At 50.0% G+C, this 68,821-nt stretch overlaps 4 protein-coding genes across 7 annotated transcripts; 3 read left to right on the top strand and 1 right to left on the bottom strand.

The window, feature by feature from the left end:
* Positions 1-11,530: 11,530 nt before the first annotated feature.
* Positions 11,531-11,866, bottom strand: RPRML (reprimo like; the record flags this gene model as incomplete). Its single annotated transcript, XM_082332071.1, has 1 exon — positions 11,531-11,866. The coding sequence occupies one exon, from the start codon at positions 11,864-11,866 to the stop codon at positions 11,531-11,533; it is 336 nt and encodes a 111-aa protein (XP_082188197.1).
* Positions 11,867-15,991: 4,125 nt separating this feature from the next.
* On the top strand, positions 15,992-38,122 carry ITGB3 (integrin subunit beta 3). 2 transcript variants are annotated; one of them, XM_082331862.1, is made up of 15 exons: positions 15,992-16,220; positions 21,506-21,591; positions 26,025-26,217; positions 28,256-28,508; positions 28,989-29,070; positions 29,775-29,936; positions 30,095-30,190; positions 30,403-30,492; positions 30,879-31,013; positions 31,494-31,923; positions 34,208-34,430; positions 34,611-34,711; positions 34,839-34,958; positions 36,024-36,190; positions 36,932-38,122. In XM_082331862.1, the coding sequence occupies exons 1-15, from the start codon at positions 16,052-16,054 to the stop codon at positions 36,998-37,000; spliced, it is 2,376 nt and encodes a 791-aa protein (XP_082187988.1). In that variant the 5' UTR covers positions 15,992-16,051; the 3' UTR covers positions 37,001-38,122. The 2 variants fall into 2 exon arrangements, with proteins under 2 accessions (XP_082187988.1, XP_082187987.1); XM_082331861.1 differs by having other exon boundaries at positions 28,989-29,151; positions 36,932-38,119.
* Positions 38,123-38,377: 255 nt separating this feature from the next.
* On the top strand, positions 38,378-46,974 carry EFCAB3 (EF-hand calcium binding domain 3). 3 transcript variants are annotated; one of them, XM_082331866.1, is made up of 11 exons: positions 38,378-39,660; positions 39,794-39,873; positions 40,770-40,874; positions 42,082-42,408; positions 43,016-43,087; positions 44,132-44,200; positions 44,739-44,865; positions 45,208-45,401; positions 46,097-46,260; positions 46,349-46,467; positions 46,783-46,974. In XM_082331866.1, the coding sequence occupies exons 4-11, from the start codon at positions 42,402-42,404 to the stop codon at positions 46,964-46,966; spliced, it is 936 nt and encodes a 311-aa protein (XP_082187992.1). In that variant the 5' UTR covers positions 38,378-39,660; positions 39,794-39,873; positions 40,770-40,874; positions 42,082-42,401; the 3' UTR covers positions 46,967-46,974. The 3 variants fall into 3 exon arrangements, with proteins under 3 accessions (XP_082187992.1, XP_082187994.1, XP_082187993.1); XM_082331868.1 differs by having other exon boundaries at positions 42,830-43,087; XM_082331867.1 differs by lacking the exon at positions 38,378-39,660 and having other exon boundaries at positions 39,743-39,873.
* A 26-nt stretch (positions 46,975-47,000) lies between these two features.
* Positions 47,001-67,114, top strand: METTL2A (methyltransferase 2A, tRNA N3-cytidine). Its single transcript, XM_082331863.1, has 9 exons — positions 47,001-47,528; positions 49,342-49,433; positions 53,429-53,790; positions 55,139-55,188; positions 55,647-55,707; positions 56,882-57,021; positions 57,807-57,913; positions 58,126-58,191; positions 59,551-67,114. Exons 1-9 carry the CDS (start codon positions 47,437-47,439, stop codon positions 59,700-59,702), a joined length of 1,122 nt encoding a protein of 373 aa, XP_082187989.1. The 5' UTR covers positions 47,001-47,436; the 3' UTR covers positions 59,703-67,114.
* Positions 67,115-68,821: the final 1,707 nt, after the last annotated feature.

Below are 68,821 nucleotides of genomic sequence, written 5' to 3'. Positions count from 1 at the left end.
CAGACAAAGGAGTGAGGTACTTGGGGCCAGTTTCAACCCCAGCACAGCACAATGGTCTCCCTGCGTTCTTGAGCTTGAATGTAGCAGCCATGCCAGAGCTCTCTGGCCTTCAGGAGGTATTTTCCTCAAGCCCTGCTCTGGGCACACTCCCGCACTGTCTTCTCATTTTCCTAGTCGTGAGGCAGAGTCCCCAGAGCAGACACAGCGACGGCTGGTAGAGTTTTGACACATTTCATAAGGAGCATTAATAGTGCAAAACTGGAGGCTGTTCTGTTGGAGGACTTCAGCTCCTTCCGTATTCATTTCTCAGGCATTTCATTACCCAGCTGAAATTATTCCTTGATTAAAAAGACAGGTAATTCTTTTACGTTGAGCTTGGGATTTCAGGAGGAAATAACTTGCAGGAGACCCACACAAAGCAAACTATGACAAGAATGGCTTAGAATTGATTGCCCTAAGGTATTTTTAAGTGGAAGCAGTTCCTTGGAGTAGCCTGGATTCACAGGGAGATTGTCCCAGCTGGGCAAAGGGAGCAAATTTGAAGGAAAATGGGGAAAAGAAATGGGGGAGGGGCAAGAAGTGGAGGTTAGACATTTTGACATAGGCAAAGTGACATGGGCCAATTTTGTAATAAAAAGTTATTTTCTTGTCACATTGCAATAAATGGGGACTAAAAGAAGGGAGAAAAAGCCTGAGAAATGGAAACGACATGTGGCAGCTGGACTAGGGCAAAGCAAGCCAAGTTTTATCACAAGATTTTAATGTTTTGTCTCTTTCTGTTTATTTCCCAAGCTCCAAGATTACCCATCAGCAGGAAACCAATGCCACATACTCCCACCATCTCTGCATTGTGATCCAAATTCAAAGCAGGAGTAAAACTTCTCGGCTTCACTTCAGTGAACTGATCTGCGCTGAAGACTTGATGTTGCGTAAGGGAGCAACAGGTCCCATGTAAGTTGCTTTGGGCAGGGCATTTGTTACTGTTGCAGATGGCAGACTCAGTGGCATGCTCCCTGTGTTTCCTGAAAATGCCTCATCGCACCTGGAAAAGAAAAGCAAGGGAGAAGCTACCAGAAAACAAGGGGCTTCTGCACAAGGATTGTTTGGTGGCTTGAACAAAGGAGACCAGGATGTGTAATACATTTGCAGACACCCCACACTGGGAGAAGAGGTGTGAGTAATGCAAGACGAGAGTTTGAAAGGAGCCCAGTAAAACAGAGAAATGGTGCTGAAATAGCCCCTGTGATGGAGTTCACTAGGAACAACTGCAGAGGTGTGCAAACCTGCACTGATCATCAGGTACACAAATTGTCGATGGGGAACAATGAGCTAGGCAGCAGCTATACAGGAATGGTCCTGGGGTTTTAGTGGATCCAAAACGGAGGGAGAAGCTGAGCTTCTAAAGCTGTTTTTTGGGGAGCTTGAGAAATACTTTTCACAATGTGACAGCCTTTCCCTCCTCTTTCCTGTAGCAGGACATGGTTCCTGTTAGTTGTGCCAGCAGTGGTGCCTGGGGGCTGCATGGTGAACCAGAGAATGAACTGACCAACGTGGAAACCTATGTTTAGTGTTAGTTTACTATGGCTTTTTTTTTCAGGTTTCCTGATCTGGTTCACAGCATGGCTCCCCTATGTGTGAAGTGGGGAGGCATGAAGAGACAGCAAGAATGCAGGGAGCTGGGGATGCTCTAAGCTGTAGCTGCCACAAGCTTTAGCGCATGAAAGCACAGCCCTAAATGATCCCCTCCTCCAGAAATGGCCATAACTGCGAGGCTCAGCTGGCCATTTCCACCGTAACAAAGAAGGCAGTGCTGATGCTGAGCTTTGGCGTTGCTGTTCTTCAATTTCTTCATCCCACAACCCCCTGCACATGAGGAGGGAGCTATAAAAAGGGACTTTGGCCCAGTGCATCCAAATGGCCAGCTGTGTTTCTTTGTGTTTTGTTGCCAGGTGGTGTTCCCTCCTGTCTGTTAAAGGGTAACCTGGTATATACCTTGCAGAGAATAATGGCGCTATTAGTCATCCCAAAGCCCTGAAATAAGACACCTGCTGGCAGCAGGCCTGAGCCATTTAAAGTAACTGTGCATGTGTCAAATTCCTAAGCAGACGAGGTTCTTGCTAACTTCTCTCTCCCATCAGCCTTTGCTGCTCCACCTAGAGCCAAGAAGGACCTGGGTTTGTTGTGGCTCATCCAGCAGTGCTGGAGACTTCATCTCTAGTGCAAAGTGCTTTGAAATCAGCACCTCAAACACAAGAGGATGGGAGTGGGCAGAGCCATTCATACCATCCTGAAATGTGGTCAGTGCAGAGGACTACTTTGGAATTGCTTTGCAGCCCAAAGGAACAAGAGATGCCAGGTCTTGATTTGAAACTGTAGCAACATCCAGAGCACCCAGCCACTGCAGAGCTGCCTTCTTTCTTTTTTCTTCCCATTCATTTGGGAAGCACATAAAGCTGGGAATGGTTTTAACCCCAAAACAAAAGAAATATCCCTAGTGATATAGCCCAGGCAGATGGAAGTGTGAAAAAAAGCCACAGACTACAGGAATGGTGCAAATGTGACTAGTACCTCCCTTCTGCATCCCCTGCCCACCCCAGTGATTATTACATTTCTGTACAACGAGATGACAAACAGTCAGTGCTGAGTGAAATGTGTGTGTAATTTTTCATCCCTCCATGCCTTGTTTCCCCAGGCACTTTATAAACTCCGTAATGAAATGCAGCCACCTGGCACACAGCACGCTGCCTAGCAGTGGGAGAGAAGGGAAACTTGAGCGAAGGATGCAGAATAAGTCCAGCATTTTTCTAGGCATGATCCTTCAAGCACTGCGATGAAAGGAACATCATGTCTTTTGCTGCCTGTGCAACTTCTCTAAACCATCTGTGACCACTGGGAGACTGCCATCTGTACCAAATACCAAGTCTTTGCTCCATGAAACAGGGATGTGGAATCTCACAAGGGACTTGCTAGAAAAATAGTGTGCACCTGGGCAAAGCAACCTATTGCCTGAAGCTCCTCAGCCAGAATGATTGCTTCACTTTGCCTTGTCACATTCATGGTGGAGATGTTCAGTTTTGTCCAGGTAGAAGGGAGTTCTAGTACAGCCAGAGGCTACTAAATCTATGATTTTCTACCAGAAAGCATTGCCAAGGCAGATCTAGAAGTGTCACTGCCAACCCCACCTTGTACCCTAGAGGTTTCCATCAGCCCAGGGCGGCCCTGATCATGAGACAGAGCTTCTGGAAACCCACCAGTTGAGACAGACTGAGCAGCAGAGACAGGAGAATGGGCAACGAGCACAGTTGATTCAGCCCTGACCATATGCAGCCAGTCTTTGAGGCCAGCCAGCTGTTTGCATGCTGTAATCATGATGGAGGCAAGTGGAAATCAAACCTATTGTCCTTTCCAGCTGTAATCCTCTGGCATACTGCAAATGGCCCAGGGTAGGTCCCGTCACGCTAAGATTGCTGGCATGCTCCTGCCTGGGTGTGTGAGGTTTAGCGGCCCACCAGCTCCGTGGTTTGTGAAGTGTCGGATGAAGAACAATGAGCCTTGCTGTGTACATGGGTCACTAAACCACCCTCAGTGCAGCCTGGGGGGTTTAGGGGTTTTAACATCTCTCTGGAGGTGAGAAACTGGGCCCTGCAGAGTATTGCACGTCAGTGGGTAGTAGTGTTCAGTTTCCAGGCTGGTCCTTGTGCAGCGGTGTGGCAGCTGGCATAGTACATACCAAGCTGGATGGCTGTCTGTACTGGGAATTCATTGCAACCAATTAGTCTGATTTTCAATTATCTGAGAGAACAAACTTAGCTAATTAAAGTCTAATTACATTTTGTCTGCTTCTTCAGCTGTCTTGCCCTATTAAACCTGCATTTTGGGACTCAGGGAGGCAAGACAGGTGTACTCACAGCTGCACAGAAACCTGTAAGATGTGAACACTTGTGGGGCCTGCCAGAAAGGATGGCTCTGGATTTAGCCCCACATGCATGAAAACCTTGAGCCATGCCAGGGCAGACAGCCAGCATCCAGCAGCAGCCAGGCAGCTGTCATGGAAAGGGAACAGTGCCCTGAGCTTGTTTTCATGCACACCTTGTTTTCCTGGAAGGTGCAGTGTTCTGCACAAGCACCTGCATCCATCCTGACACCCATGCTTGTGTACCAGTCTCAAACAATACCAACAGGCACACTAAGGTAACAAAACTGGCTCTTTAATGAAGAAGCAGATCTTTGTAGCTCTGCGGTTCCAGCCCATTTTCCAGAAAGGTCACTCTAGTTGTATGCTGCCACAGGGTAGATGTTTCTCCTGCCTTTTGTTGATTATTGTCTTGATCATCTCCACCTCCAGTGTCACATCCACAGTTAGAATGAGGTGATGACTCATGTCCTCACAGTATTGGACCCTTTCAGAAGAACTGGAGCATCACAGGAAGGATGGATCTTGTCTCCTTTCCCCCTAGAGTCACTCAGAGCAAAACCAAAAGTGGTGGTGTTCACCGAAGGCACAAATCAGCAAGGCACAGCTGGTGCTGCATAAATCATAAACAGCCAGGGAGCCCACATGGAAAGAAAAGGCAGATCTGACAAGGGATTCTGGTGCTGTGTCCTCTAATCTCACAGCTCCTTGCTAGGAGAGTAAATCCACCTGCAGAAGTGGTATTCTTAAAGGTTGTCACTGGGGCAGGATAACCCTATTCATCTGAGAAGCAATGTTCAGACAGGTCTCATTAACTCAAAAAGAGGAAACTTGTTTGATTTAATAGCTGCTCCCTGACTGCACCCCAACAGAGAGCACTTTGCCATGGCCAGGACTCATGATCCCAACCAGCTGAATACCATAGGCTGACAAAGAGTGCCAAAACTGCTGCCTTCACCTTGAAGTGATCTGTGACCTGCAGCCAAGATTGCCATGCAGACCCATCTCTCAGCTTCTTGCACTACTGTGCTAAAATCTTTGTCATTAAAAAGACATTTTTGCTTTGCTGTTGATGAACCTGCCTTAAATTAATGATGTGAAAATGTCATCCACACTAATGAGCTTCTGGGAAGGATGCGAGCTGCAAAGGCATCTCTGAAGCTAGACTTCTATTATACTTCCAACCTGAAATACATGTAGATGAGCAGCATTTTCCAGATCAGAGTCACGTACGTGTTCATGTCTTTGAACATTGCCAGTGCTCCCACCACTTTCCAGCACGTTGACAGTGATATCTTCAAGGATGTGCCAAACCATACTGATTGTTGGCAACATTCAGATTTTTCTCTTAACTAAATTTTCCATAACCATGTGCTCATGGAACAAAGTCCAAGAAATTGCCTGTCTCTAAAATCAGAGGAGCGCAAACTTGACCAGACTGCTGGGAAATTGCTTGGCTAAGTCATCTTAATGGGGGAACTAGTGTGAACTCAAAGATGTATCCAACACCATTGAACAGGCAGTTGTCAAGGCTGTTGAGGATGTTTTGTGCTTCCCTGTGTTCACTGTTTTCCCAAAGACGTATTCTCCAGGACCGTAACCAGGGGTTTCCAATCCCTCATTCATACTTGAGAAAACCAAGTTGGATTCAGAAAGCCAAACAACTGCTTTAAAGACATCTACACTTGCATGTAAATCCATCAAATCTAATGAGACGCTCACCCTGCGCAGACACCACAGTCCAAAGCAATGTCCTTGAATGCACTGTGGTCTTTTAACTCTGTCATTTTGCCACTGCCCAGGAACTGTTTGGGTCAGGTTGTTGGCACAGGTCTGAACCACACCAAGAACCATTCTCACCATTTAACAGTATCATCAGTCAAGTTCCAGTCCGCAGGAACGTTCCTGGCACTGTTCATTTTCCTAGTACAGATGGAGCTGTAAGATCCATGTTTTATACCAAGGACTCTAAATGCTCACACAATCCCGTAACAGCTGTGATTTGGCAAAGAGCAAGAGGAAAAACCCACATTTATTTGGAACTGAGAAGCTTTCTGTGCCCCAGGTTTTGTGGTGAGTGCCAGGTCCTCTGCACACATCAGTAGGGAGCAAGCCCTATGCCAGGCTAGCAACTCCAGACAGGCTCAAACATGGGGCCGCAGCAGGACAGGGGATCGGAGGAATTCCAGGCCAAAATGCCATCAGTAGCCACAGCAGCAAAGCAGCTGGGAAGACACGAAAACTGGGAAATGTTTCCCTTTCAGACAGAGAAACTCGTAGGCAGTCTCCGAGGTTGTCAGGCAATACTGGCTCTCGAGTTCTGTCATCATTTGGCCTCAGCTCTCCCTTGTGTACCTGACTCTCATGACATCAACTTGTCCCTCTCTGGCAGAGCTAATGGACTCCAGAGGCTTTATCTGGAGGCTAATGGCTCTCACACGGCCAATACAAGAGAACCATGCTGAGCTGCAGTGGGGATTTATGGAGCGATGTTCCTGAGTAATTGCACTGCATATTTCAAGCCATCTCTCTGCTAAGTGAACCCCTACATGCACTGCCTCAGCTTCCTTCATAGAAAATCAGCTCACAAAGATGCTGATTTAACCAGCACTAAATTAAAATTCAATATGAAGATCAGCTGCACAAACCTGACACACTTGCTGGAGGGGATGGCTTGGGAGGGGAGATGGAAGTGGCCTTTTGTCCATTGATGGGAGGGCAGGAGGGGGACACAGATTTCCATTCTTGCTTGATGGGCGCCCCTTTGGGGAGCACAGCAGCCTGGAGACCTTGCCAGAGCTCATGAAACCTGTGTTTTCTTCTTAGGTCTGTCATGTGTCTTTAGGAAAAGTGGTGTGTTGCCTCCTTTCCAGCCCCCAAACTGCCTGCCTCATCTTGGAGACCAGCTTTGGGACCTTCATCGCTTGGGATGCAGGTAACCATAGGCAGGCTGCAAACTGGGATCAAAGCAGCCTTCTCTGGGCTCAGCTGGGATGAGGGCTTATCCATGACTGCTCTCCTGTGTGTATACACTTGGAGAGATGCATGTGCCCTTCCGGTTAGCCAGCTGGGGATATGCCTGAAGTCAGGCCAGAAGCCTGGCAGGTAAACCAGGTGGTGGCGGAGCATCCCAGACCCACACATGCGAGGGGTCCGGCTCCTCACCCCCATCAGCACTCGGTTTCAGACCTGCGGAGATCCACTCCAGACATTCCCCAGGATTTTCAGGGCAATATGTGTCTGGAACAACCTGGTTCCCTCCACCTACCTACGGAACAATCCCAGAACTGCCAGACGAGAGACAGGAAACTGCTACTTATCTAATTTGATTTTATTTTACTTCTTTTTTATGTTTTGGGCTCTCAGAAATGTGTTCAGTCTGGATTTCGAGGTTACAACCTGGATAATGCTTCCCTGCCTAAAAAAAAAAGCTGTTACCATAACAACCTGACTCTGCTTCATTACCATGGCAATTCTCAGGAATTATTAAATACTGTGTATGTTTGGTGCAGTCCCTCCAGTACATCTGGTGCCAGGCTCAGGTTGGGATCCTCCCTCCCCCCTAATTGGTTTGTCTGTCTCATCTTGTTTAACTCTTTCATTGTCCCCACCCAAGACTACCAGGACAGGGAGAAGGAGGTGGGTATCGTCTGGGACTTGCATTTTTCCCCATCGCAGGCAGGACTGTATGACCAGGGTTGCTGGGTTTTCTCAGGTGGATCAAGCCACCTCTTTATTTCTCCAATTGTAAAGTCAGTGATTACAGAGGTAGAGGATTTCTCTTTTCAGGCAGGCTGCTGAGCAGGGGGAAATGCTCTCACACTTGCCTTTCTCTGCTGTTGCTGCTCCCTGTCTAGAAATAAGAAATTCTAGCTGGAAGAGAGTCACGGCAAGTGGCAACCGGCCCAGAGACAGAAAGCTGTTCCTGAAGGAGGATTGTGAAGGTTCAGTGCAGGTTGCTCTTGGTGGGGGTCAAGAAGCAGTTCCCCATTAGTAGGATAACTTGACTGACCATGTACTGCCTAAAATCATGATTGTTTCCAGAGAAGGGATGCAGACTGGACGGCCCAGTGGCTCAGACCAATGTGGCCAGTCCCACAGGATTGCATTGGTGTCTTGTATTCCACTGCTAGGAGATGATTTTAAATGAGACTCAATGGCTGGTCCTCACTCTGCCACTGATGTGATGATCCACCTAAGCATGTCCCTTCTCTCCCTGTCTCTTTGCTGTACGTTATAGCCAGCAGTGTCTCTTAGTCATACTTGTACAGCTCCTGGCACCCCAGTGACATTCTGGAAGCCAATGTGCTACGAGCAACAATTTAAAAAATTAAACCAAAATAACATTAAACCAGCCTAGTTAAAAAAAAACTGCTTAAATTTTCTTGGGAGCCAGTACCCACTTGCAAGCTTAAGCTAAATGAGTAGGTGTGAGATGAAAAAACATAGCTATTTGTGGGGAAAGGCAGCAGAAAGAGCCATTATGGTCTGCTTTTCTTACGCAAGCCCTGGAGTAACCACTTCATCCTCTGGCTGCAGGACTCGTGCCTTTGGGGCAGCTCTTCCCCTGACATCTGAGGAGCATCATGATGCCCTCAGCACCCTCCTTTCCACCAGGCATGACCTGCACTGCCATCTGCTCTGTGTGAACAGGATGGGGAAGGAATCAGGGCAGTTAAAACAGCAACAATGACTTCACCTCAAGAGGGTCTTTAGACCCCCAAATCTCTAACCCAAGGGGTTCTCTCACCATGCCAGCCCTCTGTTGCCTTCCTTCTGGTCTCCCCTTGCTGTCTCAGTGCTGGCATCAGTCCTCCAGAGATCTTCTTTTCCTCAAATAATTTCTCCTCTCAGTGGAGTAACCAGCTTTTTATGGGGAATCTAACAGGATGGGAACTTGTATGCAAGTGTCTTAAACCCACTGGAAGCAAGACAGAAGCCCAGTAACCCCATGGGAACACATGCCATGTCATATGGCAAATGTGGATGGTGCCCACCAACCGCTTAACTCTGCACACCCTCTTCTGTTGGTCCACATGACCTGGTGATGTAGACATAGCTCTTATGGCCAGGAAAGAGACACAGCATGACTAGAGGATGAATAAACCAATGTAAAGTTGGACTCTTGCCCCAGGGGTACATGTGGAAAGTCTTCCCTCTCCTAAATGACCCCTGAGCAAGCTCCATCTGTCTCAGCAGGTGCCCAGCTCTGCTTTCTGGGGCATTACATTGCTCCTTCACCTCATGTATACATGACCCCACTCCTGGTTGTGGCCTCTAAGGACACTTGGTGAGCTGGTGGCTATGTGGGATTGCAGAGCCATGTTTCCCTGCTGGGCAGCAGGAGCCCTCAACACACACACCAGCTCTCACGGCCCCTGGCAGAGCAAGGCAGTTAGGGACAGCTCAGATGATTTGACCAGCTTCTTCTTTCAGGGCATTGCTGCAGGTTAGAGTTAAGGTGATTTTGATACTTTCTTTGGATTAGCAACTTTTCCTGTGCCTTGCTTGCGTTGCTAACGCTGGAAGGTTTCTTCCATCATCTCTGAATTCTCCCTTGTGCTGGGGCCATGGCTGGTGGCTGGACTGGCAAGAGGGACCAAATGCCAGCTTAAAGCAGAAGCTGGATGGGAGTTTAGTGAGTACATCTGGACTGTCCTCTGATAGCACAGTGACCTGAAGATGCAGCTACACATTTAGGTTATACATGCAAGTACACTCCTAAGTGTTTGCAGAGCTGGGTCATCATATGCATTGGGGTTATTTGCATCTCACCCTGATGTCATGACCAGGCTGTGCTCGCACAGTGGGAGTGGTTTGCACTCATATGCAAAGAGATCAACGGCCATAACAGCCCCTTCAGCAGCAGGGGCCAAAATCCCCTTCCACACTGCTATGTGAAGTCACTTTTACATCTGCCAGCAGGGCAGCAAACCCTCCGAGCTGAGAAGGCTGCTCAGGTATGCAGACCTACAAGGTGCTCATAAAAATCAGAGCCCTGCCCATTCAGCCATTTCACTGGCACCAATGGGACATTTCAGAGCTTTGAATCCCAAATTCTGGTCCTGCTGCCATGTTGTCTTTGTGCTCTTAGGGCATTACAGACAACAGGTTAGTGGGAGCAACCAGTGACAGCACTGCACTAGTCCTGCTTTGCATTGGGTTTAGTCCACCAGTACCCTGCGGGAACCTTGAAGAAGGTGCTCAGCGAATATTGATTAATTACAAAATGTACTCTAATCTTGTTCTTCCTTCTGGGAGAGGCAGAGAGCTGTTCTTCCGGATTTACATCCAGGAAGATCAGATCATCAGCTCCTCCAATATCCAGGATTGCTTTCCTGTTACAGAAGTGGACCCAGCAGGAATATTGTTGGTGCAACAAAACTCAAATTATTTCCATCTTGCACCCACAGACAGAGCTGTAATTCCATCCCAGAACAAAGGTCAGGAGTCCTCCTCCTCTCACATAATTTAGTTTTGACAGCTCATCAGGATCAGAGGAGCTGGAGATTTTAACTTGGAGGCTGAAATCTTGCTTTGCAGTGCATCTTTGTGAATCTCTGCTTCAGTACTGTGCAGGTATTTAACAGAAGCCTGAAATACGTATTTCCTGATGAATTTATTTGCTAGTGGTAACTGATACTTGCCTGTGAAAAATGTATGGTAGTTTCTGCTTTAAAGAAATATCTCTAATTAGAGTTCAAGTGGAAGGTGAGATAATTATATCTGGAACTAGGATTGAAATACCTGAACTCTACACACATAGACAAAGAAAATGAAGACAACACAAAATTCTTTTGAAATAGGTTCTTTTTTCCTGAATGTTCACCAGTTTTCAAAAAACTACAAAAACCTCAAGGACTGTAACAATATAGCACTTGAAAAAAAGGCTGTTGCGTACAAAAACAAGCATGCTTTTCGTTTGCGGTTGGAGTGGGTTTTTTGTATTTGTCTGGGTTCTTTCCTTCCTTCAGCATAGTGTGAAAGAAGAAAGTACCAGTTTATTTAATAGGATAGCTCAGAAAAATAAAGAACATGCTTTCCCGGTTACAAAACTCTACCAGAAGATGCATGCTTGAGGTCCGAAATACAAACAGACTGACACATTTTGTAGCATGCAGACTTTGTTGTACGACCCACATGGCACTTCCTTTCCCCTGCCCCATGGTCAAAGATGTGGTACATGTCATGCATTTTGCTTTCCCTTTAGTTTGGGTTTTTTTGTTTTCTTTTTGTAGTCAGTTATTTGCCTTGGTTTTTTTGCTCCCCCCCCTTTAGCCCTAAATCCCAGGTAGCAGTATCCAAGGTAACAGCAGAAAAGAGTCCAGATCTGCACATTATCACTGTTTCTGCAAGTTTCATGCAAAACTTAAGCCATTTCTGCATGCAACACGATGCTGCTCATTTATTGTGCTTCATACAACTGTGGGGAGATTTCCCCATTCATCACAACAGAGTTTGTTGACTGGGAAGCGCAGGTTTGCTTTCCCACAGACACAGACATATTAAAAGACACACACCCCCTTTCCACTCCCCCCCAGCTGCCCCAAACACATGGGAATCTGCATCTCAACACCAGGTCCAGACAGTTCACTTGCCTACAAAAGCCCGGTGGCTTCAGTAAAGTCCCATGATGGCAGCTCCCACATCCTTAGAAGGGCTTCGGTCCTTCACCAGAAAATTAATCATGCTCTCCGACTTGATGAGCAAGTTGCAGCCCAAAAAGAAGATGCCGAACATCACAGTCAAGGAGAGGACACAGAGGACAGCGATCTGCACCACCCGCGTGAGGTAAAGGCTCCTCTCATCAGGTGCCAGGATTGAGGAGCTGCCGTCAGTTGCCAGCACTGACCCGGTCCCGTTGCAGCAGGCCATGAGCATCCCCAAGCCCTGGGTCCTGTTGGGGTAAGCTCCCTGCTCTAGGAGAGTCTGGTTGAAAAAGGATCCATTCATGGTCTATGTGTGATCCCAAATCTCTGGGGAAGGCAAGAGGAAAGCTTGCTGTCCCCCTGCCCACCCCTCACATGCCAGGGCTCAGCGCCACGGGCCGCCAGGCTCTGAGCCACCTCCTGGCTTTCTTCTTCTCACAACACCTTGGATGGAGGGGAAACTTCTTCAAGGCTGTGAGCAGGTGGGAAGCCAATTTGTGCGGCCGAGGGATGGCTTGCTCCCAGATCCCTCCTGGCACAGGCAGTGTTAGCACAAGCCCCCAAACAAGCAAAAAGAGAGAGAGTGAAAAGGCGAAGAGGGCGTGGGGGAGAGGAAGACAGCCAAAGATTGCCCCATGCCTCCTACCCTCGCTGCTGCCCTGAAGCTGCCACCCCAGAGTGCAGGGCAGCGGAGAGGCTCTGCCTGTTCCCCCGCGGGCTCTCCCGCAGGAGGGAGAGCTGATTCCTGCTGGCTGGGAGCTCCACAAATGCAAGTTCCAAGCTAAAGTCTTCACCGTGTTCAAAGAAAAAACAGCAACTCCACCCCCTTCCAGCCTCCCCCCCAGGACCGCCTTCCTCCCCCTCCATGCTCACCCAGGCTGCCCACCCCTTCCCCATGCGTGTGCACCCCCCCTTTGCCCTGCCACGGGTGCCCACACCCACCCCTGTGCCACCCCCAGGAAGAGGCTGACCCCTAAGGCCCTGCAGACTGGCACCTAACTCATCCTTCCTCTCAGCCCCCCCACCTGCTCCCGAAACCAGCCCGCAACATCGGTGTTTCTCCTGAACCGTTGGCAGATCCCTGTCCCCCCCACCCCAGGCCACCGTGAGCCTCAAGTCAGTGCTGCTCTCCCCGATCCCTGGCTGCTGCTCTGTGCCACCCACTCCTTCTTAGAGCAGCACTGGCCCAATCCAACCCAGTCCACCCCCAGCTCTGCTCAGTGACGCCTGTGCTTCCAGATGAGAGCTGGATCCATCCCCCTCTCTGCATCCTTGTCTTCCTCGGGCTGGGGATTTCCTCCTCGGGCACCTTTGTCTCCCTCTTCCCCCGCTCCTGCTCCTTTAGTCCCTTCGAAGGGGAGCACTGCGATGCTGCACCCTGATCTCTGCTCGATACCCCCTTCCCTGCCCTGTCCCCAGCTCTGGGTCCTACAGCAGCATCACTGCTGTGCCCAGGGCTGGAGCATCACACACCCTCTCCTTCGGGTCCCTCAGCCCCACCAAGGGAATCCCAGCAGAATTTTCATCGTCACTCCCCTCTCCTTGTCTGCATAAGCTCCCAGAGTGAAAGTCCAAGTCGGGGTGTCCAGCCGTGTCTGGCCCTGATCCTGCCCATCCCAGGGCTGTGCCTGTGGAACTGCTGTGTCCCGGCTTTCCTGGCTTTGCCAGTTGCTGTTTGCCTGGAAACGTGTCTGGATGGCATAGAACAGGAGATCAGTCTCGAACTATGATGTGAGGTCCTTGTCTTGATTTATCTGTGTACATCTTGGCTCGCTTTCCTTGCCCGGCCCCTGAAGGGGCTTTTAATAAACCTAAATGAGAACTGATAAATTGCAGCTAAAGGCAGGAGTGTGAGGTTGGCTGGCTGAGGATGGAGGGTGGCTTGGTGGAGAGAGTGTCAACTGATTTTCCTTTTAGGCGACTGGGACCTGTGTCCCTCTTCTGCTGCTGTGACTTTAGGGGCTCAAAAACTGTTTGGTTTTTACTTGCTGCTTTTTCCTCCTTGTTTTGCACGTGGCTGAAGGGCTGCCCAGTCTGTGAGGGCAGTTTGCAGCAGAAGCGCTTGTGGGAGGGAGGTGGAAAGCCCTGATCGAACAAGAGCATCTGTTCGTGTTTAACCTGAGGGCCAGGAAAAAATCCCCACGGGAAACCATAGCATCCCCGGTGCCCCAGCCCGGGTGGGAGCTCTTCTCCCCGGCTCGCTTCCAGACTGAAGGAGTTTCTGCTCCCTCTGGTGGCTCCAGCTCCAGCCGCTCCTCTCCCCGCACGGATCCGGGCTGCTGCACCCATCGCTCCTGGGTCACAGCCTGCAGTGATGGGGCAGCCGGCGCCATGGGGCTGCTCAGCTCTCAAGCACCCCTGCCTGCTTCTTGCCTTAATCCAAACAGGGACTTCAATACCCAGAGAATCCCATTATCTATTACACAGTGCCTGGAGTTAACATCATGGTGATGTTTTCAGGACAAGCAGCACCTTCTTGCAGTCGGCAGGGAAATTCAATCCAAATGCGCTGAATTAAGTTCATACCATCCTTGTCCTCAGGCAGGACGAGAGCTCAAGTAGCTGCAGGCAGATGAAAAACTTCATTTTGTGACCTTTTTCCTTCTTCAAAGTTTTTGCGCTACACTGGAAGCAACGGCTGGAGTATCCCAGTTTATGCTGGGCAGGGACTTTCAGGACACACAGTGTGTCCCTTTGCAGCCTGCAGCACTTGCTAGTTCAAGCAAACAGCTGCTGGGCAGGATGAGTCCCCCAGTGAAGAGGGCCTGAGAGATGCATGGCAGGTTGGATATGTGGGGCATGCAGAGCCAAGCAGGGCTCCCGCATTTCTCTCTATAGAAACTTAAAGAAATTCATTGTCCCATCCATGAAGCATCAGACATGCTCATGGGGTGGTACAGGGACAGGGTGACGCGTGGCCAGAAAACCCTGCACAACAGGGAAAGGCCACACAGGCGGCGTTTCCAGTCAGGGAGGGAAGGACCCATGCAGGAAAAGCAGGAATTTAGATGCCCTAAAACTGGCTAATGAGGTCTGCAGTGAGAGATGGCTCTGGGATCTGGAGCAGGGCGAGATCTAGAGCCCCCCATAAAGCAGGTTTGGGGTTTGTATTGATGTCCCAGCCAAGGTGCATCCCTTTTTGACACTACATGAGGGTCGATGGGATTCTCCTAGTCTCCTTTACCAAATCCTCATTAACAAATCTTGTGGAGGGAGTTGGATCCCAGGAGGAAAATGATCCTCCGCTGAGCAGAGCCCACGCAGCCGCGGGAGGGCAGCAGCACCCCGAAGGGACGGTGGGGCTGAGTGGGGAAGCAGAGAGGCATCAAAACTTCTTTTAAAGCCAAGAAGAGTCCCCGGCTCCTGAAGCTGAGTCCCCATCTCCCTCTCACCCTCGCAAACACCAGCATCTCTCGTTGAGAGCCACACGGCGCTGGGGCAGATGCTGTTATCCTCATCTCTCCTGGTGTGGGGCTGTGGTTCTCATACAGCGCCTTGCACATCGCCCCACAGCTTCTGGCACTGCCAGGCTGCGGCTGCAGCTCTCGGCACCCACGCGAGCTCGTTTTCTGCTGCCTGGTATTTCTGTGTTTTGGATCGTCCTGACCCAGGGTTGTGTCATTACTGTCCCCAACCACTGTCACCTGGCGGGAGGGAGCAGCCCAGGTCTCCAGGGAAACAGCCCTTCTCTCCCTTTTGCCCCCCAACCCATATTTTGAGTGCCCGAGTTTCCCCATCTCCGAGAAGGACCTTGGTATTGCAGGGGAACAAGAAGTTTATAAAACCCCTTCGGGAGGCACCCACAAGCAGTTCCAGCATTTCAGCAGGGACAATTCTTGTGCAGAGCCAACTCCCTGTACTTGCTCAGTACAGAACCAATTTCTGAGGACACAGAGGGGAAAAAACAATACAAGTGAGATGAAAATCAGGTCCAAATTATCTGACCCAAAGCTGAACTTCCCTGCTCTTGTGATGTCCAGGTTTATACCCAAATTGCTGGTTTCACCAGGTCCAGTTCTTGGCTGGGTCTCACTCAGCTCCCAGCTCTGTTTCAGCAGAGATAGTCCCATTTGCACTAGTGCTTTGAGGAGGGGACCTGAGAACCCACACTTTCATATCTGTATGTATTTGTTCTATTTCCCCTTAAATCCTTGAACTCAGAGGCAGCTCAGACTGGGTGTAAAACCCAGGCTGCCTTTCACGCAAGAGTTAATAAAAGGAGGGAGTGAGCAAGATTTCGCAAGGAATTAAAAACAGGCGAAAGAGCCTATGGGAAAAAGCCTGTTACCAGCCCCAGGGCTGTAGGTCACCAGTGCCGTGTACTTGCTGCCAGAGTTTATTAGGCCCTTGTCGGAGCTGTGAGAGAAAAAAAAGCATGAGGAGCTGCAGACAGAGCGGGTGGGGGCACTCCGTGACTCAAAACTGAGTGACACCAGTGCAGTTTCCTCCGGCCAGCCCTGCTCGCCATGTGTGTCATACACCCAGACTCATGATTCATCTCCTGGACTGCTCAAAACTCCGGCTGCCCCAGAGCTGCTCTCCATCTTTCACGGCGGGGCTGGTCCAAGCAGCCCCCCACACTCGGGGCTTGGAGGAGAAGATGGGAAAACTCTGCGTGGCTCTCGGGATCCTTGTGCTCTGCGCTGCTGGCGGCTGGGGTAGGTTTACAGCCCATAATGCTGTTGCTTGCTTAAAGCCAGGTCATTTAGTGATTATATTGCCTGTTATTTCCCAAAATCCCAGGACTTTCTGCATTCCCAGGGTCTGCGATTTCCCAGGAAAATCGCTCAGAGGGGGAGCTGGCAGCCTGAAACCTCAGCTTGGTTCCCAAATAGAAAGCACCGCTCAGGCCAGTTGAGCTTCAGCTGGGTCGAGGCCAGGAGGGTTTCTCAAAGATGTTATAGGGTCAAGACAGGATTCGGTGCGTTATTCTCACACTGGGTGCGGCAAGTTTATATTCTCTACCTATGCAGTGTTTGGCTCCAGGTACTGGTTTGTAATGGAAGGACTGGTGTGCGACTTGGGCTCTGTCCTTAAGAAACAGAAAATACGCTGGGCGACTTTGCAGGGCAGATAGTCACTGTATCCATGTCATTTTAAGGGCATGAAGTATATTTAAGTCAGTGTTGCTGTGTTGTGTTATTTTTTCTCATGCTATTTTGGTGCTTTTCTTTAAAAACTCTGATTTCTGGCATCAGGGGATCTCAGGACAAATGTAGTTTGTATTTAAAAAAAAAAAAAAAATCCCATGTCTGAAGCATGGAGAAGGAGCTAGAAAAGCATTATCTCCTCCCCAGGTGTGTTTCCGAGGCTCAGAGTCAATCCTGCAACTGCAAAATGGTGTGGTGTTTTCAGCTCCTGATTTGTAAATCAGTCCCATTGCTTTCAAGGCCAGACTCGAGGGGGTTTTGGGCAACATTGTTCTGTCTAAAGAATTCCAGACTTCGGTGAATTCCCAGGAACAGCCTGAGGCTCCGATCTGCTGCCTGAGGGAGTTGTCATCAGTACAGGACATAGGATAACCCCTGGAAGAGTTTGAGTTTGTAGAGCTGCAGTTCGGGGCTGTGCAGATGATTTCTCTGCTCCTGTGTGTCGGTGCCTGTAATCAGCTGAGCTCAGTTTGAGGTATCCCCTCTCCGGGAAGATGCTGGCAGACACAGAGAGGTTCAGGGAAAAGACACAGCCCCAGGACGGTGTGGGCAGATGAGCCAGAAACGCCCAAATCCTTATCGCTGAGGCAAGCAGAAAGGCCAGAGAGGATGTAAGTATGGTTTGTGTCTTTACCGAGTTTTATAAAATATCTTTATCAAGTTTTCTATGTGCACATTGTTGCACAACTTGGCAGAGGAGGAGAAAACAAAGTGTGTGGCTAGCTCATGTGGTACGTAGAGGAGGTTACTTGGAGTGCAGATTGGGGACTGACTAATTTTCTCCAGCCAGGGAAGGGTTATGCTCAGCCACAGATGTCTGGGGTATTTCAAGTGCATCATTTCACCTCGCTGGGGGCCACAGCGCTGCCCAGCCCCAGGTGGGTGGTTCCCATGCTGTCCTGTTTATCTCCTGTTTCCCTGTATTTCATGTGCTAGGATTTCTTTTTTTATAAAGCTTGAGTCTTTAGGATCAGATCGTTATATGAGACCAGCTGCTTTTGTAGTAAAAAAATGCAGCTTTTGTACTTGGGTTTATTAGTTTTTATGGCTAGAAAAACAAGCCCCAAAAATGGGGAAAAAAAAAAAAAAGAAAGAAAAAGAACTAAAACCCACAGAATTTATTAGTTTAGGCTGTGATGGGATCTTGGTAACCTGCTCACAGCCGGGCAGCATCCTGAGCCCGGGAAGCAGTGCTGGGCACTCAGAGGGCCACAACCTGAGGGGGCTCAAGCTGCAGCATCCTCTGCCCTCCTCTGCCTGTGCTTTTGCTCCTACATCACTCCAAGGTCCCCCCTCCCCCCTCCCTCCTGCAAAGCCCTCCCGACACTGCACGCTGCGCCCGGCCATGCAAGCAGTGCTGGAAATGCCAAAATAGAGGCATTTCCCCACAGTGAGGGGGGTGAGGCTGCCAGCTTGCACTAGGAGGAGACACATGTTTGGATGGTGATAACTGCCCTGTGCTAACCACCGCTGGCGCCTGGGGGATTTTGGCCCCTTCCCATGGGAAAGGGATGGTCCTGCTCCAGCCAACCCTGGGTTAAGCGCAACCAAGAATGGCTCCGTACGGTGCTGGAGGTTGGGGAAGGGTCCTCCATCCCCAGGCACGTGTCTCGGTCATGGAGCGATGGAGATCACAGGGACCACAGGTCTGCGTGAGTCTGGAGCAGACATCCCCGGGCTGGGGCTTCAGGCAGCCCGAGGGGGCAGGTACTGACCTGCAGGGACCCCCTGGGCAAAGCCACTGCTGCCGGCATGGTGGCATGATGTGATGGCAGACCCCAGGGCAGCCTCGAGCGTGGCAGCATCCCTCCCACAGAGACCCTTCATGCTGCAGCCCCATCTAACCCCATGTGCTGCTCCCTGGCAATGGGGCCGCTGCTCTGCCTGGGCAGGACAGCCCAGCTTGTGGCCCTCATGCCAAAACCAAGAAAATTGGGTTTACACGTCCTGCATGGAGGGGGACACCAGATCAAGGACCCCTGGGCTGTGGAGTGGCAGCAGGAGGGGAGGAGAGGAAGCCACCTGGGCCCAGAGGCTGCACACAAGCAGGAGGTAATTTGTACCAAATGCTGGAGAGCAGATGAGCTCTCCAGCTGAAAGGGACAGTACTGGGGCTCGTTAGCCCCAGAGCCCAGGTTTTGCAGCATGAGGAGGCAAAGCGGAGGCAGCCAGGGGCTTGGCCAGCAGATACAAGCTTAGAAATCCTCCATGTTGTGTTTCAGTGCAGCCAGGTCTTGCTGAGACCAAGGTTAACACTGCACAGGGGAAACTGAGGCAGGGAGCAGCTGAGGGACTTGGCTCAAGTCACAGGGTAAACCTGTTTGAGATAGGATTTGGACCAATGTGTCTCACATCCCAGATGCTGGTGTGAGCCCTGGGTTCCGCCCCCTGGCTGGGAGCGTGGCTGGAGCACCCATGGGTGGCAGGGGCCCTTGTCAGCTCTGCACTTCCCCAGCAAACTGGATGCAAGGGCAGAGCCAGGTGACTAAACCATCCTATGGCAAGCTAAAACCCACCCCTGAGGGAAAAAAAAAAACACTGGCTTTAAATAGCAGTCTGGGCCAGGAACGTTGTTGTTGGTACTCGGTGCTTATAACCCTGCCCCAGCCAGGGCTGCAGCCACCTTGGCCGTGAGTCAGCAGCTGGATATGGCAGCTACAGGGAGGGACATGAGAGCGGAAAGCAATTAAACTCCTGGCACGAAGCAGTCAGCTACCTGGCACCTCTCCCCCAATTGCTGACTGAGGAGCCATGGTGCTGGTCCAGGTATCAAAGCATCAGGGCTCCCCATGGACCTGCAGTTTTGGAAGCTGTTCTCATGTTTGGGCATGTGGCCCCAGGGTTGGCAGCTCTGAGAATTTAATTGTGAGCACCTCGAGCCACCAGGGCCATCCCTCTCCCTGAGGGCTGCCAGGGTAATGCCTCCCCTGCCATCCCCGGAGGGCTGAGCCACTGCCAGCCACGCTGGAACTGGCTCCCAGCTGCACGGCACAGTGCAAATCCAAAGCACGTGCCACACACTGGGCTGCAGCTGCCAGCACTTGGCAAGGCAGGAGGGATTTCATATGGACACGGCAGGAACAGGCGTGAGAAGCGGGAGCCAGCACTGTTGGTGCTGCTGCTGCTTTCTGAGAGCTCTTTGCCTTCTCCCTGCTCAGCCCCAGCTATCCAGACTCATCCAGCCCAGGCAGCAATACTGCTGTTAACACATTGCTAAGTAGCCTTGGTGCAGAAAGCACCTGTCGCTCTTTCGGGCAATGCTAAATTTAAAGTCTTTCCCATCCTCACACGCTGCAGCCGGTATTTTGGTGTATGGGGAGAGCTCTGGGAGCGGATACAAGCCCAAAACTGGTGCTGAGCTGAGCAGTTGGGTTTTAGCCTTTAACTTAGTCCCCCTGCATGGGATGAGCAGGAGGTGTGCGTGGCAGAGGTCTCATGGGGCACACAAGCCCTGGTGCCCTGAGGCATGTCCCCAAGCATGTCCGGCTCAGCCTGTGACATCACCCTTGTACAGACATACACACACATCCACGATGCTGCACACACGGCTACTGTGCACACACACGGGTGTACACTCATGCTTCCGGACTGCATGCCAGCGGACACAAGCACACGGTGCTGTCGCCGTGGTTCTGCCGAAAGACCTGATGACATCGTTTCACCGTTTCCTCTTTCTGCTTCATGTTACATTTCCGGCAGCTATGGAAAATGCCGCTTTTTCTGCCTGTGGCTGCCGGGGAGAGCCCTGGGTGGGGACAGGGGGACACAGGGCAAAGGGGAGACCCCAGCGCCTGTAGCTTTATGCCTGCATCCCCTGGGCTCCCCAGGCTGCAGTGTTCCCCCAACCAAGCAGGCACATGGCTGCAGTCTGCTCTGCACAGGGAATCCTAAAACTCTGCCAAGATGCTTGTGCCCCAGGAGGGAGGAAGAGCTGAGGGTGATGCCACCGCAGCCGTGCCCCCAACCGCTCACTGCATCGGCCATTGGCAGTCGGACCCACACAGTCCTGCCTCTGCCAGAGGAGCTCCTCCTGCCCGGGCAGGCACTGGCACTGCCCTGGGGTCCCTGTGGGCATTTTGGGGCCCTTTAATCCCCCACACGGACCTGCTGGCCTCTGACCTTCACGACTGGTGCCAGCACGCGTCTCCCAAAGTCCTCACTGCCACTTCCACGGACAGAGCCCAACCTTTGCCTGGGGCATTGGCGCAAACCACTGTCAGCACTGTCAGCACGTTTCTGGACTTGTGCCCTTTCCCTCCCCTCCTTTCCCTGGTTTGAACTCGAGCCAACACCAGCCATGAGTTTAACATCTGTACAAGAAGGCACCGACCACTCTGGTCAGGGGCGGTGGGAAGAGGCAGCCGTTCCGTGGCTGCTGGCAGGGCTGCAGGTACCATGCTGCGCCCCTAGGAATTCACCCCTTCCCCCTCTCTGCTGCCCCAAAATGTCTGCAGGGAGGCACAAGGGGAGATGTGTCCCCTGCCGCCAGCACTGGGGGCTTCACTCCAACACGTGTGACATTGCAGGGATGGAGGGACCCTTTAAGGAGCTGACAGGTGGGAAATGATGCTCAGTCCTGGGCAGGATGAAGCCCAGCTGGTACTGGGCTGGAGAGGTGGTTCTAAAAGGGGCAAGGAGGCAGCATTTGGGACTGGGAAAGGGGTTAGAGCAGAGCTTGGGTGGGATGGGGGCTGCATCTGCTCGTGAAGCTGCTGGCTGAGCACTGAGACTTCAGCACACAAGTGGATTTTGGGCTCTGCAGGTTGTAACCGCTCTGTGTTTTGCTGTTTCAGGGGGTAACATCTGCACCACCCGCGGGGTGAACTCCTGCAAGCAGTGTCTGGCTGTGAGCCCCCTCTGTGCCTGGTGCTCTGCAGAGGTAAGAGCTGGGGAGAGGCTGAGCAGGGCTGAAGCGTGTCCCCGAGCAGAACAGGGGACATGTAGGAAGGGACAAGCCTTTGGGCTGTGGGATGGGGGCTGGTCCCTGCGTTACAGCCACAAGCTTGGTCTCCATCTGTTCCCACCATGTTTAAACACATTCCTTGGCAGCATCTGGCTCTGACCACAGCTCGAGGTGCATATCATGGGGCTCCAGCTGCCTGGTTCTGCCTTGCTCTGAAAATCCGTCCCTTATCTTGGGTGTGTCTGTGGGAGCTACATCAAGCTGGCTGGGAAATGCTGATGTTTATGCTGGGAATTCACTTTGTCGCTCAAAAAATGTACATTTGAAAACCTAGTTTACTTTTGGTTTGATTCTTGAAAACCCATTATAAAGCTCGGGCTAAAGGAGTTTAATTGCTGGAAGGGCTGGAAAGGGAAGGGGGCCTGGTGGGAGGAATAAAAAAAATACTGATTAGAAGTTAGGGTTTGGGTTTAAAAGCCTTTTTTTCATTGGAAAGAGAGGGAGGGAAGACAAGGTGCCTGGTTTTTGTTACTGAGCTAAAGAGGATGTGAGAGCTGAGCTGTGGCTTTAAAATCACCTTGTTTGGGTGGGTGAGAACCTGGAAGATCTGCCACTATCCCCTCCAAAAATGCTGCCCTGGAGTTTAGTCCATGGGGTGGTAAGAGGAGGGAGTTTCCCAACAGATGGGAGAGCAGCCCCAGGGCAGAGACAAAGGGAGGTGAGGCTGGGATGGGGAGAGGTGATGAAACCTCCTTCAGGGCTTCACTAGCTGGGAGCAGTTCCCCCTCTGGCAAGGCTTTTCTTGCTTTCTGCTTCTCCATCCATGAAACACTGTTTCCTCTGGCTGCGGTTGTGCCTGTGGTGCCCACTGGGAATGGGAAAAGACCTGGGAAAAAGTGATCCAAGCTGGAAAACGCTGTTGGATCCTGCCTGCATGGCCTGATGCTTTGGGGTCAGTGCATATATGGAGGGAATGCCTCTGCTTGCTGTGCCCATCAGATACTGCCAGGACCTCGGTGTGCAGTGTGAATAAAGATGCTTGTGCCCTGTCTTATCTCTCGCAAGGAGTGGCTGAACTTTGCAGCGTGATAAGGGACTTCGCTCCCCGCTGGCTGGGCTGGGCTTGCTCCTTCCCAGCCACCTTCCTGGGCCAAGCTGGTGTCCTGACATTACAGCAGGGGCTGTGATGGGGTTGGGTTTTTTTTTTCCTCCACATCAGCAAAGGTTTCCAAAAAAGGAAATATTTCCAGTGCTGCTCAGGGCTGCGCTCACAGACAGACAGACGTGACAAGCAGTGAGGGAGACGTCCTGCTGCCAGCAACCGGCCCCCGGATAGCCAGGCTGTGCAAACTCTGCTCAGCAACTCTGCCTCCAACATCTGGACCACATTGTCTTAATTTAGCAAATGAGGGATTTTTCTGTGGGTTTGTTTAATTTCCCTGGGGTGGGGGAGGTCTCTGATACTGCCCCCCCTTTTTTTTCTTAAAGGGACAGTGCTCTTATTTGTGCTCTTTCTGCTCCCACTGCAGCCCTTTCACATCCATGCTGCCCTTCCAAGGAGCCAGGGGTTATCAGTTACTCCTGCTCCATCCTGGCTTTGGGCAGGAAAGGATTTCATTGTGGCGTCTTGTGATCACTGACCCCACCGAGCACTGATGCAGAGGAAAATTGAGTTTTATTTATTTTTCAGAGACCTTGACTATTTTTACCAACAAATACGTGTGCCCATCCATTGACTTTTCCTTTTGGAGAAAGTCAGCCAAGCCTTAACACTGAGGCGTGGCTCTAAAATCACTTTGGAGATGATTGTGGCAGATCGTCCAGGGTCTCACCCACCCGATATGTCACCCGCTCTCGTCCTCTTGGAGGAAAGGTGGAGGCAAGGCTAGACCAGGGTGTGATTTAGAGAAGTTGCTGGAAAGTTTTAGCTTAATCTGTGGAGGCATCTGTGCTTTGGGTCCTCCCAGGAGCTCGTCTGCAGAGAAGCTGATGCTGTATGTGGTTGCCTGCAAGATGAAAACGAAGATGCCCTGGGGATGTGTGAGTTCCCGCAGCCTCTCTGCCCAGCACTGAGGGAGCTCGGGGATGGAGCTGGCTCTGCCAGCACCCTGCCTGGCTCTGCCAGCACCCTGCCTGACCCTGCCCTCGCTTACAGGGTTTGGTGGCACCAATCAAGGGATAAAATCATCAAGTTTCCCATCCTGGAGGGAGCTTGAGCAGATGCTGAGCTGAAACCTCCTTCCCTGCAGCAGGACAGAGGTCAAAGGGGAGGTGGAGCTGGGGAGCATCTCGGCCAAGGGGTGCGGGACAGCTTGTGACGGAGGAGGTGGGAACACATATCTCCCAGCCCCTGCAGCATCTCCGTGATGGGGAGCTGATGCCATCAGGGCCACGCTGATGGGAAAGTGGGGTTTGCAGGGTGTGTCCCAGTGGATGAAGTCCCTGTGCTGTGAGTTTGTCACTAGCAAGCCTGGGCTGCCTCTGGGTCGCTCCTACCTGGGGCTGTGTCCAAGTCACTGAGTCCACAAGTCTACAGAGACTGGGGCGGGGGTGAGGTGGGAAATAGACTAGGGGCTGCAAGGGCCTCATAGCCAAATGACCCATTGATGGTACCATAACTTTTCCTTTGCCTTCTGCAGTAATTTTGTTGCTGGGGAGGCTCCTGTGAGTCCTGAGTCAATCATGATGTTTAGGGCTCCAGGGAAAGAGGAAGGATGCAGCCCTGGGGTTAAATAGCTTCTGCATGGAAATCTTGCAGTAGGAATGATGCTGTTAATCCCATAAGGTACTACATGTCCTTTGAGGGCCTGGGAGTCCCTCTGGATCTCCACGTATCACCCAGTGCTGCAGTTAAAAACCCGTCTGCCGAGCCTGCTTTTCACCCGCATATCTTTCCAGTGATTTCCCTGCCTGGGACAGGAATGTACATGATGATTGATGGGATCTGGAATAAACCAGGCACCTCTTCCCGCAGCAGGAAGCCTCGTGGGGCAAGCCTGCAGGGCAGGTGGGTGGGTGCAAGGGAGCTAATTTAGGGGGATGACTTGTCGTCTTCACTGACAGCATGCTGTCCAGGCAGTAAGGGTGGGAGCAGGAGGCTGCGGGGGAAGAACACGCCCGCTGATGTATTTTTCTGGCTGTTGCTTGGCCACTGTTTCCAGAGGGCTGTAGGCCAGCCCGGGCCTCTTGACACTGTTCGCACTTTTCCACTCGTTTGCTTAAAACACACAAATTCATTCCTGGGTTCAGGCAGCCTGAACCTGGGGGAGCTGATATCCTGGATGGGGAACATCTCCAGTGCTGGGAGGCTGCAGTGTTGGGGTCCAGCTTCCCAGGACCAGGGAGGGAGCTGAAGCAGCTGCACCAGGACTTGTGCCACCCCCCTTTGCTGCAGGGAAAGGCTGTGCCAGTCTGCAGCAGGACTTTGAATGTCAAAACATTTGGGCTGTAGGAGGGAGATGGAGAAACCCCTTGGAGGGGAGGGTGGCTGCTGCCTGGCAGGGAATGCACAGCAGCAGATCCTGGCAGTGTTGGGCTGTGAAAGAAATTCTTCCCCATCTTCATGACAAACCGAAGTGATGGGAGCCCTTCTGAATGCGCCGTGATAAGGGCAAGGAGCCGGGAGCTTTCTAGGAAAGGAGGGATGGAGCTGGAGCCCCACCGTGACTCTACACTTTGTGCTTCCCCCTGACAGGCACTTGACAGCTTCTCCTGCAGCCCTGTTGCCTTTTTGCTCTTTCGCTCCTTTTTTGGTTCTCCTTTCCCCCAGCCAGCTCCATCCGGCAGGAAGCTGGAGAGCTGGAGATAAGCCTGTACCGTTCTTGGACAGGAACCAAGCCCTGCTTCATGCAATGGGCTCACCCACAGCAGGGCTGTTCCTTGCTCGCGGTGGGCTTTCTAAGAGCACGTGTTGAGAAAATTGGGGGGAAAAGGTGGCTTGTCTTTCGCCAAAGTTTAGAAAATAATAAAAAAGGTCCCAGACTCTGCCCCTCACCCCCAGCCTGCCATGTTCACATCCCACCTCACCCTCTTCTAGCCATCCCATGTAGATGAGCTTTCCTTTTAGCTTTGCCAAAACGCAAACCAAACCAGAGGCTCCAGCTGCTAGCAGTCAGAAGGGGGTTTGGCAGGGATAAATTATCCACTGCTCCTTGCCAGGGGTTACTGAGCAACCCTGCAGAGCACAGCAGACCCAAACCCGCTCTGAGCCCCAGCAGGACTTGCTGATCCTAGATCCCTTCTGTCTGCCACCTCCCTCAAGCAGAGACAGTGTGGCCCAAAAAGCCTCTTATCCTGGTCTTGCATTAGGTATGATAAAGCAGGGGCTCTCCAGGGAAAAGAAGGCCCTCTCTCTTCCTCCCGGCATAACCCCAGGGGAGCTGGCTCCTGACCACATCCCTCTCCTGCAGGTCTTGGCACAGTCATCCCCTCGCTGTGACCTGCGCGCCAACCTCCTGCAAAACGGCTGCGGGCAGGACCACATCGAATTCCCCACCAGCACCGTGACCATCCTGGAGGACCGACCCCTCAGCAACAAGGGCTCGGGGAGCTCCACCACCACCCAGATGAGCCCCCAGAAAATACAGTTGAACCTGCGGCCGGGTAAGAGCCCCCAAACTGCTGCGGGAAGGAGAGATGCAGTGGGAATAACCCAAAGGGCTCAAGCAATGAGGGAGCCATCGCTCTGCCTCAGTGGCTAAGGCTGTCTTGTGTCCACTGAGAGCAAGACCAGGCTGGGGGCTGCACCAAACCCTCCGGGAACATCCCTGATGGGCAGCCGGGCTGTCTGCAAGCAGATTTCTGCTGTTCAGTCTCTTGGCTCAATCCTGTGGTACCCCAAGGGGCAGGATGGGATGCAATTTCAATAACGTACGGGCTTATTTTATAAAGCCATTTAGACCTCTAGCCACTGCTGCTGCACTCTGAATGCTTTGGTGGAAGTCAGCTTGTGTCTAACAAGCTGTAGAGCAGCTGGCAGGGTTGGAATGCCAGCAGGTCCCTGTAATTTCCCAGGCTCATTTCAGCCAGGCAGGCTGGAGCCAATTAACTGTTATGGTCGTTTGCCAGCATCCAGGAGTTTCAAGTGATGCCAGGCAGGAGGCAAAACTAACAGACACCACTCACCTAAGGTCACAAAACCAGTTTGGGGAATGTGGAGCGAGTGGTGCCATCACCGCACTCTGCCCCACACATAACCCACCCCTGGCCATCCACTCATGGATGACTCTTCCAGTCTCAGCAGGAATAATTTTGGTCCCTTGTGCTAATTAAAGCCTCGGGGACAGATATCAGTGGCTGATAGCACATGGCATGCTGTGCACATCCCTGGGCCTGGCCAAGAGGAGTCCTGACCCATCTGAATGACAGCAGTCTGAAAAGTCCCCACACAATGGGGACATGTAGCTGCTAAGTGGCCCTTGCTTTATTTAGGTCTAAAGGTATTTGACAGGAGGCAGGTAGGTGTGGTGCTCTGGAGAGGAACAGAGGCAGTGTGCAGTGCCCTAAGTCCCTGTTCTTGGAAGCAGTGGAAGAAAACCCCAGCTTGATACCATCTCTACCCAACCAAGAAGGCTTGGCATGAGTTATCTGCCTTGACTCATGAATCAAGACCAAGTGCTGAAGGATATAAGTAGGACAGGTCACAGCCCGTGTCCCACAGGCTCAGAGTCCTTATGGTTTTAGCTCAACAAGGAGAAACAGATGCTCTCTAAGTGCAAAGTTGGGACACCTGACTACATGGTGGTGCTCCAGCAATGCAGCTGGAGGGGGAATGGGGCTCTTTGGGCTCTCATAGATTTTGAAACTTTCTCCATCCTGAAAGTCAGAATGTGATGTGCAGATTTAGAAGGAAATATGAAAACAATAATAATTTAAGCTTAAGTAGAGCTTTTTTCCTCAACATCTGAGGTGTTCTGAGAAGGCTGCAGCTGTGCCCCAGCTTACATTTCAAAGAATAGCAAGAAAAAACCTTTGTTTCTTTTAAAAGGCAAAAAGAAAAGGTCAACTCAAAGTGTTTTCAGCATTTTTTTAAAATGCAAAAGTCATCGAAACTGGCCTGTTCCCCAGAAGGTTCTGTCTAAGGAGGTTTTTGTTTCAATGGAAAATGTTTCACCAAAAATTTCCCAGAAGTGGTTGGGAGGAGCCAAGAGGAGAGGGAAGGAACAGGGATGGGGGAGGCCCTGGGAGATGCTCGGAGTCCTTGGGAGCTCAGAGAAGTCAGGAACAGCCATAGAGCCCTCTGATAATCCCTGTAAGACCTGCTGCCCAGTCGCTGGGTGTTTCACTTACTCCATCCAGCATGTATTGGTCATGCTGTTCATGCAGGACAGCTTGGGGGTCAGGACTGAGCAGGAGGATCTGTTCATATCCTGGTATAATGAGAGGTTTGGAGAACAGGAGCCATAAGCCACACTTGCCATCTCCAAGGGGTGCACAGCATATCTCCTGTGCAAGCACCCTCCCCTAAGAACTTTGCCTCCTTGTGTCTGTTTAACTGTGATGTTCTCCTCTCAGCAGCTGTAAACCATCTCCTTGGGTTCCTGCTGACCCCATAGGTTAACTTTCTCCTTAGTCCTGTGATAAGCTCCCTTTGCTCCTCCGAGGAGTGGATCTCTCACTCCGCTGCCCTGTCACATTACAGATGACTCCCAGATCTTTCGCGTCCAAGTGCGTCAAGTGGAGGACTACCCCGTGGATATCTACTACCTGATGGACCTGTCTAACTCCATGAAGGATGATCTGAAGAACATCCAGAACCTGGGCACCAAGCTGGCCAGTGAGATGCGCAAGCTCACCAGCAACCTACGCATCGGCTTTGGGGCCTTTGTGGACAAGCCCATTTCCCCCTACATGTATATCTCTCCTCCGCAAGCTATTACGAACCCTTGCTATGAGTAAGTCCTAGGCTGAGGGAGTCCTGGAAGGGCCAGAAGTTAATGGGACATCACCGGAATGTGGCTGGAAATCCATAGCAATGGATTTCAGCAGGGAGCTGGGTGCCTGATTTTGGGCAGGGTTTAAACATTGCTGCACCGCATGTTCTGCTGGCACAGGGAGGAGGAGCAGGTCTAAACTTTGAAGTGTCATTGTCACTGAAAAGGTCTTAAGGAAGCAAACAATTTTCCACCATTTTTCAGGAGAGATATTGAGGCTCAAAGAAAGTGAATCCTAAAAACCCCAGCAGGACAGAGGCTGCATCACTAGAACATGTGATTGATTTTTAGAAGGTCCTTCACCAGCCTCCAGCTATGTCCTTGGGCTCTTGAGGTGGTTGGGTCCCCCCAGCACATCCCAGACAGGACCATGGGATGTGGGAGGGATGGGAGCTGGAAGAGCCCTGTGAGCCTCATGCACTGACTGCTCTCCTCCTGCAGGATTGGGGAAACCTGCCTGCCCATGTTTGGCTACAAACATGTCCTGTCGCTCACGGACGAGGTGACCCGCTTCAACGAGGAGGTGCGGAAGCAGAGCGTCTCACGGAACCGTGATGCACCTGAGGGCGGCTTTGATGCCATCATCCAGGCCACCGTGTGTGACGTAAGGGGCAAGAAGGCCTGGCTGGGGCCGAGAGAGGGTCATCAGGCTGGGCCTAGTGGGTTGGCAGGGACCACCCAAACACACCAGGACAAAGCTGTAAACTCTGTGGAGCTGCTGCAGAGCTGAGACCTGGACAGGGTGAATGTTCAACAAGGACATTTCCAGGCCAGTAGCCAAGGCAAGGGACAAGCAGGACCCTTGCACAGTCCTGGGAGGAGAGAGGAGCAGAGCAGGTGCTTGGGGACTGCTGATGATCCCATGTCAGACCTGTAGTAACCAGCCCAGAAGGGACATCTTCTCCTGTGCCTGCACCTTGATTTTGCTGGAAATGGGAAGGGTTGCATCCCTCAGTCATTAACCACCTTGATTAACACTCCAGCAAATTAAAACCTGTCTTTCATCTGCACAAGCAGCCCATGCCCACCTGTCAGGCTCCACAGCCCACACCCCCCACAGCACTTCCCTGGGAGAGCGATTGCCCTCGGTTCCCTCTGCAGTGGCAGGTTGGTCCCTGCAGCCAAGCCATGACCCAGGGTGGCAGCGAAGGTGGCAGCAGGGTGCTTACACATAGGGCTGCCCTTGGCACACGCTGCCACGCGACTGGGAGCTGCCTTTTGCTGCAGGAGAAAATCGGCTGGAGGAATGATGCTTCCCACCTGCTTGTCTTCACCACGGATGCCAAGACCCACATTGCGCTGGATGGCAGGCTGGCTGGCATCGTGCAGCCCAATGATGCCCAGTGCCACATTGACAAAGATAATTTCTACTCGGCCTCCACCACACTGGTAAACCCTGACCCATGCGTGGGGTTGGGGAGCCTGGAGCTCCTGTTGAGGGTCCCCATGGGATGGGAAAGGTGGTCCAGCCCTGTTTGTAGAGCATGATGGGGTCCAGGGTGGCTGGGCGTAGATGGTCCCAGGGTATAGCCTCTCCCCTTCCCCAGGACTATCCTTCTCTGGGCCTGATGACTGAGAAACTCTCGCAAAAGAACATCAACTTGATCTTTGCTGTGACGGATACAGTCGTGGGCCTCTATCAGGTAACAGCTGCTGTGCAAAGCCACCTTTATTGGGGGGCTGGTGGGTCCCAAGGAGCACCCTTTGCAGCTGGCCATGGGTGGCCATACATAGACCAGTGGCCTCCTGTCCTATCAAAGCTCCTCAGGAAGCTCCCACGTGCCCAGACATGGTTTGGCCCAGCCATGGCACATTTACCTATCATGAGCAGACCATGCTTACGATATTTCTCCAGAACTACAGTGAGCTGATCCCAGGCACAACTGTGGGCACCTTGTCCAGAGACTCCAGCAACGTCCTGCAGCTCATAGTGGACTCCTATGGGGTGAGTGTGCAGTGTGATGGCCCCACAACAGTTCTCTCCCTCCCAAAATAACCACTGCTTCACACTGCAAGCAGCCCACACAGATTTGGCAGCTGTCCCAGCTCCGAGCATCCTCCCTGGACCAGCTGTGAGCATCTGCCTCCACCCACGCATGCAGGGACCCCGGGGAAGGGAGATCACTCTGTTCACCACCAGCCCCTTCCCATCCTTGAAGGCATTTCCCTGTGGAGAACGACGTAGTAGAGTCCCGAGAAAGACTTGCGGCGCTTGGCTCCTTTCCCATGCACGTGGGAGCATCACTGCATTGCTCGGGAGGACCCCTCCCCGGGACTGAGCCCTGCCCAGCTTGTGCTGTCTTCTTCATCGCTCCTCTCTCCTCCCCCCAGAAAATCCGCTCCAAGGTGGAGCTAGAGGTGCGTGACCTCCCTGAAGAGCTGTCCCTGGCCTTCAATGCCACCTGCCTCAATGAAGAGGTCATCCCCGGGCTGAAGTCTTGCATGGGGCTCAAGATTGGGGACACGGTGAGGATCCTGTTCATGGGCTTGGTTTTTCTCCCCCTCTATGTAGCAGCGCTGCCAGCTCATCTGATGCTCTCCACCAGCACCGTCTGCTTGCCCCCCCACCTCCTGGGTGACACAGACCCTTGCAGGGCATGCTGTAAGCTCTTTGCAGTGGAGAGAGGGGTCCAGCTGGGTGGGTGCAAGAAGGAAAATGCTTTTCTGAGTCTGCTGGATGCAGACTCTGTGGTCCTCTAGCTCAGCCTGGGCTGCTGGCCATAGTGCATGGGCTTTTGGACTGATTTAGCCTGGTTACTGTGGCAGGCAGGTGCACTGCCCCAAACCGTGCTGGGACAGCTTTGAAAAGCCCAGAGAGACCTGGTGGGTCCCACTTCTGGGCTTCTTAAGCTTGGGCATGGATGAGGAGCTGAGCCCAGCCTGGAGCAGGTGCCCCAATACCGTGCCAGGGGTACTGGCACCCAGACGCATCCCTCTGCCCTCCAGGTGAGCTTCAGCATTGAGGCCAAGGTACGGGGGTGCCCAAGGGAGCGGCAGAAATCCTTCACCATCAAACCCGTGGGCTTCAAGGACAGTCTGACAGTGATGGTGAACTTTGACTGTGACTGCTCCTGTGAGAGCCAAGCCGAGGCCAACAGCTCGTCCTGCAGCCGAGGCAATGGCACGCTGGAGTGCGGTGTGTGCCGCTGCAATCCTGGGCGCCTGGGCTTGCACTGCGAGTGCTCAGAGGAGGAGTACAACCCCTCGCAGCAGGACAACTGCAGCCCCCGGCCAGGCCAGCCCCTCTGCAGCCAGCGTGGTGAGTGCACCTGCGGGCAGTGCGTGTGCCACAGCAGCGACTTTGGGAAGGTGACGGGCAAGTACTGCGAGTGCGATGACTTCTCCTGCGTCCGCTTCAAGGGCCAGATGTGCTCAGGTGAGTGCTGGGCTTAGAGGGGAAGCAGCTCAGGGCATTTACGCTGCCCGAACTCATGGACAAAGGAGACGCCAGCTATTTTGGGGCTTGTACTGTGCATTGTCCCCACCTCTGGTTTGCTCAGCCGTGGCTCCCCCTGGACCAGCCCTGGGTCTGAAGCGATCCCGGGGGAATTATTCCCTTTTTGGCAGCTGGTATCACCTTCTGTGCCCAAGAGCCATGGCAGGGTGATGGGCTCTGAGGGTTAGAAGCAGACCTCAGTCCATGTTTAGACTCAGGAGTTCCACTGGGAGGGCTGGTGGGCACTCAGAGAAGCAGCTCTGGGGTGCGCAGGGCAGGGACTGGCTGGACCCTGCTTGAATTGCAGCCTCTGACATATCAGAGGTATTTCTCTGCAGGAGGAGACCCTGGGGTGGAGGAAGAGGGGTGGGGAGAGGCAATTTTTATCCTCCACCTAGTTCTTGAAGAGTCCCTTGGCAAAAGCATTGAGGAAGCAAATCCTCCACCCTCACTGGCCTTACAGCATCACCTCTCCTGAATATTCATCTCTTCCATGTGCTATCAGACTCACCTGCTCCAGCCCCGGCTGCTGCTACTCTCAGTACTGGGGAGAGAGGGCCAGGTCCTTGGGTACTCCGCCCACGCCAGGGACCAGGGAAGGAGCACCTCTCTCCCAAACACCCGTCCCAAGCCCCAAGAGTGGTTTCACATGTCCTGATGTGCCAGGGCCTCTTCCCCATTAGGAACCCCCATCTAGGGTTTCTCCCACCCATGTCTCCAGTAAGCACTGGAGGTCTGAGTGAACCCCAGCGCTCTGCCCTATCTCCTGTTCTTTTGGGGGATGTGAGAGAGGTGGCAGTGCCCAGGACTGGGGCATGAAGCTGTGGCATGTCCCCTCCAGGAGCAGAGCAGCCCAAAAGTGATTCAAGGGGGAAATGAGAGAGGGGTAGCCACCCCCTTTCCTATCCCCAGCCTCCCTCCCTGAGCCCAAGTGAGGTGGTTGCTAACACAGTGCCAAAAAAGCCACCGCTTTCCTGCTGCAAGCTCAAAAAAACCCAGGAAAATGTCAGTGGCCAAAGCTGATCCCACTCTGCCAGAGCCCAGCCTGGATGAGATGAAACCTGCTGACCAGATGACACTCGATTCCTGCTCCCCACTGTCCCCAAATCGAGTTTTTTGGACCCCGCCTGCCCCCCAGCCCAACTTCATGGCTCACAGCTGCCTCTGTGCTGCTGGGATTGATCCTTTATCTTAACAGTCTGCTAATAACAGAGGTGCAAATGCTGGGATCTTCCCCCACCCTGAACAGTCGGTGCCCTCCGGAGCCGGGTGCCTGTCCCTGCTCCCACTGCCTGTTTGCACAACGGTGGGCAAAGGGTGACAATGAAGCACTGCCCCCAGCCTGGGCAAGCTGTTAATTAACCTGATCTATCTGACCCTGCTGGCATCGACCCCATCCCATTGAGCCACTTCTCTCCAGCCTCCCCATCTGTTTCCATGCCTTGTCACCCAGCACGGCACTATTTTCCTGTGACTCAGTCTTAGTTCCTCATCAACAGGGTTACACATCTATTTCTCATGCTAGCGCCCCTGAGGCCAGGGCACGGATGGTGCCCAGCCCATCCCCCGCCAGGAGCAGCATTCCTGATGTGTTCTGGTGCACTCAGGGCTTGGGATGGGTCGGCGCATGCCAGCTCCATGGCGTTTCCACTGCTCACCAGGTCTTGTCTTTGAGCTGAAATCAAACCGCAATCCAAATAGCTCCAGGCTTTGGCAGGACTTGAGCACGTCTGTCTGTCTGATTAAACTAGTCTCAGCGAGTGCACAGAGCTTGTTGGGCTTTTCCCAGCAGTCAGCTTCCCCTGCCTGGTCTGGGGCTGGGAAACGAAAGGGATCTGGGGGGTTTGACCAGATGTCCTGACTCAATCTGAAATTAAAAGCCAAAGCTGGACTAGCTCAGAGACGGATCTGATTAAGCATCTCCAGCTGCTGCTGCCAACCTGCCAGAACTGGGGCAGCTCAGCCTGAAATTTGGCAGTGTTTTCTTGTTTAGGTGGAATAAGAGGAGTGTTGGGGTCACGGCAAAGGTTGAGGTTTGATGTGAGCTGCTGTGTGTCCCACCCCAAGGGTAGTGGAAAGGGGTTGTCCTGGGCGGCTGGTTTGCCTTGCCATGCCCATGAAGGTGGAGCTGCCACTCTGGGTACATGGGCATCCCATATGGGTGATTGCTAATGAGATCTATGGGGACACTTGAGGGTCCTGATGCCCTCTGGGTTGTCCCCAGGCCACGGGCAGTGCAACTGTGGGGACTGTCTGTGTGACTCAGACTGGACCGGTGACTACTGCAACTGCACCACCCGCACCGACACGTGCATGTCCAGCAACGGGCTGGTGTGCAGCGGCCATGGCTCCTGCATCTGCGGCAAGTGTGACTGCACCCAGCCTGGCTCCTACGGTGACACCTGCGAGAAGTGTCCCACATGCCCAGATGCCTGCACCATCAAAAAGTGAGAGAGGGCAGAGAGGTGGGATGGGCTGTACCCCAGTGGTGCTGGCAGGAGCTCTCACCAGCTGCAGCCCGGTTGGGTTGGGATTGCAGCTATTTCTGCAGCCTGAGACCGAAAAGCGTGATGGTTTCCCCAGGGAGAGCATGGAGGAGCTCACAGTACCTCCCTCTTCTTCCTCAGGGAGTGTGTGGAGTGCAAGAAGTTTGAGCGGGGAGTGCTGGTGGAGCAGCAGTCCTGCAGCCGCATGTGCCGCGACGAGATCGAGACGGTGCAGGAACTGGGTAAGACAGGAGACCCAAACACCTGCCCTAAAGTGTGGAAACGGGGGGGGGGCTGCGTACACTGTTTGCTTTCCCTCCACGTGTGCCTCCCCCGGCTTGGGAGCCTCTGAGCCTCTCGCACTGGCAGGTGACAGGGGCAAGGACGCTGTGAACTGCACCTACAAGGATGAGGATGACTGCGTGGTGCGGTTCCAGTACTATGAGGACTCCAGCGGCAAGTCCATCCTCTACGTTATCGAGGAGCCAGGTAAGACCTGGCTGCTGTAGTCAGTCTAGGGGGGGTGCAGAGCATGCTGTGCTGGGTTTACGTGCTAAATGCATGGGTTTTGAGTCCCCTGTGTACCTCCCACTCCAGTCAGGCTCCATGGTTGGGTGCTGACAGGGCTTAAAGAGCTGCTTTGTTCCCTGCTCCATGCCACCGGGACCATGATTTCCTGCCTCTGTCTCTCATTTCCCCACCGTGTTGCTCGGTTATTTCACCTCCTCATTGAGGCCAAGGATGGGGGCTCAACCTTCCCACTATCCTGATCCTGTTTCTGACTCCATGGGTGTGACTTTTCTCAAGAAGCGGATGAGAGCTGGGTCCCATTAGCCAGGTGGGAGGAATACTGCGGCTGTGCCCCAGGGCTGGGATACAGCAGCCCCCTGCAACGCAGAGCAGCCCTGGGGTCTCCAGCGACCTCAAGGTCTGATTTCCAGCTGAGCCGGGGGCTGTGTGGCTGCAGATCCTTTGAAAGCAGGGCCACGAAGACAGCTGCCAACTCTCGTTACAGCTGCCTGCCATTGGCAGGGCTGCAGCCCACCATCCCCAGCCCCTGCACCCAGAGGGGAGAGGCAGGTGAGGGCCAGGGTGGCTGCACAGCCCTGCGCAGTGTGCGGGAGAAGCAGGGTGGCTGCTGGGGTTCGCACCGGATCTTGCCACCCTAGTTTGCCGGTGCGGCATTGATGCACAGCCGGAGAGTGGAGGTGGTGCAGGGTGTCAGCTGGTCTGGTGGTTTGGGGATGAACTTCCACCAGCCCAAGGACTTGGTCTCCAGTGTCGTCCCCCACCATGGATAGGACCTGTGACACCCCTGACCTGGACTGCTCCAGACTCGGGTGCAGACCCCCACCCTATAGACAGGAGCTCGAGGATCTCGGCATGTGCACTGCTGTGCTCAAGGGTGGAGGCTCCTGCTCCCTAACAGGGGAGGGTGAAGCCCTCCTGAGGCCAGAGGAGCTCCATGTACCCATGGCCAGGCAGCCCCAGAGCTGCTTTTAATTGCCCCAGTGGTGCCAAGCTCCCCTAACTCTGCCCTCTTCCCTCTGCCAGATTGCCCAAAAGGGCCGGACATCCTGGTGGTCCTGCTGTCAGTGATGGGCGCCATCCTACTCATTGGCCTCGCCGCCCTGCTCATCTGGAAGCTGCTCATCACCATCCACGACCGCCGGGAGTTTGCCCGTTTCGAGGAGGAGAAGGCCAGGGCCAAGTGGGACACGGTGAGGGCCAGCGGATTGGGTGTGCCAGGCAAGAGTCCATGAATCCCACAGCCCCTGGGCTGACTGGATCCAGATCCCAGTGCTCCCAGCACGAGAGCCTAGTTGCTGTCTGTGGTCCCAGGGCATGGTCCTTAGGGACCAGCTTGCCCCATCCCTCTCTGAAGCATGGCACAGTGTCACAGGCAGGACTCGGGGTGGCACTGCCAGCCTGGACATCCCTTCCCTGAACCCACTGTGGTCCCAGGGGCTGTGCACAGGCAACAGCAGATGTCCCAGATGATTTTCCCACTGCCAGCATATCCCAAGCACTTGTCACCAGCGTGACCCTCTTACTCACTGCTCACACCAGTGTTTCCATCCCGTGAGCGAGGCGGAAGGTCCCTCTTGCCACAGGGTGCTGGAAGGGCTGAGGCACCTGGAGCACAAGGAAGGGGGCTGGGATGGCACTGGTGCCTGTCCCCCACCTCTCCTCCACATCCCCAGCAGGAAGGGATGGGGTGGCTCTTTTAGGAGGCCTCTCTGCTCCTGAGCTCCTGCTGCCTTTCCTCTCCTCCATGGCAGCTTTTTCCTGCTCTCCCCCATGAAACCTCACAGGGAGCTGTTAAACTGTGCAGCCAAAGCCTTGAGCAGAGACATGGATCCACCACTCAGTGCTGAAATGGTGCCTCCGTTTCCCCAGCTGTAAAGTGAATGCTTATGCCAAGCACAAAGTGATGATGCTCTTTTTCATTCTTCTTTCAGGGCCACAACCCTTTATACAAAGAGGCTACGTCTACCTTCACCAACATCACATACCGTGGGAACATGTAAGGATGCCACATCCAGCGCTGGCCGTGGGATCAGCTGAGGATCTGTGGGATCTTCTGGAGTCCGGTTTACAGAAAAGCTTGTGTGTGCCTGTGTGTGTGAGTGTGTCTGCGCGTAATTTAACAATCCCTTGACTGCCTCTGAGGCCCTGTTGCCCGTCACCCCACTGTAACTGCAGAGACGTGCTTTCCACAGCAAACCTCCCGTCCTTACCTCTGTGGGTCGCCTCGTGGGAGCTGGCGGCCCTTCCATACACTGAATGTGGAGAAGCGGGACTTTCTCTGCCTGGTGAGTCTGTGAACTGTTAGGTGCTCATTGGACCAAGAGGATTTTGGGAGTGGCTGCTCGAACTAAAGGCTGAGCTGTGCTCTCCTCCATGGTCCGTGCTGATGAAGCTCTGCCTTCTCGGAGAGTCCCCTTGTGCACTGGACAGATGTGGTCCCCCTGGGTACAGGAGCCATCTCCTTGGGGGACAGGGCAGCTATGCTCACTGCCAGCAGGCAGGAGCCATCGCGTGGCTTTGTGGGTTGAGGACACCGCTTGAGCAACCCGGCAGCCCCCTGCTTCTTGTAGCCACATGTTTCTGGCACTGCTGTGGCACAAGACAGTGAAAAGCAGCACCCCAGCATCACGACGCCCCTCCTCATTCCCTCCATATGCACTCAGTTTGCACTATGTAGCATCAGCTGTGCTGGTCCCAGATGCAGCCTGGCTCAGCTGCTGCAATGGTGCTGGGCTCCCCGTCGCCCCCTCCACCATCCCCATGCCACAGAGCACATGGATGTGCAGACAGCAGCCTGGGCAGGGTTGTGGTGCCCATTATCCCTTGAGTCCGGCCACGTCTCTCCCTTTTCTGTGCTTTTTGGGCTGTGTAACTGCACCATGCTTGGTTTTCTGTGTAGCTCAGGCTTCCAGAAGAGCAGGCAGGGTTCAGGCCACGTCCTGCTGCCTGGGGCTGTGTATCACCAGTGGTTTGTCCCCTGTGGAAAAACAAAAACATGTCTTGGTAGCAGAGTTTGGCTGTGACAGTGCTGCTGCCTGGTCCATGCCCCAGCCAGAGCCTCATGCCTCTGTTCCCCTCGATCGCACCAAAAAGCAACAGAGACCTCCTGCTGTGTGTGGAGCTGCCCCCCAGGGCCCTGGCAGCATGTTGGCTGAGCTGGTCGTGGTTGTGTTCCCCAGGTTCCTTGGCCGGCCTGTCCCCAGCAGCGTGGGAGCTGGGGCTGAGCCCCAGAGCCGGGGGTAAATGGGCAGCACCAGAGTGGCAGTGATTCATACCACAGAAATAAAAATAAATAAAATAAAAAATCTCAAGCTACTAATGGTGTTGGTGTCCACCCCAGCAGTCTGTGCCTAGGCCTCCTGACCTGTGGGCAGCCCCTGGCACCCCAGCGTGACTCAGAGAGCTGGTCTGGGCCGGGATGGTTTAAGGGATGGGGGAGCCAGTGCAAGCAGGGCTGTGGGCCCCCCATGGGGGTCTCTGCTGTGTTACTGGTGCCCTCCTGGGGGTGGGTAACACATCTGGGGGCACAAGACAGGCCAGAGCCTGCTGCAGACGGTGGTACTCCTGGCAGCCACCTCGCTTCATTGCAAGTGGGGTGAAGACCAGCAGCCCCCCATCCTGCCCCACAGGTCCCTGTGAGCCCTTCAGTCTGCTGGAGAAGCCCCTGGAGGAGGTAGCTGGGCTGGAACCGCTGCAGGACCATCATCCCAGGGACAGCTGGGGCCTGGGCTGGGGGTGAGGGTGCTAAACTTGGGCACAGGGTCCTGCCTGTGTCCCCAGCACCCAGCCTGCGCACCTGCTCAGCACCATGTTGCACAGGGCTGCGGGGACACCCAACAGCCACCCTTCAAAGCAGCATTTTGGGATCACAGAAGGTGCTGGGAAAACTGCCTGGCTCTCTGACACCTCAACACACCCACTGGGCCATGGAGTGCCCCTAGCCCACACAGCAGGTCCAGGTACTTGGGGTAGCACTCAGTGCCCTCAGTGGCACCAGGCTGAGTGGGTGTTAACAGCACCCAAGAAGCCCCTGGGGTTGGGTTGGGCTCAGCTGGGTTTGGCCCCAGGATGAGCATTTCAGCTGCAGGGGTGGCCGAGGGGAAGGCAAAGGGGCCCAGCTCCAACATAAATCAGCAGGATAAGACCCCTGAGCTGGCTGGGGCTGCCCCGGTGCAAAGTGAGGTGGAGAAGGAGCTTGAGGCACAGGGATTTTGGAGGATCCCTCTGTCCTTGTCCAGAAGCAGCACTCAGTTTGGGCACCCACTTCGTGATGCCGTGGAGCTCATGGTGGGCCCCAAGAGGGTGTCCTCATCCAGCAGGACCTCCAAGTAAGCAAGGGATTGCCTCCTTGGACAGAGGGAGCCCACATTTGCCCATGTTTCAGTCTCCTCATGCTCCCCTCCCTGGGCTCAGCCCATGCTCAGACAGTGTTTGATGACGTGGGTGCTCCTGGCCCCAGACCCCCTCCTCCTTCAAGGTGTTACTAAAGGAATGGCAGCCACAGGGGAAGAAGAAGAGGAAAAGCAAGTACATGAGCGATGGCCAGGATCAGCTGCAGTGGCAAGCCTCGAGGGCCAGCAGTGCCATGGAGAGCTGCCCCCAGGCATTGCAGCACAGAGCCCCCAGCCCCCCCCGAGGCATCTGTCACACCCCAGGACAGGTAACGCAGGAACCATCTGGGGTTGAGCCAGTCCCACTGCTGAGTCTCCCCCCAGGGTGATCTGCATCCCCAAGGCAGAGGGACGGGTGCTGGGCAGGGACATCTCATGCATGTCTGTCTGCTCCCTTGGTAGGAAGAGCACGTCTAGCCTGTGCATGAATCTGTACAACAAGGAGGGGGAAGAGCAGGAGGAGGCTTTGCTGGAGCTGGAAGGTAACCCCTGCTCCTCCCCATCCAGTTCAACTGTGTTTGCTCAATCATGCTTCTCTGAAATCCTCTGTCCTGCCTTGGTGACTCCAGCATGCTGGAGAAACCAGAGTGAAGCCATGTGCACAATTTGGGCAGATCTCCATTTCCCATTAAGCTGTGGGATGAGAGAAGACCCCTGTTTAGCTAAGCTCCCTGCCCCTTGATGCCAGGGGCCATGGCTGCTTGCAGGATCAGGCTCATGACCATAAGGACCAGCTGCTGGGATTCTGGAGTGGCTTTTTCCCTCCAAAATCAGGGCTGTGTCGCTGTGCTGGCTGGCATAAAGGAGTGTGAGCAGCTGGAGGTACCTCCTGGGGCAAGTGCTGGAGGTGGCAGTTGCTCTCAGCTCCCTGGGAGAGTTGTAATAACTCCAACCTTGCTGAACCTGCAAATTTTGGGCTGCGTTTGAGGCTGTTGGTGTTAGGGACCACTAGATGGAGATGTCTGTACATGCTTCGTCAGATGCTTTCCACCTTGCTGTGCTGCTTTGTGATCATCTCCCACTGCAGACAGGGATCCCCAGGGAAATTTCCCCCATGGAGGTTTCCAGAGAGTGGGGACACCCTGCAACCCATCCCACAGACACAGCTCTTGCAGCCACACTTTGGGCTGGGGTTCTTTTTTAATGTTACTTTTATTCCTGAAAGCGCTGAAGTGCTCCCTCTTCTTGGAACCCATTACTACATCAACTCCTTTTGTAAACTGATGTCTGTTAATAAATCCAAGAATGAGCAAAGCACTTCCTGATGCAGCTAGGAGATGATTTAAGGTGCATTCTGTTCCATTCTCAACCTAGAACTGTATTTTCCAGGTCTCTAGGAAATTTTCTGAAATGAAACACATCTCTCCATTGATTCTAGGGAAGCAGGTCAATGTTGGAGAGGTGAAGTCTCACCTACCCCCAGTGGAAATCCACTTACCAGAGCAGAATCACCAGGAGGCACTGGAGGACGTGGCTGTGGATGGTGAGTACATCAGCACTTTGGGATTGTTCAGGATCTGGAGCATCTGCTGGGCAGAAAGCTTAAGACTTGGGGACGAAGAGGAGAAAGAGCTGGAATAAAAAAAAACACCAAAGTGTTGAGAGTTCCCAGAGCACAAAATCACAGAATAATTCAGGTTGGAAGGGACCTCAGGAGGTCTCTAGTCCAACCTCTTGCTCAAAGCTGGGTCAGCTGAGAGATCAGACTGAGTTGCTCTGGGATTTATCCATTATAGGATCTCGAGGGCAGTAAAGGAGTCAGGGTTAGCCTGGGATGAAAGAATGCCATGCTCTGGGGAAAGCTTGGACCTCCAGCCTACATCTGGCCAAAGAGGCCCTGGTCTGGGAAGCAATTTGGGGGTGAGATTCTCTAAAATCACCAAATCCTTTGTGGATATGAGAGTGCTCAGTGTTGTAAACTGCCCTTTTGGTGAGACATTTAAAGCTGCAGCCAAGAGTCTCCCTGCAAGTTCTTGTATTTTGGGCTCCCCTTCCTCAAACGTATTTCCCCATTGACTAAGCTCCATCTTCCCCCATATGCCAGGGGACACAGTTGACACAGGTCCCCTTAGCCAGTAAGGAGCTGCAGGAAGCCCTAGGACACACCAGAGGTGGGGACCAATATTTCCTTCCTTGCTCTCTGCTCCTACAAGTCACCTTGCAGCCAGCAACACAGCGACAGGAGCACAGGGAGGCTGCTGGGTCTCTGCAGCTCGTGCTTGGCCCATGGCTGGCATGGGATATGCCGTGCACTCAGCAGAGGTTAAATTCTCTCCATTTCTCCCTTCCCTTTAATCTTGTCTTGAATTTTTGCTTTGCATTATTTGGCACAGGGGGAGCAGTATGAACTCTGTGTATCTCGACAAGATATAAATGCCATCCCTCAGCATATCAAAGGAGAAGGGGGCTGCGTCTAGAGCATGTTACACATGGTGCATCATGGAGGGAGGTGATGGTTGATGAATGGCTGTGGAAAGGGAATTTAATCTCTCTTGGCCTCAGCATCCCACCCTGCCTGGGGGAAGGGAGTTTCATTGCATTATTGTGGCTACAGTCCTTTAGATCCTGAGATGGAAAGGGTAGGTGAAAGGCAAAGGAGTCTCTATTATTATTATTAACTGTTTTTTGCCAGGTCTCTCTGTGCTGCCTGCCAGCATGCAGAGGAGGTTTCCAACACTTTCTTGTTACAGAAAACACAGCCACTGTGGATAATCTGAGCTCTGATATGGCCATGGTGGAGACCCACTTGACCCTGGAGCTGCAGGAGGTGCCAAGTCTTGCTGCTGTGGATGGTGTCTCTCTGGCTGCCCTTTCGCTGTTCTTGCCAAGGCCTGAAATCTCCCTGGAGAGCCAGTCCCTGCTGCTGGCAAGACACCCTGCTCCATTCAAAAACTGCCACGGCCCTACCTTAGGATACAAGGGCGACACCCAGAATCTCCACTCCATCCTGGGCTCCGTGGCCAGTGAGGTCCACCTGACCAGCAAGGAGAAGCTGGAAGCCTTAGGATAAATGGAAGGTAAGGGTAGGTATCTGAGGTCTTTTTCCTTGGAGGAAGCCTAGAAATCACTGGAAACCAACAGATTAGTTAAAAGCCTTCTGCATGCCTGTACCGGTGCTTGTCAGACGATGAGGATGTGATGTTAACACAGAAGCTACATGAGGTAATTGATCCCCTTAAAATAACACTGTGGGTTCCCGCTCACATGGGGTAAATGTGGAGGAAAGTCTCTGGTGGTGAGGGACTCGATTGCTCCTCTAGTAATAAAATCCTCCTCCCTTGTCTCAGCAGGGTCTAGTACATTAGTTTTTGTACCCTCAATTGCAACAGAGGTCTCATGCTATAAGGGGGGGTTGTGCTCAATGAAGACAGTCTGGATTTCCAACAATGTAGAGAAGCAAGCCTCAGCACTTTTGCTTTCAACTTTCCCTTTTTCCAGTGCCTGACCCTGCCCAAGGACTCCATCCCACCTTCACTTGGAAGGAAGAAAGCTCTAACCATCATTTTTGGAAAGCCCCTAGGTTGTGCAGTAGCTGCCACTGGGTCCAGCACTAGCACCTCATCCTCTCTTGTGCTCTGGTGTCTGTAAGTTCCACTGCTGCTGAGCTCTGCTTTCCCTCCGCAGCTGATGGGAAGGTGAATCCAAGTGAATCCATGAAGGCAGTGAGGACAGTCCAGCGGCCACCTCTGGGGGACGGTGAGCAAGATCTCCATAACCCAAGTTGCTGCTAGATGGCAGCAAATGGGATTAGACAAGAGTTCAGAACAAGAAAACTCCAGGGCCACCTATCTTAATGAACTGCAAATCTGCTGGTAGTGAAGTTGTGCAGGGAGAGCCAGCAGCTGCAGTAGGTTTCCAAAACTTCACTGCAGGGCTCACTACAGCCATGTGCAGACCCACCGAAGCCAGACTGGCAACATAAATTCCCATATTCACTAGCTTTGCTTAACACATGCAATTACACATGGCAGTCACAGCACTTGGGTTGTGCAAGGATTTGGGGACCCAGTGATTGAAGGAAGCATCAATACACTTTTTGACAGAGAGAGAACTGAAGCTCATGAGCACAGAGCTAGAACTAAACCAACTGCCTCACCCAGCACCTCACATTAAATACAGGCTCACCTTTCCTCTGTCTGGATTCCCCAACTCCCCTGCACCCTCAGTAGCTACCTCAGTAGCTGTTTAGAGGTAGATGCTTTGCCACTGGCAGTAAGGAACATCCCTTATTCCCCAAGCACTCAGATGGCAATATTAAACTTCGCAGCCTGGAGATGACTGCTAAGCAGCTGGGGATTATCTTAACCAGTCAAGAGGCATACAATAAGCTGGTGTGTGCAGATGCTGACAGTGAGTGCACCAGACCATGTGTCACCCCCTGTGGGTTGTTCCAAGCCAATTTCTGGGTGTGCAATACAATCCTCCTCCATGTGCCTTCTCAGCCCAGGGCAATACTGTACCAAAATGTTTCCTGAGTCAGAGGCTGTACTTGGGCTGTTGCGGTTTAGCACTTACCAGCGGCTACCCTTCATGAATATGTCGTGCTTTTTGGACATTTTTATGCATGTTGAAGCACCAAGTTCCACAGCCCAGTTACATGTGAAAGCTTTAACAGCATTTCTCCTACCCTTAGATTTTAGTAGCAAATCTTTCCACAGTGCCAGCTCCAAGCTGCTTGCCCCAGCATTTCAATTACAGCAAAAAAACTGCCTTGCTAATGGAGATGCCACTTGCCTGCAGGAGACAGGACAGTGGATTTCTCTGACTTTCTGGACATCGTTACTGACAAGTGTTTCACCCAGACAATATGTAAGTAAGAGACATTCTGCTCCAGCAAAAGCCTTGCTTATCCAGAGATATGTGAATTTACCTGATTCTCAGACTAATTGGTACTGAGCAAGAAATCAGCATCTGGGACCTAAAGAAACAAAGGCAGCTTTACTCAGACAAGACAGCAATAGCCAGCTCAGGATTAGCTCTGCCCCCAGGCCAAGAGGCAGAGAAAAGCAGTGGGGAAGGACAATCATTGTGCTTGCCAGTCTCAGGGTCAGGAATCCAGCATTTCATCCAGGTGTTCCTGGCTACAAGAGCAAAGGCCAAACTCTTCTCTTACAAGATGGGACACAGAAGGAGTAGACAACCTTACCTTCTTTGGCTAATGATAAGCTGCAGGGAATTGTCCTCCCTGCTAGATACCTAACCAGCACTCAGCAGAAAATGGAGATGGATTCCCATGGCATAACTTGTCCAGATCTTCCTGGGGGCTGCTGGGATCTCTGCTCCCTTTGAGCTCTGTGAAGGTAAGACAAATCTCAGTCATGGCTCTGACCACTCTCCTCCTCTCCAGCCCCTGGGAAAAATGACTCAGGCAGCTTCAATTCTGTCCATGCCAGAGGAATGCTCCTCTTCAAAGTCTTCTTGAAGCTGGTGGAGTTGGCAGCTCTGCGCCAGAGAACTCTGTTTCAGATTATCAGGTGAGCTGCCTTAGCTCTGCAAGACAGAGAAGGGAGGTCCCTGTTTTACTAGGACAATTGTACCTTATATAACAAAATATATAGAACACACAGGCTCCAAGACTAGATTTCCAGAAATGCTTCATATCCAGGTAGACATCCAAAATCACCTGTATAGCTCAGGCACCTGCTCTACAAAGGTTGTAAATGCCACCATGTGTCTATCATACACCTTTGCAGTTTAAATAGCCTCACGTACCCGGTCTTTCAGTCTTTCCAGATATGTGGGTGCACAGCAGCTAGTGCTGAGCAGGGCCTTGGGCTGTGTTTCACAGGACAATGACGCCCTCTTTTGTCTTCTAGTTACTACCAGCAGAAGCTTAGGGACTGCACTGGCCAAAAAGTCTGGAAGGATGGTGACTTCCTCAAGAGTCGCAGAAAGAAGCCCCACAAAATTAAGAAAGAGCCAGTTTACACTATGCCTTCCTTTGTAAGCACTGCCCATGTCTCAGCCATGAACAAAAGGGAGGCAGCAGCTTACGTGGAGCACCTCAAAGGTAAGGCTTGCACACTGTCACTCCCACTCTGTCCAAAAGGGAAGTCACTGGAGCTATGAGGGTGACAGCCTGACTGGTGCATTTCCCACAGCTTCTTCTGTTCCCTCCTGGCACATGGCCTTCTCCGAAGGTGGAGGATCGGTGCTTCCGGTATTGAGCTCAGCAAGGCTCAGAGTCAGTCCTGTGTTAGCAAACCTTTCCCAAGATAATTCCCAAGAGGATCACAGAAAACGGAGCTGGAGCAGACCTTGGGAGTCCATCCAGCCCAAAACCCTCCCAGGGCAAGAACCAAATCAAACAGTTGTAGAGGGTTCTGCTCCAGGGGATCTTAGGGGCGAAGGAATTGCTCTTCAGAGGTGTCTGTGCAAGGTGGCTGCCTTAAACACTTAAAAAGTGTCTAGCAGTGGGTGAGCTCTAGGTTACCCCAGCACCTATAGGCACCTCTATGCCATGGATTGCTGCAGATTAAGCACTCAACACCGTAGCCAAGGCACTGGTGCCTTTGTGGATCTATGCCTGCTAATGTTGGGCATGCCGGATGGCAGCTCCTGTGACTCGTCATTCAGAGGAGTGAGGAATTCAGGACTGACCAAGTCCTTCCTCGGTGAGAGGAGGCAAAGCAAGAGGCAGGATGCAGCTGGCTGTTGGCCGCACCTTCAGTGACTCCGATTTCTATTTCCCTTTGCCCTGTTCAGGCCGCCCTTACACCCAGGTACCCATCTTCCCACTGATTTCTAAACAAGATGTGACAACACTGGCAAAGCCAAAAAAAGACTTGCAAAAGGTGGCCAGGCAGAGGAATGAGCCAATGGCTTTGTTTGAGAGCTACTTCTTCTGTGAGAGAAACCGGGCGCAGGAGGTGAGCGAGACAAGCGATGCTTCAGCTGTGTAACAGTATCGAAGGAGGTGTGGGGACAAGCCTGAAAACCCGTGATTTGTTTAATCAGGCAGCTGCTCTCAAGCCTCCTGCTCACCGCAGAAAGCAGAGACGCTCCCCTGATGTCAACACCGAGCACCTGAACACAACACGTCATCTGATGACAGCCCAGGCAAGACACAAGTGCAAGTAAGTGTGAAATGCAGAGAAAAGATGTTATCCTTTGTCGTATGGGGACTGCAATTGGAGCGGAATTAAGTGTGACTGGTCACTCATGTAACCTATACATTAACTGTCTGGTGAATGCTTTAACTAGACACAGGTATTAAAGAGCAATTTTGTCGTAAGTGCAGGGAAAAAAGAAAACAAAGTATAATAATAGCTTGATTGTTTATTACTGTTAATCGTCAGCATAAATTGGTTATAACCTGCCAGCACCGCATCATAACGTCACTGAGGTGCTTTTTGTCTTGTATGTATGCATGTGGTATGTGCTTCTACCAGGGAGAAGCTGTGTGATTTCCCCACCAGGGCCCTCTGCCTCCTCTTTCAACTTCCCTCCGTCCTCCCAGAAGACGCAGGCAGCCAAGCGGTACAGGCACAGCCTGGCCCTCTGCCAGCGCCGCAGCCTGCTAAAGCTGTGGCAGAAGACTGGCGGGGGCCAGATCGGCCTGCAGACAGGCAATGAGCGCTTCAGCTGCACCTTCTGCATCTACTCCTGGTCATGGAACACCTGCTGGGAGCTGGCAACAGCCGCCGACCTCCACAGACTGGACCGCCAGCTCTGCCGCAGATGGCAGTGCGCGAGGCAGGGAACAGCAATGGAACCCAGGCAAAGGCCGTGCCTGGATGCCACCAGAGGCTGGTGAATGCTGGACAACGGCAGCGTGAGCTGGGCCTACTCCCACCCTGATGTATGAAACGCTAAATGAAAGCCGGGAAAAGCGTTTTTATCGCCGTGGTGGCCGTTTCCCGCCCAACACGGGCGCCCCAGCCTGCCGCCGTTACCGCCATTCCTCTGGGGTGGCGCTGAGAGCGTTTCCCGCCACCACCCTCACGTGACGACGGCGTCCCTCACATGACCACCACCGCCCGCCTAGTCCTCTGTCGGGTCGGACGACGGGGGGTTCTTCCGGTTCCGGTGGCGTTCGGCCCATCATGGCGGCGCCCAGGGAGGAGGCGCCGGAGTGGCGGCCCTTCGGGAGGCGCTTCCTCACCGACCCCGCCCGCCTCTTCCAGCACAACGCCTGGTGAGGGCGGTTGCCGCCTTTTCGCCCCGCCGGTGCCCACTCCGCATCCCCAGCCCTTTGCTGCCCACCGCGGAGAGGCCCGGGGAGCCGGCCGAGGCGCTCTGGGGCGCTGCTGCCCTGTGGTGCCTCTCCACGCCTGGCCGCGGGGCTTGGGGTGGGATGGCCGGGGGAGGGCTCGTCCTCGCCGCCCCGGCCTCCCGGTAGTCTGCTGCGACGTGCTGTGTAACGGGGCTCTTGGCGGCAGGGACGGGTCAGCCCCGAGCTGACCCGCTCTGCTTCATGGGGGCCCGGCTGCACACTTTGAAGCGCCCACCGGAGCGCGGAGCAGGCCCGGGGGAGCTGTGGGTGTGGGGCGGGGGGCTGGCACCCCCGCCTTGGGGTGCTGCCAGCGTGGCAGGCGGTACCATGGAGGTACCATGGAGGCGGCTCGGAGGTGCGGGAGGGCCATGCTCCGCTCGGCCGGTGCTTGGGGGTGGTAATGCCCGGGGGGTCCTGAGCCTTCCTCGGCTCCTCCCAAAGCAGTCGGGATTCCTCAGGCTCCCTCGATGTTTCAGGAGAATGTGTTGCTTTGATTTGTAGGAATTGTTTAATTGCTATAGTTAATAAAGTTAAATGATCTGCTCTCAGAAATCCATAACCCTTCTCCATCTGTATAGATAAGTGACTAATGTACAATGTATACATTATGAACAAAGATCATTTCACCCATCTGCTGCTACATGACGCTGTAACAGTGTGAGATCGTGCTAGGTGTTAGCTTGGAACAGGAGGTCTTTGGTTAGAGAAAGCTGTTGTTTTAAGATATGTTAAGCACCCAGATTCTTAAATTTGCTGGGAACTGAAAGTATTTTGCATTTTTGAAGTAAATATGTCCACTTTTGGTCTCTGGCTGCTATACCCTATTAACAATTGGGTATGTTTAATTTGTAATAAAGTAATTTGTGCATGTATCAGCTTGTAATCCATTTTGGGACTATACTACATCAAAGGTATGTTACTAAAGCATATCCTCAGTAGTATTTCCTTGCAGAAACTCCTAGTAATCTAGTTTTTCACAGACGTGACATTTGTCAAGGCTTTGTTTTGTAAGTTAATATCAAAGGACTAACTCCTCCTGAGTCCAGAATAGTGCTTCTTGATCCTTGTAGTCTGTTTTACATTCACTGGTTTTAATGAAGAAAGGTCAAGTGAATCACTTTAATGACTACACAACTGTGTACGCACAATTAAGTTATTAATAGGTTCTTAATGCTTTAAAGCTTCCTGCACATTTTTCTTATAATTGGATTTAATATTAATAAAACACTTTACCTTCCAAATAGCCCTACTGCCTTTTTTGTTTTAACTTGAGAAAGCAAATGTAGATTTTTAAGACAGCTAAATCAAATGGCCCATGTTGATGACCTGCTTGAGTGAACGCTCGCAAGCACCTACCTGTCCGTCACCTGTGTAGGAGGAACAAGTGCTTTTCACTGTGTGAGAATAGCAGTTCCTCTGCAAGGAGGCCCTCATGGTTTTATAGTAAGGATTTCTTTCGTCTAAACTTGGCTGAGCATCAAAAAGGGGGAAGGATTAGGGGACAGATTTGGTGTCTCTTGGGCTCCCTCCCAGTTACATCTTTTGTAATGCTAGAAGTGCAGTTCATTCAGAACCGGGAACCATATGTGCTGATAGCTGTTGTACTGCTGCTGAGCTAGAATTAGAGATCGTGGAAGAGCTCCACAGCTGTCAATTTGGAGACCTGTCTAGACTTTTCTCTCTGTCTTTGCCCCACCATTCTCAGCTGAGTAGTTCATCTTGTTTTTTACAACAGGGATAATGTGGAGTGGTCAGAAGATCAAGAAGCCAGTGCCAGAAGTAAAGTTCAAGAGAACAGCTCACAGCTATTGCCACAAGATAAACAAGGTACTTTTGGATACTATTGTAATGCTGAGTCTTAACTTGTTCATACAAGAGTGGCATGGTCTGGCCAGAGCTGCATATGCATCATCATTTATTCCTCCCTTCCCCCCCATCTTCTGAATCATTCAAAAATATATTACCTAGTGGTTGATAATGAAAAATGGAGGAGGAGGAATCTTTCTATTCTTAATTTACCTCTTTGTGACTTTTTCCACCTTCTCCAGAGACTTGTCCTACTGGAACGGAAATGATCTTGCCTGGGAGGAATCCTCTTGGGTTGAGCTTCTTTGTTCATGTTGTGTACGTTCAAATACTTGTTAGTGGTCCTTGTCAACAAACTTCTTTCAGTGTAGAGCAACAGCCTCATTTAGTCTTATTTTCTCTGCTTGCTTTTGCTCTCTAAAGCTTAACTTCTATCAGGCAATCTTTTGTTTGCTTGCATGCTGTGGAGCTATCCCTAATGCAAGCTTGGTTTTTCTCTTAAGAGGGTCTAATAAAGTAGTGTCCATATTCATCTCTACCAGATTAACAAACAGCATGGTAATAATTAAATCAGAAGCAAAGAAAAATGATTTTATCATGATTGAAGTGTTTATCATCAGAGAGGGATTCCAGAATTTTTGTTTCCTCAAACTTGGTTTAAAGGATATTTATACATCCAAAATGCAAAGCTTACCTGAATCTGAATCAAGCTAAAGATGCACAGGTCTATAGTCAAGTAATATGGTTGAAGCTGTTGTGAGTTGGTTAATAATGCATCTTTCCTCCACACCTGCTAGATATCATCCAGTCCCTTAAATGATAGTGAAATGGCTTCCTGTTCTTTTGGTATGATAAGAGACTTTTTTGATGATGATCTTATTATATCCTGCTGAGTTCTAGGATGGATCTGCTCCTTTTGTTCAAATTAAATTGAGTGTGTCATCTGTAAGGCAATGTTGAACACTATTGGAGCTATTGAGACACTTCCCATATAGCTTCCAGTTGTGTTCACAATAGCAAATTTAATTATACCAAAGAGCAACCCTCCTAATTTCTTGGATTCTCAGAAGTATCCAGCAGTTTCTATTGTGATACCCATTGTGTTGGGTTCATTTTCAAATCTGGTTAACATTAAAGGATGCTGTCTGTCATGCTTTGAAAACCTATATACAACTATGAAATTGTGGAGCAATTTACTGTTAGAGCAGTTTGTCAGGTCTTCATGATGTATTTCCCAGACTGAACAATGGAGGCCAGTCAGATTTTGATGGTTGCTATTCAGTGGGAAGCGTGTGGAGACAATGGGATGGCTGAAACATAGGGAAGCCAGCCCAGCCAAATCTGCCTGAAGGGTCTAGTGTTTTAAGAATCAGTAATGTCCAAGGAGGAGAACAAAGGCAGGCTATTGGTCATTATGGCTGTATTATTCTGTGGACTTCTTGGGGCTGTCAGAATTCGTTCTGAAGAAGGAGAGAAGTTCTGTGGGGTATGTCGAAGACGTGTCTCCTAGCTGGGAACAAAGAAAGAAGTGGAAGAGTTTCTTGGTTTCCTTTTGCGGCTCCATAATTAGCCCCCATGCAATTCAGGAGGTCCCTGATTCTCTTCCTGTCTTTTGCGAACAGTTACTTTTGTTTGCCCTTCTTCTGCAATGTGAAAGGGTGAGTATGGGCTTGGCTTTGGGGGTGTCCTTACAAGGACGAGCAGGAAAGTCAGGAGTCCTTATCAAGAAAGTCTCTGGAGGAATCCGGCTTGCACGCCGATGTCCCCACAAAAAGGATCTTGAAGCAAGTATTATGTGAACTTTTCTGGCATAAGTTGTGCAGGAAGTCAGGCTGAAAAATTACTATGGTCATTTTTTTGTTTTAAATCTATTTCTTGCATGATCTTTGTCAGCTGGCCCTTCATTTCTTGCATTTATATTGTTACTGATCCTTTATTCCAGTGCTTTGAAAACACTAGGCTCTGAGGTAAATGAGCTTTAAATAAAGCTTCCACACATGTGGGTTGGAGTATAACAGCTGTTCAATAGCATCCAACAGAATTTCACAATAATTTAACACAGGAAGAGCACAATGTCTTGTTCAGTGTTATACTGTGGCAACAATGTGGGTAATCCAAAATGGCTGGACTGGAATTTTGCCCCAGCACCTCAGGTAAGCATCCCATTACAGTCGGGCTGTCATGAGACTGTTAGGGACCAGCAGGAATCAGGACTTTATATTTTTGTTAGGTGAAAGAGCATTTCCAGCCCCAGCAGCCTTGCATATCCCTACTAGTACATGGAAGAAGTGACAATTCAGCAAGGAGTGTGCCAGGGTATGAATCAATAACACTTCTTCCTCTGCCATTAGCAGTCATTGAGTTCTTCTATGCAAATAATAAACTGACTTGACCCTGCTTGCTTTGAGCTACAGTGAGATCATGGCACAAACTTACTGCTCTAGTCTAATATCGGACATTAAAATTTCTTTCGGCTTGGGGTTTAAGGACAAAGCTTCTTAAAAGGAGAAAAATCCTTGTAGTTTAGGGAAAGAGATTATTTTTATATATAGCTCTTTGTGCTTCAGGGATAGATCCTACTAAAAATATACATATGACTGACTTCTGGTTCTTTGTTAAAGCCATTTTTGTCTATATTTGGCTGAGGCTACATATTTTTCCACATGTTCTTGGTTCATTTTACTATCTCCCTTCAGATATTTTCTCAACACTTGTATGCTGTTCAGAAAGACTAATAAATAAACTGCAGTTCAGACAATAATGCTAATCTCCAATTTTAAGGTGCCTGCTTTTTCTCTTAACCTTACTCTTAGTAGGTGTTGGAGAGAGGTTATCCATTCTCACATACAGTTGTCATCTTTGATTGTGGGAGAATCATTTGTATTCAGTAATGCACTTGTTGCTGTGCAAAGATGGCTGAGGAGTTGCGTGTTATTGAAACGCAGTTGGGGTTTCTGGCCATAGATGTTAATGCCTCTAGGTGATTACAAGCATAAGATGCTATAATTAGCTCTTATTTCCTAGGACACAGAACTCATCACATTCATGAGAATTCAGGAAGCCAGTTGGATTCATAACTTCCCATAGAAAAAATAGTTCCCCTACAACTGTACTTGATCTGAAATCTGTAAAGGTGTTTGAAAATAATTCTGTGGGTGACTGGAATTTCATTAGATCATGGCTTTGTAAGAGTTCTTCCAGCTTTCTGTAATACTTATCTTGCTATTGGAATGTATCCACTTGGTGTGAAAATGATAATGCTTGCTGCTGAAGTTAATTCTTATCATCTTTAGTCTATCCACCTTAGCTCTCCACTGTTACTTTAATGACAGTGGTCACTTCTGTTGATTCCCCTCTTTTGTTTTAATTTCATAAATGTGTGATGCTCTAACATGCACAGAACTATGGAAAACAAAGTGCTGTAGACTGGACTCTAGCAATACTCGTGTAAAACATGCTGGCCTGTAATCTTGGAGTATTGCGCAAATGCTAATTGAGCTTTCTGCCAGGCCTGGATAGTTGACTAATTTTTCTCTTTCTGCATCTGAAAAAAGGGGTAGCATGTTGGACAGGAGCTCTCCAGCTCCAGGCAGCTGTCATAGAATTCCTTAGAAGTTGTAAGTTCTTGACACTTAGTGTCACGAGGCTCTAAATGAATTGTTCCAGTGAACTGAACAAGTTAGTGTTAGAGATGGAAGTAAAACCTGGATTTCTTCATTCCGGTCTCCTTCAAAGAGGCCTTTTCTGCTGCCAGCTTCCTCTAAATCCTACCAGGAGACAGTTTCCTCTTCTCTCTCTTTTCCCTTTTTTAGTCCTAACAAAGTGACCATGAGGAGGCAGCCTAAGTGTTTATATGGGATGGCACAATTTAAATAAAGGTGATTTTCAGTCAGTAACCTTACTTATTAAAAGAGAGTGCTGAATAGATGTCTGCAGTGATCCCTCACTGTCTGAACCGATTAAACTCAGAGACCTTCTGATTTGACTGCTGGTGATGTTTTTGTTTGTGTTCGCAGAGGAATATGAGGTGAATGCTAAGAGATACTGGGATGACTTTTATAAAATCCATGAAAATGGCTTCTTCAAGGACAGGCACTGGCTGTTCACTGAATTTCCTGAGCTGGCACCTAACAGGAACCCAAGTCAAAATGGGGATTCTGTGCATGAATTTAGTAACAAAGAAGAATCCAACAATGAAGGGCTGGGAAGCTGTGAAAATGGACATTGTTCATTGGAAACCATGGCAGAGAATCAGTTAAACCTGATAAAAAGCACACCTAAGATCTGCACAGAGGAGCTGGCTACACAGAAGTATAGTGAGCTGAATCAAAGTGATGGAGATTACCCAGGATCATCTGCATCTTACCGTGTATTAGAGGTAATAGCTGTAAAACAGTCACACATCAAACAGTCCCTTCTATCAGTGTTAGTGTGACTAGGATGTAAAATTATATATCATTGGCAAACAGCAACTGAAGGGGATGATTGCCTTAAGTCAGTAAAATGCAAAAAACAGAGGGCAGCTTAGAACTGAATTAAATCTGTTGGGATTCTTTTTGTTCAGGCTGTGAATTGGCAGAGCACAAGGACCATAAGAAGTTTCCAAGTTTAAAAGACAAACTATTACTATCAGATGTTGAAACAAACATTTAAAAGTCATCTTTTGACGAAGCTTATTCTTTTGCTTGTCTGTATAAAGCTTTCCCGTGTCATTTATCTTTTGCATGTTTGTGCTGACTTTTGTTTGCCTTTGGAGGTGTGAAACAAAACAATGAAACCAAGAATGTAAATATGCTGTTTGGTTTGTTCCTTATGGCCCATGTAAGAACATGGAATCTCAGATGGATACAGGGTTTGTCCCAGACAAGTCTGTAGGACTTCTAAATATTAGACTCCTGACAGCTGGGCCACCTCTAGTTTGTTCACTGTAGATGTAGCTGGTTTTGTTGAATGCTTCATGTTCTATGGAAGTTCCACCCTTCCAGGGAGAGTCAATATGAACTGTCCTTTTGATTTTTTTATTTAATCTGAGGCTTTGAGACTTCCTCAGACTTTGTTGTTCTTGGGTCATTGTGGCTTTCCTGTCTCACCTGAGTACTTCTAGTAATATCTGTCACTGCAAGCCATCAGTGGTGTTTTCTGCTCAGTCTGTTTTGATTTTACTGATTCCTTAAACATTCAGAGGCCAGTTCCCCAAACCCAGTTGTGTGAGCCATCTTCGCTTCAAATGGGAACAAGTAGAAGGAATAATAAGGCAGAATCATTGTAGGCCTGGTCGTAACTTGAGCAAGAGCCATGTAGTGAAGGAAACTCTGAAACAGCAGGATGTAATTATAGTAAAGCAAACTTCTTTCTCCATTGCTCTGATTTTCTATGGAAGTGAATGCAACTAATCCATGGCTTTTGCTAATACTTCAGTGATTCATACTGGTTGTTATCCTTGGGATTCCAGCAATAAGAGTTTTCAAAAGAGTAATAATATATAGCTTGTTAGTAAGATTTCTACAAAATCTATTTTCCCACAAATGCTTGTATGTAAGCCTGCTCCTCAAGCTGAACATGTTCAGCTCTTGCAGTGAGATTTGCAGATGGTCCCTGCTATGCTCAGTTGTTACTCATGAGTTGCTCTTTGTTCCATGGCTGTAGAGACATGATTTGAAATTAGCTGCATGGGACATGCTGAAGAAATTCTTTTCACTATGTGTACATCTGCTTTGTTTGTGCAGGTTGGCTGTGGTGCTGGAAATACCGTCTTCCCAATTTTACAAACCAACAAGTAAGTAGTTCTCAGTAGGTTTTTACCTGCACGGTATACCAGCCTCTGAAAAACAATTGGAAAAGTGTTGCATGTGTTCTTAGTTTAGACAATCTCAGAGAAAGGCAAATGGTACCCTTGCCATCTGCAACTTCAAAGGATTGTGTTTTGAGCTTGGAAATCTTTGGTCTTAAAATGCAACCAATGAAACATGATGCAAGTTTACATGTCTCATTCTGAACGCATTTTCATACAGGCCTTAGTGTCTCTCCTTTTCCAGAAGGAAAAGTAAGCAGTCAGTTCCATGTGAGAATAACGGAGGCATAAAGGAGCAATGTGATCCACCAGATTTTGCACAAGGCATTGTTGACAGAGATAGACTAAAGTCCGGGATTCTATGCTCTGTGCATTTGAGACACTTCTTAATTCCTGTGGAACACCTTTATATAAATGATGATAGTTTCTTTTATTTATTTCAGTGACCCAGGCCTTTTTGTTTATTGCTGTGATTTTTCTACAACAGCTGTGGATCTTGTCCAGGTAAACTCAATGGTTACTTATGAAGGCAGGAAGTACATGGTGCCAATTGCACATTAACACAAACGTATCACAGCTGCCACCGGCTGTCTAGCTGTGTTCGCAGCTTTCTTTTTTTAGCTAGCCCTGATGCTGACCCTTGTACTGGCAAGTCAGGAAAATGAGCCATCAAAGACTGTAGAAATGAGGGAAGTTGGAGTTCGCAAAATGTCACATTGGCAGCAGACAAGTCAGCCAGATTTTCTTTCCCCTGTGGTTGGCAGTACTTTTCTAAATCCAGTGCTCTTTTAGTTGAGTAGCTGCTGAACCTTGAAAACATTCAGGCTATTTTTTAACAGGAACTGAAGCTGGTTTTGGTTTGTGTGTGCATTACTGTCACTGCAGTTCTGGGAACATGGTCTGATTGCTTCTGCGCAGACAGCTAAGGAGGGATACTGTTGTCTGTGGAGCAGGAGGCTGGAATTTAGTCAAAGGACAAATACTGCTAACAAATTTCAGGTCAGAACAGAACTGAGAATATATGAAGTATCGAATGTAATCAATCACTTTGTGAGATGGGGAGCACAGTAGCAGAGGCAGTGTGCCATTTCCTTCTCTTAAGCTGACACAAGCACTGTTTATAGAGGCTACTGCAATCTGTAGCAGCAGCTTTAGAAAAATATACAACTTCATTTAGAAGTCTAAATGTGATTTTTAAGAGAGTAGCTTTAGGCAGACAGGTTTCATGTTTGGGGTATAGGGAGTAGTCTGCTTGTAGCTGAAATGAGTATTGATTTCAGTGACGCCGAGAGGGCCCCTGACACTCTCACTTTTGTAAAGATTTCCAGCTTAACAGTGTAAATCCCTCACTTCTTACTGTTATTAGTGGAAAATCTGATCTTAAAATTGCAATAATCCCTCAATCCAGTTTTGGGTTTTTGGCAGTGCTGATTGTCTGAATGTAACAAGTCCAAAGCTCTTTTTAAATTTCCCACGTGTACTTATTTTTCACATTTCACCCCTGTTCCTTGTCTGACCAGGGAACCTATCTGACCCCATCTGCCTTAGTCCAGTGAGGCTGAAGCAGATCTCTGGACACAGCGCTTTATTATGTGAAAGTTTAAATGCTCCCATGTCCAGATAATATTGAGATCAGGGTCTGCTGCTAATGGTCTAATTTCTCTCCCCTTAAATACAGAACAATGCAGAATATGATTCTTCTCGCTGCTTTGCGTTTGTCCATGACCTGTGCAATGACCAAAGTCCTTTCCCAATGCCAGACGAGAGTCTTGACGTTGTTATCCTTATCTTTGTCCTCTCAGCGATTCTCCCAGAGAAGTAAGTTTTAATAATTCCTTCTGGTTGCAGAAGATGATGCGTATAGAACTGGTGTTCTTTAATAGGAAGTCCCCTCATATCAAGGAAAATTAGTTTGTTCTGTGTCTGGTCCAGTTTTCCATTAAGTCTCTGAAAATGAAATTTGCAGGTACTTCCTGTTCTAAGAAATTCTGGTACAGGATAGGTGTGATTTGCAAGTGCTAAGTGGCTATAGGTGATGTCTTGCTGCACTCACAGTTACTCACCTGTTCTGAACCCCAGCCACACTGAGCACTCAGCACCCATTTGTGGAAAGTACGCTGCTAGATTTTAAGGCTCAAAGGCTAGATGAATTTCTCATATGGGAGGGGACAGGTTCAAAATACAGTTAAGAAAAGTGCTGTGATCTTAGCCTGACAGTGTGTTACAACCTATACTAGTCTCTCTTTCTTGTTCCCTTCCGTTTTATTTCACATCATTTTTCAAGTTCACTTATTACTTGTTTTACAGAAACCAGTGGAGATACTTCTATAATTAATAAGAGACAGCAGTTAATCCCTGCTGTGGCAGGCTAAGTTACTGTTGTAGAAAAAAAAAGCAGAATCGAGGACTGTCAGAAATAAGACAGCCAAATAAAATCAACTCACCTACATCTGAGAGAGCTCAGAAAAGTGCTAGCTTTTGGTAGCTCTTCATATGAAGTTGAAACATATATAAAACTTTATACCTTCTTTTTGGAAAGTAGCTTAAGAAAACAAGCATCATTTTGCAGAATGATGAATACTTCTGTTTTGTTCTTTCCTCAGGATGCAATGCATCGTTAACAGACTGAGTCGCCTTCTGAAACCAGGAGGAATGATTTTGTTACGAGATTATGGCCGTTACGATCTGGCCCAGCTTCGGTTTAAGAAAGGTATTTTCTTTTCCCCTGGGGAGTCTTGCCAGATCACTAGTAGATGATGCTTCTCTGGAGTACTGTCTACCCTGTTTAGGAAGCAGCTCATTAATTCCCCTTAAGCACAGCATGTGCTGAGAGAAGTGCCTCTTGTCTTTATGTGCAGCTGGATGGCAGTTGTTGATTTTTAAATGATAGCTGGTAACTGTTTAAATCTTTCTTGCCCTTAGGTCAATGTCTGTCTGATAACTTCTATGTGAGAGGTGATGGCACCAGAGTCTACTTCTTTACACAAGGTAGGAGGCTAGAAAACATCCCTCTGATTCTCCTCACCTCTTTTTGTCCCTGTGCCCTCAAATTTTGCCACTAGCTCTTTCCAACCTGTCTTTCTTGGAGCAGTGTGAAATGTTAAATGTCTCCCAATTGCACGGGTACCTGGGCTTGTCACTTGCTGATGCGACTATGTCATGGTGAATTCCTTTGTGGAAAAACCTGTTAGAGAAAGGCTAGTGTGTTTGGTACACTGGGAGGGGTAGGATTGGAGGAGCTCTCCTTGAATCTTATTGCCTGCAGAGGATGGAGTGAGATGGACACCACTTGAAGGAACTTCTCTTAACTTTACTGTTCTCCTACAAGGAAATAAGAAGGACGTGGTTCTGCATAGAGCTCAGGCAGCCTCTCCAGTTCTGCTGCTTCTCGGTGTTCAGCAGGGGTTGTATTCTCCTTGCTTATCATCAATTGCACCTCCAGTTGCTTCCACCGCAGGCCCTCTGCCTGGTCAGTTTTAGAGCAGTGGCACAACTACAACAAACTATTCCCTTCCCTGCTGCACAAGTCTTGTTTGTCACAACAAAATTAATGTTTAATGTGTGTTTGGCAAACGCTTCACGATGGCAAGCATCCGATAAAAGAGCACAAGCTGGGACCTGTTAGCCCTTTTCTGCAGAAACTCCACACAAATCATGTGCTCCCAGGCTGCAGTTGAACAACCTCTCTGCTGCTCAGCAGGACTTGGTCTGGCTTTGCCCACAGCCAGTGTGCTGGGGCACTATGATACTTACTTGCTTGGTCAGGAATACCTGCCCGTGTAAGTGTTGCAGCCTCGAGGGCTCTTAGTGCTTTGATTGGGCCCCAACAGGCTGTGGTTTTTTAAGGATTTTTTTTCCAAAACTTAACCTTAATGAATCTCATTCCCCTCCAGCCTATACAGCACAGATCTTATTGCCACCATTTAACAGCATAGGTCTGATTCTGTTCTTGGCTCTTGCAGACTCTGAAATTCCTCTGGAGAGAGGGAGGAGGGGGAAGGAATGGATCTGTCCCTACTCGCCAGAAGATGCTCCCTTAATTGGCGATGCCCATGTCTGAAACTGCTGCTGTTTTTCTCTTTGTCAAGTCTCTGTAATTCTAGTTGTCCTCAAAATAATTCTCTCCTTCCTTGGTAGAAGGTAAACTCAAGAGAAACTAGAGAAACTGTGGTCTTAATCCCCCCATAGTACAGTAATAAAGTCCTGTCTGTTCTTTACGTTTCCCTGCCAGAGTGAGACCGTGAGTTTCCTTTGGCCCATCTTTCAACATAGTTTAGCCCTCAGTGTGAGCAGGTATCAGTTAAATGAAAGCTATGGCATCCTCAATCTCCTTCTCTCTGCTTCCAGATGAATTAGAAGATCTCTTCACAACAGCTGGGCTGGAAAAAGTCCAGAATCTGGTTGATCGGCGATTGCAAGTGAACCGTGGGAAACAAATGACAATGTATCGAGTATGGATCCAGTGCAAATACCGCAAGCCTGCCGCCCCTCAGCTGTGAGGAAACAGGGCACGCTTTTTAGGTTGGAGCCTCTTCATGGCCATGTGCAGTGTCTCCTCCTGGTGAGATGTGGTTTTACGGAGTTCGGCGCACACAGGACCTCAGTGCCTTTTACAGTGCCTAGCATCGCTTCAAGTGAGTTTCGCTAAGGCTGAATGCTCTAAGAGGAGACCAAGCAGTAATTTAGATGTCTTGCTACTGGTCTGAGTTTTTAAAATTATTCGTGGTTTTAACAACTTAAGAAATGGTCATGCTGTCTTACAGCAGCTGAGCAAGTTGAGTAGCGAGTCACTCTTACTCTGGATTTCCACATGAAACAGAAGAGCTTCGACCTTACCTCTGTGTAGCGTACTCTCTGTCTTGGGAACAAAAACCATACAAAGGGTAAATCTGCTCCTCTCTGCAACTGGTCACTATGCCTAATATGAATCCCTTAGCCAACTTATCTCATGCAGCTCTCTTTTAGTCATTCAGGTTTGTGCAAATCCCCAAGTTAAAGTACATTGATCAAGGGCAGGAACTGAGAGCATGCTAGTTTCTCTGTGCCAGCTTCCCCATGGATACCTCATGGTATGCAGATAACCTGTGGAGAAAGCAGATTATGCTGCCTTGCCCTCACTGTCCACAAGGATGTTCATCTCGGGAGCTAGCACACTATAGCTCATGTGCTATAAATTCATATCAGCCAGGGTTTAGGTTTTCAAAGATTTGGGGCTGATGCCAGTTTTGGGCACCTCCAGAGTGCAGAGTGTCACAAGCAGCTCACAGGACCAGGGTTTACGCAGAATTACCTGTTTTTTCTGCGTGAACAGTGAGAAACTGTTCTTGCTGACTGCAGCCCCCGGGTCATGAACTGCACTGGCCTGTCATGGTGGTGTGCTAAACACAAGTAGACAAGACACCTATCTTTGATAAGAAATCTGAAGAATGTCTACCACTTTTGTTTAATTTCTTAGAGGAAGCCAACATTGTGGCTTTCTGAAGGTATTTCCCCGCCTTTGACAGCAAATATCTTTTATCTCAGCTTGTTTTCTTTTGTTATTTTTAGGGTGTGGTGCAACAGGTATTAGAATAAATTTTGTGGTAATGCTTTTCAGTGCTGGTTTGATTAATATAAATCAGGTTTCTACAGAAACTCACGTGCTTCTGCGCACCTGATTTGAAGGATTTGGGCCACTGTTAGGTAACTACAGTTTTTTTTCCTCTTCTGTTATCATGAGTCTCACTAGTGCCTGCTCTCGTCTCTCAAGAAGGGAAAGCCTTGGCTGCTATCTCCTACCTTGTTTTAGTTCATGAAGCAACAAGGTCTATTGTGTGTGCACCGCTGGCTGAAGAGGAATTCATGCTACACAAAGCATGTATTTTTTGTTAGACAGACACTTGTATTTGTAGCTTACAGTTGCCTAAGAATAACTGTCAACTATAGAGACACGTAGGTTATGAAATAACAGCTGTCTTGAAACAGAGGAGAAAGGGTAAAAAAAAGAGGAAATGTCATTGCTGTCTTTGATGAGTCTGCAGGAGTCCTGAAGAGTCAAACCAGGAGCACCCTTATTTGTAAAGCCTTGGAAGGGTCTGTAGCAATACTCTCGGCTGGGCATGTGGCAGCATGATCAGTTTATAACATCCACATTGCTGTCGCCCTGCAGGTATTAGTATGTCTGCTACCTGGAGGCTTCTGGGTCGGGACATTTCAGCCCTTCCTGTGGAAAGGTGACCCAGCAAATCCATTCACACCACAAAGGCAGGCTGCAGTGCTGAGGTGGGAATGGAGATGCACCATTGCTTTTCTATATATATCTAGCTCTTTTAAATAATGTTGAAAGGGAATCAAATAACTGGGAAGAGAATTCTTGTGCAATTTGTTGTACTGTATTTTCTAAAGGGCTAAGAGACTTTCCAGCATCTGCAAATGAAATAGGAGGAGATAAGGCTTCTTTCTTTCTAAGCACATTTGGCTTCTGCCGGGCACAAGCCTGACCCGACCCAGAAGCTGTGCAGTTGCTGCTGTTTTCATGCTAAACCTACAAAGTTTGGTTCCCTGGCAAGGTTGGTATGTCAGGCAAGGTCTAGGCAAAACACAGCTCAAGGCCTCTGGGAGCTGAGCAAGCTCATGTCTCCTCATCTTATTCAGGCAAAGAGTGAGGCTTAGTAAAAGAAGTCCTGTGAGTGTTTGATGTGATGTGACTCATGTAACCGGCTCTGTCACTTTCAGTGAAAGACCTCCCATGTGTTATTGGTGCCTTAGGCAGTTCCCTGGAGTCCTTTCCCTCTTGGTCCCCTGAGGGAGACCTCCTCCTGGGATAGCTTTATCTCCCTGGAAGAAAAATTATTGACTGGTATAAACAAGCAGCATAATTAATGTGAATTAAAGTAATTTAAAAAATGCCTTATTAATCATCTAAAGGCTTGTAAGCAGTGCAGGAAAATATGTTTTTAATTATAAACATGATTTATTTAAAGTTGATGGACTCCCCTTTAAACTCCTGAATGCGAGAAGATGAAGGCTAATAATTTATTTGTTTCTACTTTCAAGGCTACATCCCAGTTGCCTGCCTGGTTTTGACTTGGGCTTCATGCAAAAACTTGCATCCCTGTGAGCCTTCAGCCATTGAGGTGGCTCTTTGCCTTTCGTAATGCTCTTCATTCTGCGGGAGTATTTAAGCAATCGCTCAACATGAACCATGCTGGGCAGACATGCTTTTGTTTCCAGTCCTGTTGGTGGTGTTCAGAAAGCAACAAGTTAATGGCCTTGAATTGAGCCAGGCCTCCTACAGACAGATACTGTCTGAGCTTCCTTCATTAATCTCCACCAGCTCCTGTTTTCTGTGAAGCTGCTGCTCTCCTGCGACTCCAGGCCAGGCCTTGCCTCCCACACAGCTCTGCTCAGGTACCTTGGTCCTGACTTGCAGGTTCCCACTTTGGGTCTGCCGAGCAGGCTGGGTTGCACAATGGCTTTCTAGCATGTTCAAAGGAAATCTCCGAATTGACTTTTACTGTATTGAAAAGCCAGGTTAAGTGCCTTTTTTTTTCGCCCCCCCCCCGCCTTCCTTTTTAGCAGTGTAACATTAGCTTTAAAGCCACTCTGAGTGTATCTGCTCTGGTTTTGTTCCCAGCATTCCAGTCTTGTGGTCTGTGGCTGACAGGCAATGCCAATGTAGCTTGTCGAACCTCCCAAGCAGAAGAGATGATTTCATAGCTCTTCAGAGGCGCTGCCCCTGCGATTCTGGAGCCAGACATTGTTACATTTCAGAAAGTCTGGTCCTGGCTCTTGCCAGAGGATGGTGGATTTCCTTGGAGGTTCATAGATTGTTTTGGCTGGAAGGGAACTTTATCATCACCTATTCTGACCCTTTGCATAACCCTTTCACATAGGGATTATGGCATCAAGCCTGTGACTTGGACTGAGCCAGAACCAGTCCTTCGGAAAGGCTTTCGATCCAGCTGTGATGCTGAGGGCTCCAGTGAATGGCAGAGAACCCTTTGTCTCCCCAGGTACATTGTTCCTCTCGTGGCATACTGATTTCGCACATCGGCTAGAAACTGGGAGGCAGGAAGTAAACAGGGGAAGTAAGGAGAACAAGAGGCTGGGGAGTATTTCTGATACCATCACTTCAAAAATAAATAAATTGTAAATTCCACTGAAAATGGGAGCTTTCTCAGGATCTTCCTGACAGCACAGCAAAGTGGGAAATGGCAGTCATCCTTAGTGATTTTTGTTGTTACAACAGTAATCATCAAATGCTTCTGACCAGAAGCCTGTGAGACCAGATACAATTGTCTTTTCTCCCAGATACTTCAGCTCCACCTTCTCAGAATATGTCACCACCATTTCCAATTCTGTAGTTAGTTGTAGAGCTCCAGGATAGATGAGATCTGATTATTTTCAATAAAACAGAGGTGTGAGCAGAAAGAACCCCCATGTATGCATGCCAGTGGCTTTTGGCATTGCATTGTAACTAAAGCAGAAAGAGCTTCCTTTTGTTGTTGGCACTGGGATGAGCCCCAGCTGGTCCCCAGTTGGGTTCCCTACAGGAATCACAGACCCAAACTGAACTTAACTGTTTTTCCTGAGCACAAATGAAAGATGCACAGGTTTCAGTGCCTAGAAGTGAGGGCAAAGATGAGGATGAGGTCGCAGGGATCAAGTTATTAAGGTATTTGGAGAATGACCTTCCATCTCTGTAAAGACAGATGGAGGGAAACTGAGTGATGCAGTCTTTTTCATTCTCTGGATTGGTCAACTGGATCTGATTTGTCAATCAGACTAGTGCCACCACTTTTGGTTTGGTGCCATATTTGGAAAACCAGTCCAGAAGAGAAGACACATGATCAGGATCACTTTTGCTATTCTAGTTATTCATCTGCCTTGATAGGGGTGTGTGCTTGGCACACGTCTTTTTGTACAATGTCCATAGGATTCTAACAGTGTTGTCATATATGTTTTCAGGGCAAGATAGAAGTTACTAGAAAAGCAAGGAGGAGGGAGGAATTTTTTGGAGGACTCTCCTGCAAAGTGAGGTGCTCTAGAGGGAAAGGAATTGTCAGCTCTGTGCTTAATCAGCAAAGCTCTGGAGTTTGTGCTTAGCTCTTGCTGAAGGCAGTAAGTTCTGTGTGTAAGTGCCTTGCTGAATGGGAGCTTGTATTGCTGAGAAAGTGGGACACAGTGCAGGAAATTACCTATGTAGGCAACAGTGAGTGCTAATCTGAACTAAATAGGATACAGCTACCTTTGTTATGGAGAGCACAAGCCAGACCTGGCAACTTAGCTGGAACACAGGCAGGAAGAAGCAATTGAATCTTAGCCATGTGTGCCTCTGCTTTTACCTCCTGCCCAAAGGCTGTATGGTATGACAGGAGGTGTCGTGCCAATGAAGGCTTTTACTCTTGAAAATATGGTCTTTGACCTACAGTTGGATGAGTGGGAACTGGCTGTGGTTGGAAAGCATTGATGACAAAGATGACTAGCAAGTCTAACATGTCAGCACCTCCCTGGAGCTCCCAGCCTGTTGGTCCATGGCTGTTTCCAGGAAGGAAGAACATCCTGGTGAGGTTTGGAGCCTGCTGTCTAACCTGTACTTCCTGGTATTGAATAACCCCAGAGTCTTCACTGCAAGCACCAACACAGTGTGTGAACAGCAACTTGATTTTGGGGTTGGGTGCGAGCGTGACTCCTGTATTCAGGTTGTTTTAATGTTTTGTAGTCCAAAGGACCCTTGTAGCTCTTGATTTTCATGTTATTTGGGGGTTGGGGAGTTCTGGGAGATTGTGGCCAATTCTTTGGCCTATGAAAATCTCTTTCGGCTCATGTGAAGTGGAAAGTTGCTGTTTGCAGTCCCAGATTGCAGAGGCCAGGCTTACACCTCTGTGGTGTGCATGGGGAACATCGGGGGGGTCTGCTCTACAGCTGTAAGTGGAGAGGTACCCTGCCACCCTTTTCCAGGGGCACTGGATGTGGCTTTCCTCATTTAGAGAGAAAATTGGCTGATCTTCCTTCAGACTACTTCTTCATCCATGGGACCAAGCACAAGGTGTGGTGCTGGGTCCCCCTCATTTGGGGAGCACCACCTAGGCAGGTACACAACGCTAGTCTTTAATTACACAGCTGCACGTGTTTTTCCACATTCAGTGCCAAGGGTGGATGTGAAGAGGTCAATCAAGGTTGCATTGAAAACTAAATCTGGCTTTTCTTCAACTTCAAGTGACTTCTTTCCTACTGAGACAAGCCTTGTTATGAAGGTTGGTATGTATTTACAGTCATTCACACAGCGGCTGAATATACTTACAGAAATATGCATGCGGTAACTCTAGCTTTACAATAGGAAGTTGATTTAATTTTCCTCTTGCACAAATCTCAGAGCAGTTTGTTTAATTGAGGCTTTCAAAAGCCCTGTAAGGCAGGGTGTCATTATGCCTGTTTTATGCAGGAGGAAGAGAAGCAGGGGGCAAATCCTACCAAGAATAATACCCTCTTGTATTCTAGGAAGTTGGTCGTGAGTGAGGTCAGGGAAGGATTTGCTGCCGCATAAAGGAGAAATCACATCGTTTCAGGTGCGTGTAGAAGAAAAAACAGTGGGTTTTGGTTCCTCTCGGCAGGGCTGTGGTGGTTGCACAGGTCCACGTTCCCACGTGCAGCAGGCTGCCTCCTCCGGCAGGCAAGACACGGGCTCCCTTGGATCAGGGCACCTCTCTGAGGTTGTGCTTGGCTTGCTGCATGTGTGGAGGTTGAGTGACCTGGATGCTTTCCTACTGGGTTTGGGTATCAAAGCCTCCCTAATGGGATACCTGAAGGTGTAGACAGAGGGAGGGGCAGGAAAAACCTCCGAGATAAACTCCATTGTGTGGGAGGGTGGAGGCTCTCCGAATGGCCTCTGGAAGGAGTCAGGCGATGGCATGTTATCTTTGAGTAGCTGAGACACCAACTTTCTCCCTCTAATGAAAATGAGGAGAGATCCTTTTAACGTTCCTAGTGAGGGAAAGGCTGTGCCAGGAGCCCTACCCTTACTAGGTGCTCAATCCACACGAGGATGAGACGTTTTGAATGCTCCTTCACTTGCGACTCATCCCTCCTTAGGCACAACAGAATCTGCTCTGCAGACAAGGATTGGCCTCTTCTGGATGTGATGCCTAGAGGTGAGATCATCCCCCAGTGCTAAAACCTTAAGAAACTTGTTGAGTGCTGAACACTTTTGTTGGTTTGTTTTTTTGTTTTCTCAATGGCTGTAAAATTTTCAGATTTGAGATCACTGATGCCAGCTTTTACATTTTAAAGGCTCAGGCTATTTGATGGTTTTCTCAAGTCCCCGGCTCATGGAGTCCTGCTATCAGTGAGGAATCTCAGCTCTTTTTTGTGTACATGTTACATTATGTCAATACATTTTTAGATCTTGTGGCAGTATAGAGATGCTAGGAAAAATGTAGTTAGAGTATTTCACAAGCCTGGAAAGCAAAGGCAAAGGAAAGTCACCAAAAATACATTAAAAAGATCAGGAGCTTGACGTCTGGTATTTTATCTTTTCAAAATTCAAGACAAAGAACTTGTTACATGCTATGTTAAAATATCTATAAAATCTTACCAGATTTTGATCAAATCTAACATGGCTTAACAGCAAAGCTGTGATGCAAAGGCAGGGGTTTGCCCTTATTTTGCTAAGCATGCCGTGCTGGCTGGAGGGGAGCTCTCAGAGACTGCTCAAGTCAAATTCAGTGACAAAGAAAATGGCTGCGGCAGCTGAGTAGTTCTTCAAAACATGATACAAGTGCAACGTGCCAAGGATATTGCTGACATCCAAGGAGACCAATGCAAGAAGATGAGAGCTGCCATGAGGTATGTAATAGGAAGCATTAACACTGGCTGATGGCAGACCTGGAGAGCAGGATGCTGTACAGGAGGAATCTGGCAGAGATCAGTGGTGTAGGAGGGCTGGCTTGCCCCCATGAATGAGATAATATTTGGTCAGCCATGAATGTACTGCGTTGCTCTTAACCATCCCGTCACCAGCTCTCAAACCAGCTCCTCTAAAAGGACCAGAGCTCAGGGGCCCTTATGAAGTTAATGAAAAAGGGGGAAAACAGAATAGTTTTTGTGTGCCACTCAAGTGTGGGCTGGAAGGAGGAGTTTTCCTGCGTGAGAATTCCTGGAGATCCAAATATTCTCTTCTCTTGCTGGGCCAGAAAGTCAAACATACTGAAACTGTTCACAAGCTGAAATACTATGGGGAAAATCAAGTTGAGATTGACAGAATTTTGGCTTCCTAACCTTAAGCACTGTTTTAGTTTTGATGCTTTGCAGGCTTTTAGAATTAGTATCTTAAAAGTTGACATTGGAATTTTTAATTTAATCCAAAATTTTCCTATACAAAATGATTAAATATTTACATATTCCAGACACTTTGAATTAGAAAACCTTTCCCTGTAAAAACAGAAAGTCACAAACTGACCTTTTCTTGCCAGAAGCACATTCTAATAACTTGGCTTTTCCTGTTTAGAAAACAGAATTAAAAAAAATCCAACAGTCCACCACTCTCTGCTGTCCAAACCTGGGGGGATTAGCTCCCGCGGGAGATAACACCGTAACAAAGAGTCCAAGTGTGCTCTGTCTTATCACCGATAAATATATTTTTATCTTGGAGACCGTTGCAGTTCCAGGGAACCTGGTCTCAGATGCACTGGCTGACACAGCACGGTGAGAGGTGAAGTACCAGGCTGGGACAGGTGGTGCATCCCTGCCTAAAGTGGTGTCCTGATAGAGTATAGGAGGAAAACCTCTGAGATCGCTGACTTACAGGTTCTGTCTGCACTGGGAAATCTATCCGGTAACTTAATGTCCTACTGAGGCTATGGATGAACTTGTCTAAAATCCCCTTGTACCAACCTGGCACTCAGCAGACAGCAAGCGGTACCCTTAAAGGCTACTCCAAAATTTCTGCCTATAGCCAGAAATACCATTGCAACTTGTTGATTCCTTACCCCTCTGTGCCACAGAAAGACGAGCTGCCATGTTCTGTGTGAGCTGCTATTTTGGCATCTTGGAAAGGAAACTGCAGCTTGGAGTGTTGCTCTCCTCTTTGGAGGATGAAGGCAGAGAGGATGGTATTTGAGTTTGCAGCAGAGGAGTACGGAAGGATGTGACTGTATGGCTAACAAAGGCTAAGAGGGTTTGTAAGCATTTGCAGCTTGCTGAAAATCCAGGAGCAGAGCTGAGCCAGCGGAGACCTTGGACAGCAAGCCACAAGGGCTGTCTTCCCAAAGCTCCCCTAAAACATACTGAAGGGCACGTGCTCCATCCCTGAAATCGCAAGTGAGAAGAGAAACCCCAGCCATTTTGCCGAGCATAGAGGAACATGGGGCAGGGAGAGGGGCAAGTCACAAGAGGAGGGATGGTGCAATCTCAGCTTATTTGATTTGTTATCAGAAGTCACCAGCCGCTGCTCCAGCTTGACCCTGGTAGAGCGCAGGACTGCAGCCATGGGTCCTACGTCAAGCCTGTAACTCGGCGGTATATTGCAGGATGTCTTTTAGAAAACATTCCTGTCTGCAGTAAATTCTCCAGGAGGCTGTTACCTCCCTGGGCATCTGGTCCTGCCAGAGGAAAGAAGAGCAGGGTTGTTGATCTGTCC

The sequence above is a fragment of the Platalea leucorodia genome, assembly GCF_965183815.1.
Source record: "Platalea leucorodia genome assembly, chromosome: 22".
Taxonomy (NCBI): domain Eukaryota; kingdom Metazoa; phylum Chordata; class Aves; order Pelecaniformes; family Threskiornithidae; genus Platalea; species Platalea leucorodia.
Note: the sequence above shows the minus strand (reverse complement) of the source record. Positions and strands in the feature narration are given on the sequence as shown.

Coding starts and splice junctions, on each gene's coding strand:
- METTL2A (XM_082331863.1), top strand. CDS start 47,437: ATGGCGGCGCCCAGGGAGGAGGCGCCGGAGTGGCGGCCCTTCGGGAGG. Junction 55,189..55,646: donor CCAATTTTACAAACCAACAA/GTAAGTAGTTCT, acceptor TATTTATTTCAG/TGACCCAGGCCTTTTTGTTT. Junction 57,022..57,806: donor TCAGCGATTCTCCCAGAGAA/GTAAGTTTTAAT, acceptor TTCTTTCCTCAG/GATGCAATGCATCGTTAACA.
- EFCAB3 (XM_082331866.1), top strand. Junction 44,201..44,738: donor GTGTTTCACCCAGACAATAT/GTAAGTAAGAGA, acceptor CCTCCTCTCCAG/CCCCTGGGAAAAATGACTCA. Junction 46,468..46,782: donor CAGGCAAGACACAAGTGCAA/GTAAGTGTGAAA, acceptor TGCTTCTACCAG/GGAGAAGCTGTGTGATTTCC.
- ITGB3 (XM_082331861.1), top strand. CDS start 16,052: ATGATTCATCTCCTGGACTGCTCAAAACTCCGGCTGCCCCAGAGCTGC. Junction 30,191..30,402: donor CAGTCGTGGGCCTCTATCAG/GTAACAGCTGCT, acceptor ATATTTCTCCAG/AACTACAGTGAGCTGATCCC. Junction 34,959..36,023: donor CTACGTTATCGAGGAGCCAG/GTAAGACCTGGC, acceptor TCCCTCTGCCAG/ATTGCCCAAAAGGGCCGGAC.